Raw genomic sequence first — 72,089 nt, forward strand, 5'->3', positions numbered from 1 at the left:
AGAAATCAAGAAAAGCATCAAGTGTTGATGGTTGACAAGACCACTAGTTTCAAGAAAAGGGCAAAGGGAAGAAAGGGGACTTCATGAAGAATGGCAAGCAAGTTGCTGCTCAAGTGAAGAAGCCCAAGTCTGGACCTAAGCCTGAGACTAAGTGCTTCTACTGCAAAGGGACTGGTCACTGGAAGCAGAACTGCCCCAAGTATTTGGCGGATAAGAAGGATGGCAAAGTGAACAGAGGTATATTTGATATACATGCTATTGATGTGTACTTTACTAGTGTTTATAGCAACCCCTCAGTATTTGATACTAGTTCAGTTGCTAAGATTAGTAACTCGAAATGGGAGTTGCAGAATGAACAGAAACTAGTTAAGGGCGAGGTGACAATGTGTGTTGGAAGTAGTTCCAAGATTGATATGATCATCATCGCACAGTCCCTATACTTTAGGGATTAGTGTTGAACCTAAATAAGTATTATTTGGTGTTTGCGTTGAGCATGAAGATGATTTGATCATGTTTATTGCAATACGGTTATTCATTTAAAATCAGAGAATAATTGTTGTTCTGTTTACATGAATAAAACCTTCAATGGTCATACACCCAAGGTGAATGGTTTATTGAATCTCTATCGTAGCAATACACATATTCATAATATTGAAGCCAAAAGATGCAAAGTTAATAATGATAGTGCAACTTATTTGTGGCACTGCCGTTTAGGTCATATTGGTGTAAAGCGCATGAAGAAACTCCATTCTGATGGACTTTTGGAATCACTTGATTATGAATCACTTGGTACTTGCGAACCATGCCTCATGGGCAAGATGACTAAAACGCCGTTCTCCAAAACTATGGAGCGAGCAACAGATTTGCTGGAAATCATACATGCTGATGTATGTGGTCCGATGAATATTGAGGCTCGCGGCAGGTATCATTCACAAATAATTTGAGCAGATATGGGTATATCTACTTGATGAAACATAAGTCTGAAACTTTTGAAAAGTTCAAAGAATTTCAGAGTGAAGTGGAGAATCATCGTAACAAGAAAATAAAGTTTCTATGATCTGGTCATGGAGGAGAATATTTGAGTTACCAGTTTGGTCTTCATTTGAAACAATGCGGAATAGTTTCGCAACTCACGCCACCTGGAACACCATAGCGTAATGGTGTGTCCGAACATCATAACCGTACTTTATTAGATATGGTGCAATGTATGATGTCTCTTACCGATTTACCATTATCGTTTTGGGGTTATGCATTAGAGACAGCTGCATTCACGTTAAATAGGGCACCATCTAAATCCGTTGAGGCGACACCTTATGTACTGTGGTTTGGCAAGAAACCCAAGTTGTCGTTTCTTAAAGTTTGGGGTTGCGATGCTTATGTGAAAAAGTTTCATCCTGATAAGCTCATACCCAAATCGGAGAAATATGTCTTCATAGGATACCCAAAGGAGACAGTTGGGTACACCTTCTATCATAGATCCGAAGGCAAGACATTCGTTGCTAAGAATGGATCATTTCTAGAGAAGGAGTTTCTCTCAGAAGAAGTGAGTGGGAGGAAAGTAGAACTTGATGAGGTAACTGTACCTGCTCCCTTATTGGAAAGTAGTTCATCACAGAAATTTGTTCCTGTGACTTGTACACCAATTAGTGAGGAAGCTAATGATGATGATCATGTAACTTCAGATCAAGTTACTAATGAACCTCATAGGTCAACCAGAGTAAGATCCGCACCAGAGTGGTACGGTAATCCTGTTCTGGAGGTCATGTTACTTGACCATGACAAACCTACGAACTATGAGGAAGTGATGATGAGCCCAGATTTCGCGAAATCGCTTGAGGCCATGAAATCTGAGATGGGATCCATGTATGAGAACAAAGTGTGGACTTTGGTTGACTTGCCCGATGATCGGCAAGCCATAGAAAATAAATGGATCTTCAAGAGGAAGACGGACGCTGATAGTAGTGTTACTATACAAAGCTAGACTTGTCGAAAAAGGTTTTTGACAAAGTTCAAGGTGTTGACTATGATGAGATTTTCTCACTCGTAGCGATGCTTAAGTCTGTCCGAATCATGTTAGAAAATTGCCACATTTTATGAAATCTGGCAAATGGATGTCAAAACTACATTCCTTAATGGATTTCTTAAAGAAGAGTTGTATATGATGCAACTAGAAGGTTTTGTCGACCCTAAAGGTGCTAACAAAATGTGCAAGCTCCAGCAATCCATCTATGGACTGGTGCAAGCATCGCGGAGCTGGAATATACGCTTTGATGAGTTGATCAAAGCATATAGTTTTATACAGACTTGCGGTGAAGCCTGTATTTACAAGAAAGTGAGTGGGAGCACTACATCATTTCTGATAAGTATATGTGAATGACATATTGTTGATCGGAAATAATGTAGGATTTTTCTGGAAAGCATAAAGGAGTATTTGAAAGGAGTTTTTCAAAGAAAGACCTCGGTGAAACAGCTTACATATTTTACATATCTATATAGATAGATCAAGACGCTTGATAAGTTTTTCAATGAGTACATACCTTGACAAGATTTTGAAGTAGTTCAAAATGGAATAGTCAAAGAAAGAGTTCTTGCCTATGTTACAAGGTGTGAAATTGAGTAAGACTCAAAGCCCGACCACGGCAGAAGATAGAAAGAGAATGAAAGTCATTCCCTATGCCTCTACCATAGGTTCTATAAAGTATGCCATGCTGTGTACCAGATCTATTGTATACCCTATACTGAGTTCGGCAAGGAAGTACAATAGTGATCTAGGAGTAGATCACTGGACAGCGGTCAAAATTATCCTTAGTGGAATAAGGATATGTTTCTCAATTGTGGAGGTGACAAAAGGTTCGTCGTAAAGGGTTACGTCGATGCAAGTTTTGACACTGGATATGTAATCTGGATACATATTGAAAGTGGGAGCAATTAGCTAGAGTAGCTCCTTGTAGAGCATTGTTGACATAGGAATTTGCAAAATACATACGAATCTGAATATGGCAGACCCGTTGACTAAACTTCTCTCACAAGCAAAACATGATCACACCTTAGTACTCTTTGGGTGTTAATCACATGGCGATGTGAACTAAGATTACTAACTCTAGTAAACCCTTTGAGTGTTGGTCACATGGCGATGTGAACTATTGGTGTTAAATCACATGGCGATGTGAACTAGATTATTGACTCTAGTGCAAGTGGGACGCTGAAGGAAATATGCCCTAGAGGCAATAATAAAGTTATTATTTATTTCCTTATTTCATGATAAATGTTTATTATTCATGCTAGAATTGTATTAACTGGAAACTTAGTACATGTGTGAATACATAGACAAACAGAGTGTGTCACGACCGGTTTTTCAATAAAATAATTATTGAGAGACCAATCCCTTTTACGGACCAGCGAGGAAGAATTCCTTCTCACTGGTAGACAATATCTTGGTCACAGAAGAAAAATACCAGGAGTACTAAATATAATACAAGGTTGAGCAGAGACTGCCCAACAATTTATTACATGCACGCCGCTAAAACAATACGGCGAATAGGGTGGCAACTACTAACTCACGATAATAACGGTGGTGGAAATATCACCGCGAAGCGAGTGATATGATTCCAGAAGACTACAGCTCTTCGAGCGTCGGAGTGAGGCTCGAGGAGACTTATTGCGGGTGGCGGAAGCGTATACAATACAAGTGACCAATATCCGGGATCGCGCAGGACTGACTGGGACTCCTCTAGGCATCGGACGCGCTATCAAACTCTTCATCCAAGAGATCGCCTTCGTCAACATCTGGCCAAATCAACAAGCCAGGTGAGTACTATGAAAGTACTCGCAAGACAGTTCGGACATAAGATATAATAAATGTAAACATGAAGCACATGAACAAGTTAACTGGTGCGATCAGACATAGAGATAATAAATACTGGGTGCCAAGCGAGGGTCTGAATGACGCCTCGAGCGGAAACTACAGAATAGTAATACTGGTGCCAAACGAGTGTCTGAAAGACTCCTCGAGCGGAAAATGCGGAATAATAATACTGGTACCAAGCGAGTGTCTGAAAGACTCCTCGAGCGGAAAATGCGGAATAATAATACTGGTACCAAGCGAGTGTCTGAAAGACTCCTCGAGCGGAAAATGCGGAATAATAATACAGGTGCCAAACGAGTGTCTGAAAGACTCCTCGAGCGGAAAATGCAGGATAATAATGTAGGTGCCAAACGAGTTTCTTAAAGACTCCTCGAGCGGAAAATGCAGAATAATAATGCCACAGTCGGGCGTCGGAGCGACACCACATAAAGGGCTTATAACATAAAATAAAGACAGTGCATGCCGCAGTCGGACATCTGAGCGACATCACATAAAGGGCTTATATTGTAGCTCAATAATACAATAGTTCGGGAACATAATTTATCGCAAGCATGAGACAAATATAAAGTTAGTCCATCCACAGGAATAACAATAAATCTGAATTTACCACTTGAGCTTGTTCACCGGGGACAAGTTTTTCACATGGATAGATATGGATATAATGTTTACACTACTTGATCATGGATACGATGATGTGGAAAGAATTGACTCTGCAGAGTTTGTACTTAACCACAGCCAACGGATTTCAGTAGTCACGGGGACTAGTTCCGTCTACGGTGTTTTGGAAGAAACACGTCTAACCAGTACACACCCAATTCAACCATCCGAAGCCAGGGATCACCCTCGACAACGTTCAAGAAAAACCTTGAGACGGGGAGGCTACAACCTCGCGTAGCATGGGATCAAATTTCTATACGCGCGCTTTAAGGGGATGCCCCCCCTCTCGGTCCCAACCGGAAACACCCATGCCCCCTGACTGAATGACTGGCTTTAATCCTGGGCCAAGGTACCATCATCCCGGCCTCTTTGTTTGGTGTGTACACGGAAAGAGGTTACCAACTTACTAAACCGCATCCTGGCAATGAGACATGTGGTAGCACGGAAGGGGAAAAGAACGGTAACGCGGCTCCAACCACGTTAACGTCGGAGAAAGTCGGATGACGCAAGGCTGGCAAGCTACAACAGTACCACCTTGCTGCCCTTCATGTCACCACATGATTAGGCCATCTCTCATCAGAGATCATCGCAGCTTTGGAACATGCGGAAAAAAAGAACGATAACGTGGCTCCAACCATGTTAACGTCGGAGAAAGTCGGATGACGCAAGGCTGGCATGCTACAACAGTACCACCTTGCTGCCCTTCATGTCACCACATGATTAGGCCATCTCTCATCAGAGATCATCCTGACTTTGGGACAACCAGGTAGTTGCCTTACAAGCAACGAGGTATTTACCGACACTCATATGCCACGCACAAACTTTCACGCGAACATGCAAAACATCTGTCATATCAAATGTTCAAAACATGCTTGCCTGGTTCGGAGAAGTCGGAGTCTAGCTCGGCGAAGTTCGCGGCTCCGTCACCTCTTCCGGAACCTACGGCAATCACGAAATGGGTACTAACGTGAAAACCAACACTTGCACAGAAACTTTTCCAAATATTTTTCAAATAAATCCCATAAAAAACTAGATAAAATTTGAAGATTGTCAGAAAAATAATCACTCAAAAATACCTTTTTATTAAAAAGTTATAAAGGTTTCTGTCCAGGGACTTATCTGTAATGAAACAGAAAAGTTTCAGGGTTTTAACTGAGAAAACAGAAAACGCTTCGGCTGGGAATGCGCAAGCGCAAAGGAGAAAACGTATTTGCCCGAAGGCGTCAACAGAAAACGGTTCGAGGTGGAATAAAACAGAGGCTGACACGCGGGGTCCACATGTCAGGTTTGAAAAGCTCGCCGGCGCCCGAAGACTGCGGTGGACGCCGGCGTCGAACCGCGGCGAGTTAGGAGAAACAGAGAGTACCAAGAGCTTCAGCGTCTCTTCCGCGTCGGTGGGTGGTGGACTCGTCCAACGGGGAGCACCACGTCGACGGCGACACTTTCTCCGGCGGACGGCGGCTTGGGTGAGGATGGGGAACTCCGGTGGAGGGCTGCAAGCTACGAATTGAGGCGTGGGTCAGAACGAGGGATGCAAGGTGAAGCTACTAGTAAGAGAATGGAGGCGGAGGAGCACACATGGGGGCGAATCGGGCTGGATCCCGTGGCGGGTCGCGGCGGCCGGAGTCGAGGAAGGAGACCTCCTCGGGGCTCTTCCAGTGGCTAGGCGTGCTCTAGGGGGGTGTAGGGATGGTGGGTGCTCGAGTTGAAGCTCGGGGCCTCTATTTATAGGCAGATCGACGGGGTGGCCGTGAACGGAGAATCTCCGGCGAGCGATTACGGCGGAGCAGTGGATTGGCAGGAGGTTTGAGCGGCCAGGCAGCATCAGTGGAGGTTACTGGAGTCGTTTTACAGCTAAACGGAGATGGTCTTGGCGTAATGGTGTCGGTCCATGGTGAGGTGACCGCACGGGATCGACGGCGGCAGAGAGCGCGCTCTGCGCCCTGCGGTTCACGACGAGAGCGGCAGCGCATTCGGGGGAGTGGAAGGCCACGCGGCGAGCTCCGGTGGTTTGGGCGGCGCTGGGTGGCATCGTCGGCGCCGTGTCTCCCGCTGGCGTCCCCAAAGCCGCCGCCGGCGTCGGTCACGGGGCGGCGCACCTTCTGCTGCTCGTCGCTGACGCCCGCAAGGTGCCAGGCGTTCGTGCGGTGCAGGAACAAGGGGGCGGGGACAAGGAGCAAGGCGACGCGGTGGCACTGGCGAGATCGACGTCCTCCTCTGAAGAAAACGACAGCAAGCCACTGCAGTGTTCTCCGAACTTTCTGAATGTGACAAAGACAGTGCACTTCAGGTGTTCGACAGAAGGTTTTTTGTAATCAGATGAATTTTTCTGGAGCTGTAACTTGGTGAGATGACCACTCAAAGCACCCAGAGGCTGCATGATTTTACCTGGAATTTTTGGAGGAGGTTTTGAATGAATTTCACCAAATTTGACAAATCTGGTCCAAACTTGCAGCAAGTGTAGTTTGAAAATTTTGAATTGAAGACCAGAGGATCTTCATGGTTCTAGGTTGAGGGTTCAAAGGACTAGGAGGGGAAAGAAGTTTGGGGCCAAAGATCAAAACAGAAAAAGGAGTTCCTTTGTAAATCTCCAAGTAGTAGGATAGAAGACAGAAATTTGTTTGAATAAGATTCAAATGGAAATGATCACATGGGGAGGTCCAACTTGCTGGATTTGATGCAGATCATGATCCAAAGGTGAGGGAAGGGTTAGGAGAGAGGATTTGCACTAAGGCCATGGCAAGAAGGAATTGTTGAAAGTGGCAAAGGAGTTTTCCAAAAGTCATAGTGCATTCCCAAAAAGATTTTTAAAAGTTGTTTTCCCCCAAAAGAAGAACATTTGGTCTTGAGTCCAAATGAAAAGCAAGAACCTCCAAGACCAAAGACAGATCTTGGGTGAATCCAAATAAAACTTTTGCCATAAAAAAAGTATTTGAGAGGGAGAGTTCTCTTGAAGGAAAATTTTAAATCACTCCCCTCAAGTCAAATAAAAATCTTTTAAAAAAACCCAATAAAAACTTGGGTGTCACAACACCTACCCCCTTAGGAAAAATCTCGTCCTCGAGATTTCTGCTGCTCCTCAAATAGATATGGATACTCTGCTCGGAGGAAATCTTCCCTTTCCCATGTGGCTTCATCCTCAGTGTGGTTGCTCCACTGAACCCTGAAAAATCTTGTCGTTTTCTGACGGGTCCTCCGTTCAGACTCTTCTAAAATCTTTACTGGCCTTTCTCTGTAGGTGAGATCTGGTTGCATATCAATGTCCTCATGAGGTACATGTTTCTCCGGGTTACTCACGCATTTCCTCAACTCCGAGACGTGGATTACGTCATGGACGTCTGACAGCTCCTTGGGTAGGTCTAGTTGGTAGGCCACCGTGCCTCTTCGTGCCTTTACACAAAAGGGTCCTATAAATCTTGGGGCTAGCTTCCCCTTAATTTTGAACCATTGCAGACCCCTCATAGGAGATACTCGGAGGTATACGGAATCACCAGGTTCAAAGCTGACCTCATGATGCTTCTGATCATAGTAGCTCTTTTGTCGGCTCTGTGCTGTCTTGAGTCTGTCCCTGATTTGTTTAACTTTCTCCTCGGCCTCTTTAAGCATGTCTGGGTCGAAGATACGGCTGTCACCTATTTCTGACCAATTCAGAGGGGTACGACACCTTCGTCCGTACAACGCTTCAAAGGGTGCCATTTGCAAGCTGGCTTGGTAACTGTTGTTGTAAGCAAATTCGGCATACGGCAAACTCTCTTCCCAACTAGATCCATAGGTGAGCACACAGGCTCTTAGCATATCCTCTAGGATTTGGTTTACACGTTCTGTTTGTCCATCCGTCTGAGGGTGGTATGCTGTACTAAAAGCTAGTTGCGTGCCCAGAGCTTGTTGTAGGTGATCCCAAAATTTGGAGATGAATTGGGTGCCGCGGTCTGATATTATAGTCTTTGGGACTCCGTGCAAGCAAACTATAGGGGAGAGATAAAGTTTTGCCAGTCTTTGTGTGGAGTAGGTAGTCTTCACGGGAATGAAATGAGCAACCTTGGTTAGTCGGTCTGTGATGACCCATATGGCGTCATTTCCGCGTTGTGATCGGGGTAATCCGACAATGAAGTCCATTCCTATTTCATCCCATTTCCACTCCGGTATCCTGTTAGGCTGGAGTAGCCCTGCTGGCTTTTGCTGCTCGGCCTTGATGCACTGACATGAATCGCAACAAGCAATGAATGTGGCTATATCCCTTTTCATACCGTTCCACCAAAATCTTTCCTGAATGTCCTTGTACATTTTGGTTCCTCCAGGATGGATCGAGTATGGGGCGGTGTGGCTTTCCGTCAAGATCTGTTGCTTGAGTTCCTCAATGTTAGGTACGCAAAGTCTGTCTCGGTACCATAATGTTCCTTCACTGTCTGTGACGAACTCTGAAGTCTTACTAAGATTCATTTTCTTCTTTATGCCTTCGATGCTGGGATGTCCCTGTTGAGCCTTCTTAATTTGTTCCACCAGGGTGGGTTGTATCTCCAGGTTCGATACGGTGCCCTCAGAGACTAACATCATGTTGAGCCTAGCGAACTCTCGCTGAAACTCAGGCCTCAAATTTTGCGGACCGTCATTGTCCGGGCTGGGGTTTCGACTAAGGGCATCGGCCACTACATTAGCTTTCCCTGGATGGTAGTGAATTACCGACGTCATAGTCCTTGACCAGTTCCAACCAGCGTCGTTGGCGTAAATTCAGCTCTGGCTGTGTGAAAATATATTTGAGGCTCTTATGGTCCGTATATATTTCACAGCGATTTCCCAACAGAAAGTGCCTCCACTCCTTGAGTGCATGTATAACTGCTGCTAGCTCCAAGTCATGTGTTGGGTAATTTTCCTCATGTTTTCGCAGCTGCCTGGAGGCATATGCGACAACTTTGCCATCCTGCATTAGCACACATCCGAGACCTTTTCGGGACGCGTCACAATACACTTCAAAGCTCTTGTGTATGTCTGGCACAGTTAAGACTGGTGCGGTTGTCAGCTTCTTCTTGAGTTCTTGGAAGCTCTGCTCGCATGCTTCCGTCCATACAAATTTCTTGTCCTTCTTGAGTAACTGTGTCATAGGTTTCGCCATATTTGAGAACCCTTCAATAAATCTTCTGTAATATCCGGCCATTCCCAGAAAACTCCGCACATCAGTAACATTGGCGGGTGGCTTCCAGTTCAGTATGGCCTTGACTTTTTCTGGGTCTACGGCCACGCCTTCTTGGTTCAATATATGGCCCAAGAAACCAACTTGTCTTAGCCAAAATTCGCATTTGCTAAATTTGGCGTACAACTGATGTTTCCTCAATTCTCCCAAAACAATTCTGAGGTGCTCAACATGCTCTTCTGGTGTCCTCGAGTAAACCAGAATGTCGTCAATGAATACCACCACAAATTTGTCCATGAATTTCATGAACACTTTGTTCATGAGGTGGACGAAATATGCGGGGGCGTTCGTTAGTCCAAAAGGCATCACTGTGAACTCGTATAACCCATATCTGGAAGTGAAAGCTGTCTTGGGGATATCTTCCGTCCGTACCTTCAGTTGATGGTATCCCGATCTCAAATCAATCTTTGAAAATACCTTGGCTTGTGCGAGCTGGTCAAACAAATCATTTATCCGTGGCATCGGATATTTGTTTTTGATGGTGACCATATTGAGGGCTCGATAGTCTATACACAGCCTCAGTGTCCCATCCTTCTTCTTGGCGAATAACATGGGCGAACCCCATGGTGAGGAGCTGGCTCGAATAAATCCTTTGTCCAACAACTCCTTTATCTGCTTCTTCAACTCCACCAATTCTGAGGGTGCCATTCTATACGGCTTCTTATAGATGGGAGCGGTGCCAGGTGCTAGTTCAATGCTGAATTATATCTCTCGGTCTGGTGGCATGCCTGGTAGTTCTTCAGGGAACACATCAGGAAACTCGCATACCACTGGAACTTCTCTCAGTTCTGCAATGTCCATTTTGTTTAGTTTTGGTTGCTGTGATCATGGCCTTTCTTGGGCGGAAACTCTTATCGTCTTGCCGTGATGGTGGGTGAGAATCACTGTCCGATTGAAACAGTTGATGAATCCTTTGTTGGTGGTCAACCAGTCCATCCCTAAAATGACATCCAGTCCTTTACTTTCCAACACGATGAGATTCGCGTGGAATTGTAGTCCTTCGAACTCAATGACCACTCATTGGCAGTAACCCTGAGCGATTTGCTTATTTCCGGGGGACTTGATGATCATAGATTTTTCCAAGGGAAGTATCGGAAAACCGTGTTGCGAAAAAAACTCTTCGAAACGAACGAATGGGAAGCTCCAGAATCAAACAAAACCGTGGCAGGTACTGTGTTGACAGGGAACGTACCGAGCACGATGTCTGGGGCATTCTGCGCCTCTTCCCTGGTCACATGGTTTAGGTGACCCTTCCTGTGGTTGTTGTTGGGATTGAAGTTGTTGCGCTTGGGGGCTGGATTGTTTCCACCATTGTTCGGCTTGGGTGCCGAGTCTCTTGGCTTCGGGCACTGTTTAGCATAATGCCCTTGTTGACCACAAGCATAGCAGGTGACCCCTGGACGGTATGTGTACTCCTTATCCCTGGCATGAAATTGTCCGACGGGCCTTGGCTCAGTAGTCGTGGATCTCCTTGTGTCTGTCCTTGGGACCTCAGTCTTGCCTCGGTTGCTGCGAGCAAGAGTCGTCTTGTCCCTCTTTCGCTTGTGGATATCTTCCAGACTACGGCGCTCATTCTCCAGGGTGATGGCCTTGTCCACCAGCATCTTAAAATCCGGAAAGGTGTGCATGATCAGTTGGCATCTTAACGCTGGTGCCAGGCCGTCCAGGAATTTTTCCATCTTCTTGCTTTCTGTCATGTGCTCGCCGTAGGCATAACGGGACAGTTGGGTAAACTGGTCGTTGTATTCTATGACGGAGATGCCTCTTTGCTTCAGGTCATCAAACTCTCTCTTCTTGATCTTTAGGATGCTCCTGGGGATGTGTGCCCCACGGAAGCCTTCCTTGAATTCTTCCCAGGTGATGTTGTGTTCCCTGGGATGCATGTGTAGGAAGTTTTCCCACCATTCTGCGGCTGCTCCAGTAAGGTAGTGTGGTGCATAAAGCACCTTCTCATGATCTGAGCACTGAGCAATAATCAGTTTCCTTTCAATCTCACGAAGCCAATCATCGGCTTCCAGTGGTCTATCGGTGTGAGCAAAAGTTGAGGGGCGAGTCTTCTGTAAGTCAGATAACTTGGAATGTGGTTGATAGGGTTCACGGTGGTTTCCCATGTTGATGACATGGTTCATCATCTCTTGGTGCTGTTGCTGACTTTGCTCGAAGAGACGGCATACTTGAGACAATGCTGCTTCGCTGTCTTGTTGGCTGGACTGACCCTGAGTGAAATTGTTGCTGGTCTGTGTCCCGTAAACCTCTTCTGGCTGATTGGGCATAGAGCGAGTCCATGGGCGAGACATTTTTCCAGTCTGGGGTATTATTTGCAAAACCCATGAGAAAACTGTGTAGCACAAAAATCTCGCAAAGGCAATAATCAAAAGGCTTCAAGGTTTTCAAAGAAACACAAATGATTTTTCATGGAGAAGAAGTGCTTAACATAAATCTTACATGCGAAAAGCAAACACAAGATACAGCACTCGGGATGCGCGTACACAATCCTGACATGTTATTAAAAACTAGCGTACTACTCCGGAAGGCAGCAAACACACCAATACAAGCTAGCGTACAGATAAAACAACACATCATACAAGCAGGCATAACAAGCGGCTACTCGGTGCTCTCAGTCGGAGATGGTGAAGATCTCCTTCCCCTTGCCGATGGCAAGGCTCAGCGGTTCAGGAGAGTCAACCTCCTCCTCTCTAGCTGGCTCCTGGCGCGTGACGCTGCGCTGCGGTGAGGGTGTGGGGGCGACTGGTGGTAGAGCGTGTGCGGCAGGCGGTGCGGCTCTGACTGGAGAAGGAGCGATGACTCGGTCGAACTCCTCAGTGGTAGGCAGACGGCGAGCAGTGGCCAAAACGGCCGGTTCATAAGAGGCTGAAGACGAGACGAATGTCAGGGGCGGCGCCGTGTGGAGAAGTTCCTTCCTGCTGGCGGGACCGCCCCGGACTAAGTCCATGCGGGCAGCCACAAGATCATCTACGAGGTTGTCGAAAGACTCCTCCAGAGCCTTGAGATACTCCACAACCATCTCGATGGCTTCATCTCTTTCTCCCCGATGGCAGGCGAACGCATAGTGGCTGGTGTATGGCACATGGCATGGGAGGTAGCGGTAGCGACGAGTCTTCATCGTAGGAAGGATGTCCCGAAGGCGAGCTATCGCCTCACGGGCAGCCATCTGCATGGCATGCCTCTCCGTAGGCATGGCCCTTCCCGTAAAACGGAAGTGACGAGCAGCAGAACGTCCTCCCCTGAACTGCACCACGGCTTGGTGCATAGGCACGTCGTCACTGAGCTTGTGCTGATAGAGTGTGAACTCCGGGCGAGCTGCTGGCCCGATCGCGAGCTTGGTGATGGAGACGAGGAGCTTGACAAACCCCTCGGGCACGTTGGTGAACACTCGATTCTCACAGCTGCTGCCAGCCATCTACAAAAGTAGGCAAAAATTCTGAGTAGTCATGTCATAAATTTATGATGACCAACAGAAAATAGCTACAATTGCAAAATGCTGAAAAAGCACAAAAGACGCTAATAACCGATTAGCGATCGCACCTAGTGGCTTCCTATAGTCAGCCTGGCTCTGATACCAAGCTTGTCACGACCGGTTTTTCAATAAAATAATTATTGAGAGACCAATCCCTTTTACGGACCAGCGAGGAAGAATTCCTTCTCACTGGTAGACAATATCTTGGTCACAGAAGAAAAATACCAGGAGTACTAAATATAATACAAGGTTGAGCAGAGACTGCCCAACAATTTATTACATGCACGCCGCTAAAACAATACGGCGGATAGGGTGGCAACTACTAACTCACGATAATAACGGTGGTGGAAATATCACCGCGAAGCGAGTGATATGATTCCAGAAGACTACAGCTCTTCGAGCGTCGGAGTGAGGCTCGAGGAGACTTATTGCGGGTGGCGGAAGCATATACAATACAAGTGACCAATATCCGGGATCGCGCAGGACTGACTGGGACTCCTCTAGGCATCGGACGCGCTATCAAACTCTTCATCCAAGAGATCGCCTTCGTCAACATCTGGCCAAATCAACAAGCCAGGTGAGTACTATGAAAGTACTCGCAAGACAGTTCGGACATAAGATATAATAAATGTAAACATGAAGCACATGAACAAGTTAACCGGTGCGATCAGACATAGAGATAATAAATACTGGGTGCCAAGCGAGGGTCTGAATGACGCCTCGAGCGGAAACTGCAGAATAGTAATACTGGTGCCAAACGAGTGTCTGAAAGACTCCTCGAGCGGAAAATGCGGAATAATAATACTGGTACCAAGCGAGTGTCTGAAAGACTCCTCGAGCGGAAAATGCGGAATAATAATACTGGTACCAAGCGAGTGTCTGAAAGACTCCTCGAGCGGAAAATGCGGAATAATAATACAGGTGCCAAACGAGTGTCTGAAGGACTCCTCGAGCGGAAAATGCAGGATAATAATGCAGGTGCCAAACGAGTGTCTGAAAGACTCCTCGAGCGGAAAATGCAGAATAATAATGCCACAGTCGGGCGTCGGGGCGACACCACATAAAGGGCTTATAACATAAAATAAAGACAGTGCATGCCGCAGTCGGACGTCTGAGCGACATCACATAAAGGGCTTATATTGTAGCTCAATAATACAATAGTTCGGGAACATAATTTATCACAAGCATGAGACAAATATAAAGTTAGTCCATCCACAGGAATAACAATAAATCTGAATTTACCACTTGAGCTTAACGTTCGTTGATGATCGGTATTATGAGTTTATGTGTTTTGATGTACCGAAGGTAGTTCGGAGTCCCGGATGAGATCGGGGACATGACGAGGAGTCTCTAAATGGTCGAAACATAAAGATCGATATATTGGACGACTATATTCGGACATCGGAAACGTTCCAAATGATCCGGGTATTTTTCGGAGTACCAGGGAGTTACGGGAATACGGGGAAGAAGTATATGGGCCTTATTGGGCTTTAGGGGAGAGAGAGAGGCAGGCCGCGCGCCCCCCAAGGCCTAGTCCGAATTGGACTAGGGGGAGGGGCTGCGCCCCCTCCTTTCTTCTCTTCTCTCTTCCCCTTCCTTCTCTCCTACTCCTACTACTTGAAAAGGGGGGGAATCCTACTCCCGGTGGGAGTAGGACTCTTCCAGGGCGCGCCATAGCTAGGCCGGCCCTCCCCCCTCTCCACTCCTTTATATACGTGGCTAGGGGGCACCCCATAGACACAACAAGTTGATCAGTTGATCTTTTAGCCGTGTGCGGTGCCCCCCTCCACCATAATCCACCTCGGTCATATCGTAGCGGTGCTTAGGCGAAGCCCTGCGTCGGTAGCATCATCATCGCCGTCATCACGCCGTCGTGCTGACGAAACTCTCCCTCGAAGCTCTGTTGGATCGGAGTTCGTGGGACGTCACCGAGCTGAACGTGTGCTGAACTCGGAGGTGTCGTACATTCGGTACTTGGTTCGGTCGGATCGTGAAGACATACGACTGCATCAACCGCGTTCTCATAACGCTTTCGCTTACGGTCTACGAGGGTGCGTGGACGACACTCTCCCCTCTCGTTGCTATGCATCACCATGATTGCGTATGCGTAGGATTTTTTTTGAAATTACTACGTTCCCCAACACCGCGACCAACGTCAAGTTCTTTGGGAGTGAGCCTAGGAGGATGCTCGGACCACCATTGAGCGGCGCCGGGAAGCATGCTATCAGTCAGATAGGCGTGCGGGGCCCACTATGGACCACCCAGCACCGGGGGGTTACGGGGACCTACCCTACGAGGTGGGTTGTCCGGCCTTTAATTACCCGTGAGCTGCCGCAGTTCCAGTGGCCCTCCCACCGCACGTTCAAGCCTGATATTGGGGATAAGTACAATGGCAAGACTCACCTATCGGAATTCCTCAACATCTACACTATCGCGATGCAAGCCGCCGGGGCTCGCGACGACAAGGTGCTTGCCAATTACTTTCCGTTGGCACTTAAGCCCAACGTCATGTCATGGTTGATGCACTTGCGAGTGGATTCCATCTCTTCTTGGTCGGATCTGTGCCACGAGTTTGTTGGCGCGTTTACCGGAGGCCACCAAGCGCCTGGCCAGGAGAGTGATTGGCATGTCATCCCCCAGAAGGATGGCGAGAACCTACGCAAGTACATCCAAAGGTTCAGCTGTGTGCAGTACAACATCCCAGATGCTCACCCCGCCGCCGTCATCAGTGCGTTTCATCAGAACGTGCGCAACCGCAAGATACGTGAAGAGCTGGCGATGAACAAGGTCAAGGATGTAGCGAAGCTTTATGTTCTGGTTGACAGATGTACTCGGGCTGAAGAAGGAAGGAAGTACCCCGGCGAGGACGCCGGTGCGGAAACCGACTCCACAGACGAAGACGCCGCCGCCCCAGCAAAGAAGGGCCGACGCTGCAACAGGAAGCATAAGGGAAAAACCGTGCTTGCCGTTGAGGGATCCGGCGTCCCCGACGCCGCCAAGAAGGCCAAGGCGGACGACCCCGGCAAGGGAGTTGCCGGGTGCGCCGCCTGCCGGGCCTTGGAGGCTGCCGACAAGCCAGGAGGCTCCGACAAGCAGTACTGCAAGATCCATCGCACCAAGGGCCATGACCTCCAGAACTGCCGACAGGTTGAGTTGCTTGCGGAAAAGCAGAAAGCTGAATATGAAAGGTGGGACAAGGAGAAGGGTCAGGATGGCGCTGAGGGGTCCGGCAAGAAGCGTGGCGGCCAAGGAGGTCGCCGCGGCAAGTATAATCGACAAGAGAGGCCCTCTCGGGGCCGTGACAAGGAGGAGGATGATGATCATGGTGAGGACGACGAGTCCGGCGAGCACGAGTTCCAGAAAGCCACGGAGGCCATGTGCGTCGATGGTGGCGCTTTGTTGCACACCTCTCACCGCCAGATGAAGCAGTGGGCGCGTGAGGTCACTGTGGCAGAGCCATCGTTCGATGCCCAGAAGCCACTGAAGTGGTCCAGCACACCTATCATTTTTGACACCGAGGATCACCCTGACCGCACAACTGCGGTACGGTGCCTGCCGTTGTTGGTTTCACCAACAATACGCAACATCAAAGTGACCAAAGTGCTAGTTGATGGTGGGGCCGGTCTGAACTTGATCTCACCCGCTGTGATCAAGAAGCTGCAAATCCCCGATGGAGATCTTGAAGAGATGGGCACGTTTCAAGGGGTCAACCCAGGGAGGAGTCAGCCGAAAGGTAAAATCACGTTGCCCGTTACTTTTGGGGGTGAGCTGAACTATAGGACGGAGAAGATCGTCTTTGATGTCGCCCAGATCCCCTTGCCCTACAATGGGATCCTTGGCCGCCCAGCGCTGGCCAAGTTCATGGCGGCGTCACATTACGCCTACAACATGTTGAAGATGCCCGGGCCACTGAGCATCATCACCGTCCCCTCTGACAAGAAGGACATGCTCATCTGCGCCGACCAGCTCTACCGGGAGGCAGTTGCAGCAACTGCCGCCAAGGTACTTGCTCCTGCCGTTGTAGCCCCGGGGGAGAAGAAAACCGGCAAGACCTCCTGTACCCACTCCGGCAAGCGCTCCCGTTGAGGACGTGCCAGAGAGCTCCACCAGCAAGAGCAAGAAATCCAAGGCAGCACCACCAGAGACCAAGGGTGCCCGTCAAGGAGGATGGCACGGGCGGAGCTTTTACTATAAGCTCCACCCTTGACAGCAAATAGGAAAGCGCGCTCGTCGCCTTCCTGCGGGCGAATGTCGACGTGTTTGCATGGCAAGCATCTGACATCCTCGGCGTTCCGTGTGAGGTGATTGAGCACCATCTTGCTGTCTGTCCTCATTCATGGCTCGTCAAGCAGAAGGTCAGGAAGCAAGCTTTGCAACGGCAGGAGTTCATCATTGAAGAGATCAGGAAGTTGGAGGCAGCAGGCTTGGTCAGAGGAGTGTTCCACACCACGTGGTTGGCCAATCCGGTGGTGGTACGTAAGGCAAATGGGAAGTGGAAGCTGTGTATTGATTACACAGACATCAATACACTACAAAAAAATACACTTCCGTGATGATACGTGTTTGGCACGGTAGGTCACGTTTTTTGTCATGCATGTACATCCATGACAATTTTATGACAGAATCATGATAGTCATACCTGTGCTGTCGTAGAAGTGTTCCATGACATTACCAAAATTATCATCACGGAAGTGCCCACTTCCATGATGATAAACCGCGCGTCATAGAAGTGCTTTCGTCAAGGGTGACCGACACGTGGCATCAACCGTAACGGCTCGCCGTTAAGCTATCGGGTCCGGTTTTGGATCCGATAACCCTTTAACAACCCGGACCAATGGGGATTTTCCACGTGTAAAATTCTCATTGGCCGACGGAACCACGTGTCAGCTCCTCGTTGGGACAGATGTCATCCACTCATTGGACAAGAGGCGCCTATGATACGTCGACACGTGGCCGGCCCAATAGAGGCCCATTCCGGTGAAAAGGCCGGCCCAGCTAAAGGCCCACCATGTTTTTTCAGACACTAGTGGGCTGGCCCGTTAACAGCCTGCCATGTTTTGGGTCAAATTGAGGCCCATATCAGATCAAGCCCGTTCACAGCCTGTCGAGTTTTGGGCCAAATTACGGCCCATATCGGGTCAGGCCCGTTAACAGGCCCGTGTACCTTTGGGCCCATTCTAAGACAGGTTTGTATTTCAGCCTGTTAAATGCCTGTTTACCAGTTCGTCCTGATAATAGTTTCAGCCTGTTAGTGGCCCGTGGAGTATTTGGGATGTTGTCGGCCCGGTTTAACTTTAGGCCATTTAATGGCCCATGCAGAAACTGGGCTATTTCTTGTCCGAAGTAACTTTAGGCCTCTTAATGGCCCGTAGTCTTCGTGGATAAATTCTAGCCCAACTGGCCTATCGGCTTGTTAATGGCCCGTGTAACAGTTGGGCCTAATTACAGCCCGTGTTGAATCCGGCCTGCTTACAGCCCATCTGATAATGGCCCGTGACACTTTTGGGCCTATGGTCCGCGTGGATACCGGCCTGCTTAAAGCCCATAATTTTATTGGGCCAAATAGGCCCGAGATATATTTTGACCTGTTAACTGCTCATCCTATTTGGGCCAAACATGGGCCTTAGGAAGTTTCGGTCTGTATTGGCCCGTGAATTTTTCAGCTCAACGCTAGCCCAATCTAGGTTTTAGCCTGTTAAAAGCCCATTGTATTCTCTGGCCCAGCTGGCCAGAACTTCACTCGGCCTGTTAAAGGAGGGAAACAACCATAAGGTTTAGACCTGCTAATGGCCCAAGATGATTATAGGCCCACGTTTTGGCCCATATGAGTAACGGGCTGCCCTGAAGACCGACAACACTGAGATCCACTGAACCTTCTGGCCTAAATTACAGCATACCAACCAAGAATAAACCTAGACTATACAACAAAGAAATTACAACATATTACATCCCCTCGGCATCAAAGTTCGCCGCCAGTGATAATAAAGGGCAACTAGACAGCAGATTACATAAACTGGGCAGGTCGCCACCAGTGGAAGTTAACAGGCGGACAAAATAATAGACAGAACCGACAGCACTTCAACACAGTTCAAGAAAGGTTAGCCCGGCCCAGCAGCTGCAGTGCAAGCAGCTTAGCAACCTGATGAGACTTCGCTTGTTTGGCGCTCATATCCACCAACTTAAGCTGCATAGAATCAATAAACGTCATGTACTTACGGTTAATCTTGCATAGAGATTGGAGTTCCAGTCGTATTTGAGCGGAAGCATGTATTTCTGCTTGAATTTCAGACTGAAGAAGTCGAACAGATTCAGGCGGCGACTTCATCGAGCTTGTGTCACTGCGTAAGTTTGACACTACATCAAGATGTGACTTCGTGGTTGTATCCCTACCCTCAATATGTTTTGCCTTCTCCTCTGGAATATGTGTTAGAGGGACAAACAATGGGTTCGTCTCACTATCATTGTGGCAGTTCTTCCTAGCAGCAATGTTGTCACCCTGAAAGAGAAACAAGTAGGTAGATAACAGGTTTTGCATGTATAAGCATCAGCGCTCTCAATTCATCTCATTTCTTTGTCAGAAATAAAGAGACACTGTTTAAAATAGCATTAACATAATAGGCATTGTTCATAGTTAAGACGGCAGGAAATGGCATTGTGCAGGAGCGGCCAACTTCACCAGACCACTGGATTACAAATCAAGAACACAAGCATAGATGTAGTTCTAAACAACGTATAAGCATGAATGGTAAGTGTACTGTCAATTTATACCATTTCAGATTGGTAAATAAAGAGACACGATTTAAATAACATTAATATAATAAGGCATTGTTCATAGTTGAGACATAGCAGGATATGACATTGTGTTGTTGTTGGTAGTCTCACCACACCATTGGATTACAGATCAAGAACACAAGCATACACATAGTGCTAAAGAAGATAACTTTCTATGTTCAGTTTAATTTACATGGTACGAATAAGGAACTAGATTGTACAACTAAAGACTGAAATTTAGAACGACAAACTTATGTTTATGTACTTCTACTTTATAAACTTTGAGCAAGCAATTTGATGCAGACGACAAAAATAAACAGCATTTGTACTCATAGCTATCCAAATATAATCAATAAAGTTTGAAGGCTCGAGGAGGACAAACTTACATTAGTAGTGAAGACAGGCTCTATAAAGGCCTTGTCCAAATTGATGGGGGGCAATTCAAGAAGTTTACCTCACACTCTTCTTCAAGAGTATTGCCTTTATTCTACATTTTGTTAAGAGTAAATATAGATGTGAAAATATAGGAACAAATGGCGATTATTTAACTTAAGATCCAGAGTACAAATGCAAATACAGCATACAGGCAGAAGGCACTGACAAGAGCAATGTGGAGCTAAACTTCTTCAGTAACATTGGTTTTATTCAATATTTTGGCAAGAGTAAATGTAGATCTGATGTGTAGAAAAATGGAGGGCAAGGGAAAATAAGCTGCAAAGTGTACATGAAGAACTAGCTGACAAGTATAAGGACAACAGATACTTACAAGAACAATGCAGAACTAAATTTCTTCATATGCATTGGGTTTATTCTACATTAATTTAAGCATTAATATAGATCTAATAATTTGGAGTGAACAGTTTATAAGCAAGCTATAATGCACAATGATGTCACATAATCCACCAGGTATGAATGTAAGGACAACGATAGGACAATAGGTACTCACAAGAGCAAAGCAGCGACCAGCATAGTTGCGATGTCCTAGGTTTTGCGGCGCTGGTTCTATCGCCAAGATACGTCGGGTGCTATGTGATTTCTCCGGTAGCACCACCTTTTTCAAGGACTTTACTTGTACTCCTTCAGGTTCTGCAATCACCCTCTTCCTTTTGGATGTCCGAAAACACAATAACAGCATTTGAATGGAAAAAACATGGTATGACGACAAATGGAATAGGTGTTGATAATGGATGGGCATGGCATCTTCACATATATCATGAGTAAACTAAGTAGCTGGGGGTGCAACGAAGCAAAAGAAATGCAAGACACCTTATGCAAGATATGTGCAACCAATAGAACCTTGCCAAATTAGAACATGCACCTTATTGGGTGAACAGGATAGGCCATCTGCCTTTGACACCTGTAGCTCAGAATAGTCATTAGGATCATATTCTGAATACGAATCTATAGGTCGGGAGCATGTGGGTTTCATTTTATCCATGATGTCTACTACACAACCTTCTTCTTTTAGACGTTGTTGGGCCTCCAAGTGCAGAGGTTTGTAGGACATTAGCAAATTCCCCTCAAGTGGATGACCTAAGGTTTATCAATCCGTGGGAGGCGTCGGATGAAGATGGTCTCTCTCAAACAACCCTGCAACCAAATAACAAAGAGTCTCTTGTGTCCCCAACACACCCAATACAATGGTAAATTGTATAGGTGCACTAGTTCGGCGAAGAGATGGTGATACAAGTGCAATATGGATGGTAGATATGGGTATTTGTAATCTGAAAATATAAAAACAGCAAGGTAGCGAGCGGTAAAAGTGAGCGTAAATGGTATTGCAATGCGTTGAAACAAGGCCTAGGGTTCATACTTTCACTAGCGCAAGTTCTCTCAACAATAATAACATAATTGGATCATATAACTATCCCTCAACATGCAACAAAGAGTCACTCCAAAGTCACTAATAGCGGAGAACAAACGAAGAGATTATGGTAGGGTACGAAACCACCTCAAAGTTATTCTTTCCGATCAATCCATTGGGCTATTCCTATAAGTGTCACAAACAGCCCTAGAGTTCGTAGTAAAATAACACCGTAAGACACACATCAACCAAAACCCTAATGTCACCTCAAGTATCCGTGGGTATGATTATACGATATGCATCACACAATCTCAGATTCATCTATTCAACCAACATATAGAACCTCAAAGAGTGCCCCAAAGTTTCTACCGGAGAATCAAGACAAAAACGTGTGCCAACCCCTATGCATAGGTTCATGGGCGGAACCCGCAAGTTGATCACCAAAACATACATCAAGTGGATCAATAGAATACCCCATTGTTACCATGGGTATCCCACACAAGACATACATCAAGTGTTCTCAGATCATTAAAAGACTCAATCCGATAAGATAACTTCAAATGGGAAACTCAATCCATTACAAGAGAGTAGAGGGGGAGAAACATCATAAGATCCAACTATAATAGCAAAGCTCGCGATACATCAAGATCGAGCCAAATCAAGAACACGAGAGAGAGAGAGATCAAACACGTAGCTACTGGTACATACCCTCAGCCCCGAGGGTGAACTACTCCCTCGTCATGGACAGCGCCGGGATGATGAAGATGGCCACCGGTGAGGGTCCCCCCCCCTCCGGCAGGGTGCCGGAATAGGGTCCCGATTGGTTTTTGGTGGCTACAGAGGCTTGCGGCGGCGGTACTCCCGATCTATTCTGTTCCCCGATCGTTTTAGGGTATATGGGTATATATAGGTGAAAGAAGTACGTCAGGAGAGCCACAAGGGGCCCACGAGGGTGGAGGGCGCGCCCAGGGGGTGGGCGCCCCCCCTGCCTCATGCCTGCCTCGTTGCTTCCTTGACGTGGACTCCAAGTCCCCCGGGTTGCTTTCCTTCCAAAAATAACTTCTCCAGAAGGTTTCATTCCGTTTCGACTCTGTTTTATATTCCTTTTCTTCGAAACGCTGAAACAAGGGAAATAACAGGAACTGGCACTGGGCTCTGGGTCAATAAGTTAGTCCCAAAAATAATATAAAAGTGTTTAATAAGGCCCATAAACATCCAAAACAGATAATATAATAGCATGGAACAATCAAAAATTATAGATACGTTGGAGACGTATCAGCATCCCCAAGCTTAATTCCTACTCGTCCTCGAGTAGGTAAATGATAAAAACAGAATTTTTGATGTGGAATGCTACATTACATATTTATCAATGATATCTTCTTTATTGTGGAAAGAATATTCAGATCCGTAAGATTCAAAACAAAAGTTTAATATTGACATGAAAACAATAATACTTCAAGCATACTAATAAAGCAATCATGTCTTCTCAAAATAACATGGCCAAAGAAAGTTATCCCTACAAAATCATATAGTTTGGCTATGCTCTATCTTCATCACACAAAATATTTAAATCATGCACAACCCCGATGACAAGCCAAACAATTGTTTCATACTTTTGATGTTCTCAAACTTTTTCAATCTTCACGCAATACATGAGCGTGAGCCATGGACATAGCACTATAGGTGGAATAGAATGGTGGTGGTGGAGAAGACAAAAAGGGAGAAGATAGTCTCACATCAACTAGGCGTATCAACGGGCTATGGAGATGCCCATCAATAGATATCAATGTGACTGAGTAGGGATTGCCATGCAACGGATGCACTAGGGCTATAAGTATATGAAAGCTCAAAAAGAAACTAAGTGGGTGTGCATCCAACTTGCTTCCTCACGAAGACCTAGGGCATTTTGAGGAAGCCCATCATTGGAATATACAAGCCAAGTTCTATAATGTAAGATTCCCACTAGTATATGAAAGTGACAACATAGGAGACTCTCTATCATGAAGATCATGGTGCTACTTTGAAGCACAAGTGTGGTAAAAGGATAGTAGCATTGCCCCTTCTCTCTTTTTCTCTCATTTTTTTCATCTGAAGTCTCATCCCGACTTGTGGGGGAATCATAGTCTCCATCATCCTTTCCTCACTGGGACAATGCTCTAATAATGATGATCATCACACTTTTATTTTCTTACAACTCAAGAATTACAACTCAATACTTAGAACAAAACATGACTCTATATGAATGCCTCCGGCGGTGTACCGGGATGTGCAATGACTCATGAGTGACATGTATGAAAGAATTATGAACGATGGCTTTGCCACAAATACGATGTCAACTACATGATCATGCAAAGCAATATGACAATGATGGAGCGTGTCATAATAAATGGAACAGTGGAAAGTTGCATGGCAATATATCTCGGAATGGCTATGGAAATGCCATAATAGGTAGGTATGGTGGCTGTTTTGAGGAAGGTATATGGTGGGTGTATGATACCGGCGAAAGGTGCGCGGTATTAGAGAGACCAGCAATGGTGGAAGGGTGAGAGTGCGTATAATCCATGGACTCAACATTAGTCATAAAGAACTCACATATTTATTGGAAAAATCTATTAGTTATCAAAACAAAGTACTACGCGCATGCTCCTAGGGGGATAGATTGGTAGGAAAAGACCATCGCTCGTCCCCGACCGCCACTCATAAGGAGGACAATCAATAAATAAATCATGCTCCGACTTCATCACATAATGGTTCACCATACGTGCATGCTACGGAAATCACAAACTTTAACACAAGTATCTCTCAAATGCACAACTAATCCTCTAGCATGACTCTAATATTACCATCTTCATATCTCAAAACAATCATAAAGAATCAAACTTCTCATAGTATTCAATGCACTTTATATGAAAGTTTTTATTATATCCCTCTTGGATGCCCATCATATCAGGACTAAATTCATAACCAAAGCAAATTACCATGCTATTTAAGACTCTCAAAATGATATAAGTGAAGCATGAGAGTTCATCTATTTCTTCAAAATAAAGCCACCGTCGTGCTCTAAAAGGATATAAGTGAAGCACTAGAGCAAACAACAAACTACTCCGAAAGATATAAGTGAAGATCAATGAGTAGTTAAATAATTATGCAACTATGTGAAGACTCTCTAACATTTAAGAATTTCAGATCTTGGTATTTTATTCAAACATCAAGCAAAACGAAAGAAAATAAAATGACACTCCAAGCAAAACACATATCATGTGGTGAATAAAAATATAGCTCCAAGTAAAATTACCGATGAACGAAGACGAAAGAGGGGATGCCATCCGGGGCATCCCCAAGCTTAGGCTCTTGGTTGTCCTTGAATATTACCTTGGGGTGCCTTGGGAATCCCCAAGCTTAGGCTCTTGCCACTCCTTATTCCGTAGTCCATCGAATCTTTACCCAAAACTTGAAAACTTCACAACACAAAACTTAACAGAAAACTCGTAAGCTCCGTTAGCGAAAGAAAACAAAACACCACTTCAAGGTACTGTAATGAAATCATTCTTTATTTATATTGGTGTTAAACCTACTGTATTCCAACTTCTCTATGGTTTATAAACTATTTTACTAGCCATAGATTCATCAAAATAAGCAAGCAACACAATGAAAACAGAATCTGTCAAAAACAGAACAGTCTGTAGTAATCTGTAACTAACGCAAACTTCTGGCACTCAAAAAATTCTAAAATAAATTGGTGGACCTAAGGAATTTGTCTAGTAATCATCTGCAAAAATAATAAACTAAATATCACTCTCCAGTAAAAAGTTTTAGCTAATCTCGTGAGTGCTAAAGTTTCTGTTTTTTGCAGCATGATCGTAAAGACTTCACCCAAGTCTTCCCAAAGGTTCTACTTGGCACAAAGACTAATTAAAACACAAAACCACATCTAAACAGAAGCTAGATGGATTATTTATTCCTAAACAGAACCAAAAAGCAAGAAACTAAAATAAAATTGGGTTGCCTCCCAACATGCACTATCGTTTAATGCCCCTAGCTAGGCATAATGATTTCAATGATGCTCACATAAAAGATAAGAATTGAAACATAAAGAGAGCATCATGAAGAATATGACTAGCACATTTAAGTCTAACCCACTTCCTATGCATAGGGATTTTGTGAGCAAACAACTTATGGGAACAAGAATCAACTTGCATAGGAAGGTAAAACAAGCATAACTTCAAGATTTTAAGCACATAGAGAGGAAACTTGATATCATTGCAATTCCTACAAGCATATATTCCTCCCTCATAATAATTTTCAGTAGCATCATGAATGAATTCAACAATATAACCAGCACCAAAAGCATTCTTTTCATGATCTACAAGCATAGAAATTTTATTACTCTCCACATAAGCAAATTTCCTCTCATGAATAGTAGTGGGAGCAAACTCAACAAAAGAACTATCATGTGAAGCATAATCCAATTGAAAATTAAAATCATGATGACAATTTTCATGGTTATCTTCATTCTTTATAGCATACGTGTCATTACAATAATCATCATAAATAGGAGGCATGCTTTCATCATAATAAATTTTCTCATCAAAACATGGGGGACTAAACATATCATCTTCATCAAACATAGCATCCCCAAGCTTGTGGCTTTGCATATCATTAGCATAATGGGTACTCAAAGAATTCATACTAACAACATTGCAATCATGCTCATATTTTATGCCAAGCATTCTATGTAATTCTTCTTCTAGTACTTGAGCACAATTTTCCTTCCCATCATTTTCACGAAAGACATTAAAAAGATGAAGCATATGAGGCACCCTTAATTCCATTTTTTGTAGTTTTCTTTTATAAACTAAACAAGTGATAAAACAAGAAACTAAAAGATTCGATTGCAAGATCTAAAGATATACCTTCAAGCACTCACCTCCCCGGCAACAGCGCCAGAAAAGAGCTTGATGTCTACTACACAACCTTCTTCTTGTAGACGTTGTTGGGCCTCCAAGTGCAGAGGTTTGTAGGACAGTAGCAAATTTCCCTCAAGTGGATGACCTAAGGTTTATCAATCCGTGGGAGGCGTAGGATGAACATGGTCTCTCTCAAACAACCCTGCAACCAAATAACAAAGAGTCTCTTGTGTCCCCAACACACCCAATACAATGGTAAATTGTATAGGTGCACTAGTTCGGCGAAGAGATGGTGATACAAGTGCAATATGGATGGTAGATATGGGTATTTGTAATCTGAAAATATAAAAACAGCAAGGTAGCGAGCGGTAAAAGTGAGAGTAACGGTATTGCAATGCGTTGAAACAAGGCCTAGGGTTCATACTTTCACTAGTGCAAGTTCTCTCAACAATAATAACATAATTGGATCATATAGCTATCCCTCCACATGCAACAAAGAGTCACTCCAAAGTCACGAATAGCGGAGAACAAACGAAGAGATTATGGTAGGGTACGAAACCACCTCAAGGTTATTCTTTCCGATCAATCCATTGGGCTATTCCTATAAGTGTCACAAACAGCCCTAGAGTTCGTTGTAAAATAACACCTTAAGACACACATCAACCAAAACCCTAATGTCACCTAGATACTCCAATGTCACCTCAAGTATCTGTGGGTATGATTATACGATGTGCATCACACAATCTCAGATTCATCGATTCAACCAACATATAGAACCTCAAAGAGTGCCCCAAAGTTTCTACCGGAGAATCAAGACAAAAACGTGTGCCAACCCCTATGCATAGGTTCATGGGCGGAACCCGCATATTGATCACCAAAACATACATCCAGTGGAACAATAGAATACCCCATTGTCACCACGGGTATCCCACGCAAGACATACATCAAGTGTTCTCAAATCATTAAAAGACTCAATCCGGTAAGATAACTTCAAAGGGGAAACTCAATCCATTACAAGAGAGTAGAGGGGGAGAAACATCATAAGATCCAACTATAATAGCAAAGCTCACGATACATCAAGATCGTGCCAAATCAAGAACACGAGAGAGAGAGAGAGAGAGAGATCAAACACATAGCTACTGGTACATACCCTCAGCCCCGAGGGTGAACTACTCCCTCCTCGTCATGGAGAGCGTCGGGATGATGAAGATGGCCACGGGTGAGGGTTCCCCCCCTCCAGCAGGGTGCCGGAACAGGGTCCCGATTGGTTTTCGGTGGCTATAGAGGCTTGCGGCGGCAGAACTCCCGATCTATTTTGTTCCCCGATCGTTTTAGGGTATATGGGTATATATAGGTGAAAGAAGTACGTCAGGGGAGCCACGAGGGGCCCACGAGGGTGGAGGGCACTCCCAGGGGGTGGGCGCGCCCCCCTGCCTCGTGCCTTCCTCGTTGCTTCCTTGACGTGGACTGCAAGTCCCCCGGGTTGCTTTCCTTCCAAAAATAATTTCTCTAGAAGGTTTCATTCCGTTTTGACTCCGTTTGATATTCCTTTTCTTCGAAACACTGAAACAAGGGGAAAAAACAGGAACTAGCACTGGGCTCTGGGTCAATAGGTTAGTCCCAAAAATAATATAAAAGTGTTTAATAAGGCCCATAAACATCCAAAACAGATAATATAATAGCATGGAACAATCAAATTATAGATACGTTGGAGACGTATCAATCCACAATGGACCTCAATCCCTTGATGCCAAGTTTGATACCCATTGAACTGTTCCGCAATATTCTTCTGATGTGCGCATTCTTATATTCATTGTAATTACGTACAATATCTGTAAAGCATGAAAACACAAATAGTAGTGAGATTATCTTTGTAATGCAGAGGATATTGTAATATAATAGAGGCTCCCTGTAAACCCTTGTGTGCTATCACTGGATTCTGATGAGAGAGCCCATGTGTGATGTAATATGGTGAGTAGATTAATATAATCTGGCACAACTACACACAAAAAATAGGCTCCCTGTTTGGGGCCCCAGATGTAAGGATAGTTGGCAGATGATAGGTTCATAATATACCGTATAGAAAGTTTATTGCCAAACCATGATAACAAGAGCGCAGAGCCAGTAGGCAGATCGTAGTGTAGATAATAGGGGTACACCATAACCACCATAAATAAATCGGGAAAGCGGAATTGACTGGAAAACATAGGGTTTTGCCGCTACTAATATGCAGCCTATAAATCACCTATAGGCCAGCTCTATTCATCTGAAGGTGCACAGCTGTTACTATCAGTTTAGTCTATCAGAGACCGCGCGGCTCCCACCATTTCCGAGGTATTACGGCAGACCAACTCGAAGTGCGAAATCATTTAGCAAAACCGGCCCAATAGACGTGTCGACTGTAGATGTCCCTGCTCCCCTTCCTGACAAGGAACATACTATGCTTCCCATATAGAACACCGCATGGGCCGCCGGCCGAACCACCGGCCCCCACCACCTGTGTTCCTCCGCCACCACCACCCCCCAGCCCCGCCCCCACCCTCGTCGAGTTTTCTTCATTCGGCGAGGCCCCACCACCGCCCCCCACAACTACCGTCCCCACCCGAGCCCCTTCCTTCGCGCCGGCGAACTCCGGCGATCTCTCAAAAATCGGATGGCCCAATTTTGAAATTTAGTCTACTGTCATTTAACTAGTGTGGAATATAAAAGGGAAAACCATAAGCATTGCGAGTATAGTGTTGAGCGTGCCATGGCGGATCTGAAGGTGCAAACCGGACAAAGGAAACTTCGCAACCAATATTTGCTTTCAACTAACAAGTAAGTGATGGACAAGAAATCAGAGTAAAGCAGTGGCGATCTATTTTCTTGCTGCGATAAATAAGTTGAGAAGATACGAAAGAGTACCGCCTTTGGTGCGGCGTCGTGTATGCATCTGCTGAGATTTTGACGGTACTACGGTAGCGATGGCTGTCGGCAGCGTGGAAGCAGATCTAGGAGGGTAGACGGTGGCGGCGGGCGCGGTGGACGAGACGGTCGTGGGAGCAGCGCCGGCAAGGTGGAAGACGACGGGGATGAAGCGAGAGGACGGGATGCAAGGATCCCGGTCCGAAGCCGTGGATGAGAGAGGTCGATCTCTTGTAATGGCCGACGGCGTCGGGGCATCAGCTCCGGCATGGTGGAGGAGGACGGTGGTGGATGGGGTGGCGGACGGAGGAGGCTGGGGTGAACAGGGTGTTTTGGCGCCCACGGAGTACAAATGGGGAAATGGAGGGAGAGAGGAAGGGGGAAACCATGTCTTCAGGGCGCGCTTGTCTCAAATGCGAGGAAATTTACAAACTTAGCCCCCGTTTAAAATTTCCTACATCACAACAATGTTAGTCGGTTGGGGATAGGACGGTAATCTCGCATACACCGAATATTTGCCGACGAGAGTTTGTTTTTTGGCGCTCACCGTGTATGAATCGGGGAGGGAGTCGATTTCGGCCAAGGAGACACTGTGTTTTGGCGCCCACCGTGTATGAATCTGGGTGAGAGGCGGTTATGTCAAGTTTGAGTGAAATTACAAACCTACCCCTATCGAAACCTATAGAAATCGAGCCGATAGGCTTTGCATGGCAGGGATAGGCAGTAATTTCCAGCTCGCAGATTTTGGTTTCGGGCGGTTACTGCGACTTTCCCCGCTTCGTTCAAATTTTTGTAGAGCAAAAGTGCACGTTTACCGTGCCAACTCAATTCGAATCCAGTTTGTATTCTATTTTTGTTCGGGCAGGATCCATTTTCGATTGGAATGAAATTCTATATACATCATTTTTTATATATATACTTTCAAAAGCACAACACCCTTTATACATAAATATGGTTTACAAATGGCATGATCTCAGATTCATAAGGCTGTATCCATCTTAATTTCGATTTTCAAATATTTGAAACCACTTTATGTTGAAATCCAATGTATGCATTCCTCGCTAACTGTCTCCAATTAATGTGTATTTCATGTGGGTTTTTTTTTTACTTCCCAAACATGTATAATATGTTTCACACACGCAACATATAGTGTAACCCCATTTAGACATTAATTGCATATAAACCATGCATTGTCTCTAATTAAAGAATATATGGATCACTAATATTGATAAACTTTATAACATTACATGTGTCCCCAAATTCAAATGAATATGCATGTTCGATACACCAATTTGCATTATGATATTATCGATGTCGTGATCTCCAGTTTAAATATTTGAATCCCCTTTAATCCAGATATTCGTCTCATATAGCTATCACTCATGTTTATATAGGAGTATCTCTCTAGACCTATACACGTTCATTGTCTCTCGGGTATCTCTCGTGCTACCTGTATGTCGACAATGATCTTTTATCTTCGTAACACACTGACGGTACTCTCTCGCTCGACCTCCATCACTCTATCTCTCTCTAAGTATATCTCGCTCCCTACTACGTGTCTCTAACTATGATTCTCCATGTGGTATCTCTTTCTCTCACACAAACACAAACTTCGTCTCCCGGGGTCTCATTTCTCTCTACTATTCCCCTGTGTGCCACTCGCACACACCCTCTCACACAGAGATCTCTTTCGCTCCTTAGGTATGAGAAGCTACGACTCTTCCTCTTAAATATCTCTTTCTCACACACAAACACAAACTCTGTCTCCCAGCGTCTCATATCTCTCCACCATTCTCTTGTATGTCACTCACACACACTCTCTCTCCCTAGAGATATCTTGTGTTCCCTCATATGTCTCTCTAGCTATCACTCTCGTTGTGAAATATCTTTCTCTCTCGCAGACACAAAACTTCGTCTCTCGGGATCTCATTTCTCTCCGATATTTGTTTGTATGTGAGTCCATGCACCCTTTCTTCATCTCTCTCACACCCACACACATAACTCAGCCATCTGATCCACTCGACTCCTATCTCTAACGCACAATAGCTAGCATCTTTATCTTTCTATTTATCTGTTTCTCCATCAACCTTCTTTCTCGCCCTCACTCTTGCTTCCTATCATGCACACTATGTATGTTTCTCTCTACATGCAGTCAATTGCCCTCTTTTTATCTTTCTCTCACACACACATAACTTCACCCTATGAACCACCCGGTGGTCATCTCCAACACTCAAACTAGCCGATGTCCCTCTAGCTAGCATTTCCATCTCTGTATCTTTCTCTCACACACACTCTCTCTCCCTAGAGATTCTCTAGTTTCTCTGTCAACATTTCTTTCTCGCACGCACTCTTGCTTCCTATCACCCACACCATATATGTCTCTCCATACATGCATTTATAGGTTGATCTCTTTTGCACAATTGTTGTGTCTCACTCCCTCTGGTCGCCATAGATGCATGCTCCAGCCCACGCCACTATCTCTTAGAGACAAAAACACATGCTCAATTGTCGGGCCTTCTTCCCTGCACTCTCACATGCATGCATATTGTCATGTCGATCCGTCTCTCCCATGTCGTTGATCTTATGACTTATGTCTTTTTACTTTTATCTCGACCATGCGCGCGCGCACACACACACATCCACGTATACATGTATACCTCTCGCACATGCACGTTCAAGGTCTCTATGTCTCCATACATAGTTAATTACCCTCAACCCTAACGCCACATCGAATCGTTCTCTTCTTGTGTGCACATAACCTCCGTCTGGAAACACACACTCACACTTAACAATCTCCTTCTAGCTACCCCCCTCTCACTCTTCCCCTATATCCCCGAAACTAATAAGACCATCCCTTCGTTTAATTCCCGCCTACATGGACCATCGATATATAGTAGTCTTCCTCGGTGTCTCTCGAATAAACACGTTCTATCGATGTCGACTCCTCTCACGCGCACACACCTTCTCTTCCCTCTCTACGGGCCTTTTCTCTCTCGCACCCCATCGTTGGTGGCCTCTGCCATACACATCACCTCTCTGTGATGAAGCCATGCACACTTAAATTACATCCGCCACCGAGGACCCCGCATCACACACACACACACACACACAAACACACGAGCACCCCCACCCCTCCCCCCCACACACGCACGCACCCACCCACCCACCCCCAGACACACACTAAGACTCCATCTCTCTCTCACACACACACGCACCCACCCACCCACCGCCCCCCAGACACACACGCACACACTAAGACTCCATCTCACACACACATGCTCCAGGCGGAGCATTTGTTCCTACCACCCTTCGTCCAACCTTACCCGTATGATAAACAATCACCTTAATTTACTTGTATAACATGGACAAATCCCAGTTTACTTTAGTAGTTAGCAAACTTATCATCTCTAATCTTATAAAAAAACCGAGTTGGTGATGATGGTGTTCCTGCCATCTTGTAATATAGACCGTCCGATCTATATCTGACGCATAGAAAGCAAACTATGATAATTTTACAAAAGATACCCGCACCTCTCTCCACATCCTTATCTCCCACAACCTCATTGCTGAGCAATTAAAAAAGGAAGTCTCTGGAACAATCTAGCATGGTGGCCGCTGCCGCCTGCCGGCGCCGTCCATCCCCATGCCTCCGCCCAGGCACCACCACGCTCCACTACTCCTCACCTTATCTCTCATCTTTCATTTATTCGATGAAATTCTCGAGATACAAGTTTTCCGATAAAATTCTCGAGATATCATTAGTTTTTACACATTGGATTACTCCTACATGGGTCAATCACAACAGGTGTTTTGTAAAAAATGCATATTGATGTTCCGTGCAATGCACAAGCATCTTGCTTGTAATTATATAACGCAAATCACGAGCAGGAAGTGACATTTTTTTACACAACCATGTTAACATGGCCACGTAAATCACTAGCTAAAGTGTAATACCATTATACTTATATCTGATGCAAAAGGTTGAGTACATGTCCGAAGAGTAAAGTCGCACACACGCACTCTGTCTCTCAGAATCTCACACACACACCAGTTACGTGACGCCCACTTAAGCAGACACGTATGTTACAATTTGTGCACCCGCGGGTACATGTGATGGTGCGCATTTATTTAAGCCGGACGGCGAACCCAAACAGTAGCTGCATTCATTCCCCTCCCGCCGCCTCTTCTCTGGTCGCCGTTGCCCGGTAGCCATGGCCCGGCCGAAGGTAACGACATACGTCATACTCCCGCCGGAACGGCGCTTTAATCTGGAAATTTTAATGGTCATGCATGCATCTTTTGTGCTAGCACTCCTATATAAGGGTTGACTGGTTGCTTTACGCGGACGTGCGCGGGCGGTGTAAGAGGAAGGAGAAGGGAAGAGGGCTGTGGAATAACGTTTTTACCACAATTTCTTAGGAAACTGATTGCAATAATTGAGTAGTTTTGCAAACTACCAGTACTACACCCGAAACGGTTCAAAACCAATACTCCCTTGCCAGCGTGCGCTTCCCGCATGAAACGGTCAGCGTCGCCCAGGAGCGTCAGTGCCGCATTAATGTCCGACCAGAGCGGAGGCGACCTCTCACTGGCGCCGGCTTTGAAGCAGCGCGACGGCCGAGAGAGCGCCGCTTCCCGGTGCACGCGACTGCTCCGCGTCGAGGCTGGCCATAGTTTGGATGAGTCTCCATCGTGGGGAGCCACACTAACTGCGATGATGTGGATCGTTCCATCTATAAAGAACACGTGGGACTGGAACTACAAGATGGACATGTACCCAGGAGTGGACGTACGAACCTGAGTAATGTAGCGCAGTAAGTGAAGTAGAAAGGCACAAATAGTATGAACATGCGTGGCATATAGGCATTTGTCTACTACGTACCACTAAATGTTGTACGTGCAATGCACGGTGATGTTATGGAGTACGTGCCTAAGTACTCTACTACTACTATATTAATTGGAGGCACATATTAAGTTTTATATTTGTTTACGTGTATGCCCCGAGACCTTCCAACTAGACGTGTCTTTCTCTCCAGGTCGCACTTTGTATCGTTCATACCACTAGTACTACTACGTGTGGTCTCCGACCCAGAAGTGGAAGAAGTGGAGACGCTCTACCACGCTGTTCATGTCCCACTCCTTTCGCTGACGTGTGGGACATCCAGCACATGCCTTGTTTGGCACTCCTTCGTCGAAAGAGTTGAAACGCTAGCATTCATCAGAAAAAAAATCAGCAGTGATACTATACCACGCGGTTTCCTTGCTCCTTGATATCGGAAAGAATACTTCCGTTCGCCAACATGTGAGACGTCGACCATCTTGGTCCACTTGCCATACACGCAGAACTCCAAGGGAGAGTCACCCCGGTTGTCGCGCCGCAGTAATAATGACTTATGAGCCATCAAATCATAGGCCCAACCTTTCCCACTGTGAAGTTGCTCACACAAAGGAACCATCATGACTTCGTTGAATTCCGCTTCTTCAAGAAAACTACTATACCAGCAGTACTGCTAGCTACAGTAGTTACTCTAGTAGAGGCCTCCTTTCGTTCATAGGATAGGAATTTTATAGGAATATGAAAATCATAGGAAGTGAGATGACATGCATCTCAATTCCTATAGAGAAAGAGATGCCATTTGATGCATAGGATAGGAATTTTCCATTGAGTCTAGGCTAATGTACTGGTAATTTGCTCCAAAAACTACAGTAGTAAATAGTAGTATCGGTACATGCTCGTACTCAGACACAGACACACACACTAACTACTACTACTACAACTACTTCTCACACGCTGGCCAGACGCCATCGTTCTCCTTCCCGGCTTTGTCAACGACACCCCACCGTCCTTGGATCTCCGCCGACCTCTCCGTAGTAGCGCGTGTGTCCTCTTCTTTCTTGCGGCGGCGGCCCCCTCTTTTCTTGAGTGCTTTCTGACTTCTCTGCTCCCTCTGTGCGGCTTTGGCCGCCTCTTGCTCTACTGCCCATTCGGCCTTGGCAGCTTCAAATTCCGTCCACGTAGGTGTGAGGTCGCGAGCGGCGATGGACTCGGCACGGCGGGATGCCATCGCTTCCCTACCATTTTGTGTGCGGTCATGGGCGGCAAGGAACTCGGCGCGGCGGGATGCCATCGTTTCCTTACCGGTTAGTGTGCGGCGCGGTGGCATGAACGACGCTTGGTGAGAGCTCTGGGGTGGAGTGGTCGGACAACCGTATAGTGCATTGGTTTGTCAAGAGCTCAAGGACAAAAGATGAAGGAAATTTGGATTCCCCTTCAATCCTGGCCATTTATTACCGAGTAAAATGCATTGGCGGTCATCGAACTTGTGTTGATAGCTCACTTTGATACTTATATTATACGTGATGCACACATTAGCGCACACCGTCTATAGAGGCAAGTAGCATGTATGCGTGCAGACACGCACGCTCACGATATCAAACCATGCTAATGCATGCATGTTGCCCTCTCAATCAAAGTCCTGCTCATGGCACAACGCAAATGGCGGGCCCATCACCTGCGCACCCCGGCGGTGCCTGACATTACTATTTAGATGTTTGATGGAGGCCTCCGCAAACGCCGAGCATGTATTCACCTGGCTCAACACCAACGATCATACTCAGGACTCGGCGCCTTGCTCATGTATATCGTCCATCACAACGACAATATATAAAACAGCCTAGCTAGAGAGGGTACTATGGTACAGAGTATGTACTATCGTGAGCGACCGATCATAGTGCCACTACACACGAGTGTGTGTCTGATCGATTCGTCCATTATTCATAAGTTATGCATGGTTGTGTGGTGTCTAATGGTGGTCGTCGAAGGCTAGCTGGCGACAAGACCAGTTGCATGGACGCCTGGTTGTCAATACGTGCCGCATACACTTCAAAGGCTCGTCATGCATGCGTTAAAATTTTACCACCACGCCAGCGTCTGACCGCCCTAGCCTACCGAAACCCCTTCCATCGCTAGTGCGCGCTTCCCGCCTGAAACGGTCACCATCTCTCTAGAATGTCAATGCCGCATTCACCGGACTTAACTGCAGGTGCAGTTGGTTTGTCACTGACATGCGGGCCAGATGCCCGTTGGGCCCACATGTCAGTGACCCAACACACATGTAGTTAAGTCACTGAAGCAGCATCCGCATTCATGCCCGACGAACCTACTCCGGCGCCAGCCGTCCATCCGTCCGCCGCGGCTCATTGCCATTCGCCCGCTATATTAACTTGAGCCCCAGATCCCAGCCATAGCCAAAGACCCACACTCATTCTCCTCCGGTCCCTTCCTTCTATCGGCACCACTCCAACCATGGCCTCCTGGCGCTTCAAAACTCTCTTGGACCTACTGTCGCAAGAGCAGACGAAGGACATCGTCGGCTCCACTTCGGGCGCGCTCCAAAGCTCTCTTGGACGTACTATCGCAGGAGCAGATGAAGGATATCGGCGGCTCCCCTCAGGGCGCGCTCCAAAGCTCTCTTGGACGTACTGTCGCAGGAGCAGACGAAGGAGATCGCCGGCTCCCCCCCCCCCCGACTGCCCTTCGTCGCCAGTACCACGAAGCCGGCGCGCATGCACGGGCGCAGCCGGCAGCGAGGAAGAGTAGTACACGGTAGGTCGCCGTCGCTCTGGTCCCAGGAAGGCCACCGCTCCTCCACTCAGTCGACGCCAAGCTTGGTGGGATAAACATCGGCGACCGATTAGCCGCTTGACGGCGACGTGGAGGCGGAAATCTTCAGAACCTTGTGCTCCGGAGGAGGAGGTTATCGAGGCGGATGAGGAGGAGGCAAAGGCAATGGCCGACTTTCTCGGGTTCATGGCCGGACATGGTGGTCGGGCGCCGGCGATTGTTTAGATTAGGGTTACAGTAGGTTTTAGTATGGTTTGTGCGAAATATGTAATGAATTTCGGTCCAGTTGTTAGGAAAAGTTTTCAAAATGTAATGAATTTCATCCGGTTAATTTGAAATTTGCTTTGTTTGCACGAATTTCGTCCGGTTAGTTAATATAGTTGTCGAAAAGTATGCGAGCAGCATTGGATGGCATCCATCATGTCCTCGGACAGATGCCGGTGTAAATTTGTGGGCCAGCGCTGGAGATTAACAGTGCTCCATTATTTGGCAGGGAACAGTTACCCCTCGATCAAATTTAGATCCGTCGTGTTTCGCACTCCTCCCACGTAAGAGTGTAAACTCTTGCTTACATAAAAATGGAGCAAGTGGACGGCACTATAGCACGTCATATCACTCAAACTAGCCCACCTAACGCGTGGGAAAGCACCGCCCTCATCATTTTGTTCTAGATTTCTATCAATCGATCGCACAAAAATGTTTCGCTTTGCAAGTTCAAAAGAAAATGCAGCACACTTATGACTCATACGCGTCGCACCACCGATAGTCCGGCTCGCACGCTGCTCACCAGAAGGGACACGTGTTGTCTTGCAATTTCACTGACATGTGGGACTACAATTGAATAAACCGTCGACAGCTGAAATCTAATCGCTCGGCGGGTGTCGGCTGAGAAGAGAGAGACGGGGGAGGGAGAAGAGATCGCCCGCCCGCCGCGCACGGACTCCAAGAAATATATGGTGATAACGTGAGGTGGGCCATGCGGGAGTCCGGACCGCTTCCAAGCCCCCCCCCTCAGACGCCAACTGCCCGCATTCATAGCAAGTAGTACCAGTAAAATACTGGCCTATAAGCCCGTTTATGTGGAGGAGAGAGAGGCATTGACAAAGTCAAGGAGTGGGCTCTGCAAGAGCCCGTCTCTACACGTGCTCCTAGGTATAAAAAAATAAAAAAAAAAAAAGAGGCATAAAAAACAATTGTGTCTAAAAAAGAGAGAAAAAGTTGTAACCTTTATAGCCAACCTTATAGTCAACACTATGGTAGTATTACATGAGGAAGGAGGGAGTGGTGCACATGCCAAGTTCACTGGGCTGCCGTGTTTCACACTCCTCCGTCGTAACAGTGGAGACAATAGCTTTCATCAAAAATAAACAATGAATACTCATTGCTCGTCCTCTATATCGGAAAAGAATACTTTCCATTCGCCGACATGTGGGACGTCGACCATCCTGGTCCACCTGCCATGCACAAAATTATCCTGGTCCACCCCGGTCGTAGCGCAGGCCCAACCTTTCCCGCTGTAAGTTGGTCGGACGAAGGAACCATCATGACTTCGTTGAATTCCGCTTCTTCAAGAAAACTTACTGTACCCGCAATACTGCTACCACACGCGAAGACTGGACGGCACTGTACCATGTCATATCACTGAAACCCACTAGGCCAAACTAGCCCGCCTAGGATTTGTACTCCGTCCATTTCAAAGTTAGTAGTACAAAGTTGAGTCATCTATTTTGGAACGGAGGGAGTACGTCTCTGTACTGCTATGATTTTGTGTTGTACGTCTCTGTACTTTTGCTACGATTTTCCTACCCTATGAACCAAATGAGGCCTGAATGTATCCGTGTCGACTATTGTCTGATCGATTGCTAAGCCTGCAATTTTAGGAGCTTGGGCTATTGTCCGATCGACGACGGAAAAGTATAAGCGTACCACGAGCTCATTAGCCCCAACGTTTCTCTTCGCTGAGTGTTTTGCAAGTACTATAGCTGGCACCAAGAATCATCAAACAAGCCCTGCTGATATGATAAACAGTTCGAACTTACATCTAAGCATGTGATATATTACATCAAAAGCTGGTGAGGATACATCTGTTTCCATAACTCGGAGAGGGTTCACATGATTCACTATCAAATAAAAGTAGCAAGTACCACCCACACAAGACAGTGCACTAGCCCTAAGATGGTTTGATAACACGCATCATTCTGGTAATTAAACACAGGGCAATGCAAACTACCCTAAAGGATTAGCGCGACCAACTATTTCTTGTTATCGATCTCTCGGGCAATGACCACAACACGGACAGCGGCATGGGAATCAATCTCTAGGGCGATGTCCACATGACTGACCGCGACATCAGAATCGATCTCTGGGGCGCTGTCCACAGGATGGACAGCGGCATCGGAATCGATCTCCGGGGCGATGTCAACAGGATGGACCGCGACATCGAAAACTATCTCTGGGGCGTTGTCCACGGGACGGGCCGCGACATCGGAATCATCAAGGACGTCCACCGGCGCCTGCACAACCCTAACATATTAGCAAGCACATTGCAAATAATCAAAAACCACAACTATGGTAAGCCATTATTTTTTACCTTGTGCAGCTCACCGAGGGATCCCATCCCTCCGGGGGCCATCTCCTCGTCCTCGATGGGGGCCATCACCTTGCCAGGGGAATACTGCTTCTCAACGGCGACTATCTCCTCAAACTCGGCCTTGAGCCTCGCATAGGTGTCCATTAGAGTTTCTGGGGTAGGCACGGTGGGGCCCTTGTTGTTCTTCCAACTTTCTTTGAGGAGTTCGTCCGCCAACGTCGTCAACTCTTTGGCCAGTGCTTGTTTCTTGGAGTTCTTCGTCTCCATGGGTTGGCCCGCCAACATGGTCAACTCGTTGGTCGGTGCTCGCTTCCTGGAGATCGCTGTCTCCAGTGGGTTGTCCGCCGGCAACTCTTTGGCTAGTGCTCCAGGATCCATCAATGAACTGACAAACAAAAAGCAATCGAAAGGAAACCACAATCGCAATGAAAACGGGAAAAGAATAGGCTGTGAGAATCGGTCGGTGCTTCGCAAAAAGAAGATTCTTGGAATGAAAATATAGCAGCATCACTGATTCGCCCACCTTTCCTTCGTCGGTACAGAAGAAAAATGGCAGAAGTGAGTAGCCTGGAGTGAGGTTTTCTTCAAGAAAGGGGAGAAAGGGCTTCAACGAGCGTTCCAGTGAAATGATGGTTGCTTCGTCCAGTCCAACTTGGCCTCGAGGCCACTTTACCACTGCTGGTAAAGGTGGGTTTTGTGATATGACGGGTCATGACGGCCACACCGGGGTGACCGGTGAGTCTCGACTGTAGCACCTCGCTGTGATTTGGTGGATGGCATGCGGGCCCGGATGCTTTGATGTCCCGCATGTAGATAGAGCGTCTAGTCATATAGGAGTGCTCAATATTGTGAACCGCGACCAAGGCGGAGAGGAAAACGAGAGAACTACGTAATTAATGCATGAGTTTAATTAGGGTAGTTTTGTAAAGTACGAGATACATTCCTCCAATCACAAAATGCCTTGGTTGATGAGATTTGAGATTTGAGCCAGTACTGCACGCGGTGAAATCTCTAGAAAGGCAAATACTCCTTTCCGGTTTACAGGGCTATACTAGCAAGTACTAGTACTACAATAGTGGGCTCAAATAGCAATTTTGTCTCATGCAAGAGCCTGGCTATATGCGTGCTCCAAGGCTCCGCACCACGCCCCACCCCTACACAAAGACTGCCACGCGAGCGTTCGCAACTGCCACGTTCGGGTTGCGCTTGGCTCTTCGCCTCTTCGAGAAGACGAACAATGATGTTACTACTACTTCTACAGTAGTATCGAATCCACTGCTGCATGTCCGTCCACCGCGTGCGGGAGGGATAGCCACCGCGCGCATGGGCGAGGGAGAAGGCGTGTAGTAGTAAAATCAAGCTTCTCCTCGTTGTACGAGTTGACGCGACACATCATAGCACTGGCCCCACATGGTTGCCTCTAAACTTGGCTGAAAGACCCGCAGTGTACAATACTCCATTTGCTGCAACCTCTAACATTTACCCCACCACAAATTAAAATATATATTCCTGTCTTGACCAGATGAGCGTGCAAACTAGAATCACCAGGATGACAGGTAGGGCCAGAAGATTATTTTAATCAAAAAAAGCATGGAGCCGACCCCAACGATTTTAAGCTTACAGGCACGGTACACGCTATCCTAGACTACTCTACACATGAAACTGCCACACGAGCGTCCGGGCTGCGCTTGGCTCTTCGCCTCTTCGGGAAGTCGAACAATGATGGAGTACTACTGCAGTGGAGGAGTACTACAGTATGCTTCTGGCCATCTGACACCGATTGAACTGCTGCATGTCCACCGCGTGCGGGAGGGAGAGCGTGTAGCGAACGAAAGCTTCTCCTAGTCCTGCCAGCCACCACGCTCATGGGCGAGGGAGGGACGCAGCTTCATTGACTTACTGCTCCTGCCTTTGCGTCTATGACAGGTGGGCCCAACAGGTGGGTGGCCCACCTGTCATGCAGCCAAAGGCAGGTGCGGTTAAGGCGAGAGGGCGTTGTAGTAATCAAACTTCTCGGTCTTGTACGAGTTGACGCGACACATCAAAGCACTGCACTCGATATATTTCAATAATTTGCGTTTACCGATGCATTAGTTACTCCCTCCGTTCCTAAATATAAGTCTTTTTAGACATTTCAAATGGACTACAACATACGGATGTATGTAGACATATTTTAGAGTGTAGATTCACTCATTTTGCTTCGTATGTAGTCACTTGTTGCAATCTCTAAAAAGACTTATATTTGGAAACGGAGGGAGTACAACGCATGCATGCATGCCGTGACTTTCCTTTTGATACTTGCATGTGTTGATTTGATGCACCTTGCCAAATTTTGACTATAAATTTAACTAACCAAATGTTCATGCATGTCACAAAAAATTACGGGGCTGTTTGGATTGTGACTATGTTTGTCTTATGTTGCCACATTATTTTTGCCACACTTGCCTAACTTGAGTTGCTCAAATTGTTAGACCCACTTTGGCTTGCCTAAGGGAATCTTGCCACACTTTTTGTGTCTATGACATGTGGGGTTCACTGCTAATAAAAAAATTCTTGTCTTAGGTGTGGCTAGAACCAAACACCCACCTAACTTGGTCAAATTTGCCTAAGGTGAGGTGTGGCAAAGTGTGGCAATATGTGGCTGGAAACCAAACAGCCCCTACATCATTGAAAACTATGTTCAAATACGAATCAAACGATATAATTTTTGTTAACATGCACTAACATTTTGTCAGTTAAATCTTTGGTCAAAATTTAGCACCAATTACAAAGGGGCCCAATAAATATTGTACTCTCACATTTTGTTTTGAGGATACTCCCACATACTCCATCCGTTCCCAAATATAAGTCTTTTTAGAGATTCTAACAAGTGACTACATACGGAGCAAAATGAACGAATCCATACTTTAAAATATGTCTACATACATCCGTATGTTGTAGTCCATTTGAAATGTCTAAAAAGACTTATATTTAGGAACGGAGGGAGTAGAAAATATAAATAATAATGCATGTTGGGGCAGCCCACGTTTCCGATAATTTTAGCCGTGGGCTTGTTCACAATTTTTACGAGGGGGTGGTTGTTCATTTAATGGAGGGTCTTGTACCAGACTTGAACGATACAAAGTGCGACCCGGCACACCGTAACACCACTTGGAATAAGCGGGTAGCTATCTCAAAAAACAATCAACAACTAAAAAAACAGCAACCTGGCACGTACACAATTTTAAACGATTGTTTTGATGGAGTGAAAAAGGAAAACTACCCCACTACGTATATATAGGCCGGAGCCTCCGCGCTTGCTTGCTAGGGTTGCTCTATTCACACACTCTCATCCTCTCCAGATCTAAACAAGATAGCGGTGGTAACACTGTCTTTCTCCCTTCAAAAAACACTGTCTTTCTATCCTCACCGCTGGTTACAGATCCGGACGTATCCCCCTCCGCCGGTGAAGGGGAGGAGGGGCAGTATTTAGGCCGTCGTCGACCGCGAGGGACGAGACCCACTGCCGGCCGCACCGTTATCTCTGGCCAAGCGCCGGCGCGGGAGGTCCTCCGATCCCTTCGTCGTTGCCCTACTGTGGGCGGATCCGGCCTCCCGCCGCCCACCTATCCACATCCCGACGACCTTCAGGTATATCTTCCTTCGAAACCGCCGTAGCTCTACTTCCCCAGCTCGCTACGTCGCTGCATGTGCATCATTTTCTGCCTCTCAGCCCCTCTCGATCGGATGGTCCAACGTCACCTATTTTTTCTTCTATTGTTAGAGGTAAAGCTACTTCATGGAGTCGAATCTTGTACTTGGTTCAAACAAGAAATAAAGTGGGGGTGGGGGAATTTAGTATGTGCATCGGACTTGGTACAAACAGGAAGGATAGGGGGTGAAAGTAGTACAGACTGGTCATCCAACCGGTCTCTTGGTCGAAAAGGGAAATATAGGGGAAACGCTGTACACAGTGGTATGACCAGGACTAGATTTGCTATCCACACATAAGATGGCTGCATGCATCATTATGATGCAGAGGCCGGGGGCACGCCTCCATTTCCAAAAAAACATAGGAGTAGGTGGCTAGAGTGAACAAAAATGGGACCAACCCAGATATGTTTCTTGGATGTTTGTTTCTCGGGGCAACAAACTCTGAATCACCACTTTATGCCCCGGTTTAGGTACATGGTGCTGGACTGCTGGTGCACCCACTGTCCCATGCCCTTATACCAAATATTTAGCTGTTATTAATCTAATGCCCCTGGTAAAATGAAGCCATGCCACTGTTATAAGCCATGACAAGTTTAGCCAAATGTTTTTGCCTGTAATTGTTTGAGACTCTGACTGTTTCCTCTGTAGCTATTTGTGCAAACAGGGATATCCATTTCACCTGGTTGCTGTTGTGACCTTTTGGTGCACTGCACAAAACACTTCTTAAAAGAAGTGACTTTTGTGTTGTTTAACTGGAATGTCAGAATGGAACAGTTGGTTCATTTCGGTGGAACTGCACAAAGGGAGATCTGTGTTCCAATCCTCATCATCCATATTGGCACCATAACCTTCCTTTAGGTAAGAATGATATTTAATGCATGTGTTCATCTCTATTTTGCGACTGCCATGAGAAAATAATGCTATTGTTTACTAGTACACTTGTACTCCCTCACTGACAAAACCAATTCTGAAATAGAAGGCCAATCATGTACTTGGTTTCACCAACTGGTGAGGAGAAAGAGAAACAGAGCATGAAGAGGAAGAAGAAGAAGAATAAACAGTGCCAAGGTGATATTGCTGAAGCCGAGGCCTCAGTCGAGGCCATTCAAGGGCTCCGGCAACGTCTACCTTACATGTGAGACGATCCTCCAGGGAGCCCTTCCACTTCTGCGTATTGTCCATGATGAATTTGATGCTACTGTTAGAGTAATATGCTAATGTCTTTCTATCCTTTCTCACTAAGCTAATGAAGGTTTCACCTTGTTCCTACTTGTGCAAACAGGGATCATGTTGTGCCAATCATACATTTTAGTGGAACTACACAAGACAATACAATGAACTGTATCCCAGCCAGTGCTTTAACTCTGCTGGAAGTTCTTGATAATCTTTCGATATAATCTCAGCACTGGTAAACAAGAGTGATTTCAACCATACATTTGAAGTGCACAAAAATATATACTATTGAGTGATTCCAGTGAGTGCTTTATCATCTCTTCTGGGACTACATGAATAAGCTTTTTTGCTCAGGTTGGTACCGGCCTATGGCCTTCATCCATATTAGTTTGTGTCATCTCTATTTGTATCGTGCTACTGTCATGAGAAACTCCTTTATCTTTGCACGTTAAAGTTTTGCAACCTATGATACATGGCAATGCTTTGAGTGTTGAGCTAATTGGCACTGATTAAATAAACAAATACCTCTCTTTAAGCAAGACTACTATGTTGCTAACTTTACCCATTAAGATAATGAGGGTGCTTCTATTTGTTAGTGTATGTTTCATCAACTAGTCCCACTATTACAGTAATCTCACTCTCTCAATATATGTGCCAACAGGGATGCTCGATTTTGGTGGAACTGCACAAAAACTTTGGGTGCTTCATTGCCTCGACAGCTTCCTTCCTTTCCTGTCAGTCGCTAATCTCGGCTTGCATTCTTCCTTTGCTGTCAGTCGCTTGGCTTATCTCGGCTTCCAGTCAAAGGAAATAGTAATTGATATGCTACCTCACACAGGTTGGTACTGGTCTTTATCCTGATTATTGTGCTTGTCATATGTATTGGTAATTTGGTATTGTGCTACTGTTTGCCGATTTCATAAAGGAGTAACTTGGAGCCTGAACTCGCAGGCAAATCATTACATTGGGTGATTTCAGTAGAACTGCACAAAAAGATCAGATGGACAGGTACTTATGCTGCTGCTATGTACTCCAAAGTTCACTCAGACAAGCATCGATGTTGACAAGAAGAAGTGCCTATATTCATTCGAGTATCAACCGGCGTCAACCAGTTGTCAAACTCCAAGTATTAGGAGAGTGAACGCCAAAAATATTGCTTGGCGCATAGCCCAGAAAAACGCAGTCCAGTCTTTGGTCCCAACTTGTGCCTTTTGGTTATCGGCACATATGGTAGCGAACTGTATGGCATGGAGTCTAAAGATTCCAGACAAGTTGGTTGACGCGTATATTCATCTGGCACTTAATCAGTCTGCACGCCAGGGATGCTCCATTTCAGTTGAACTGCACAAAAAATTTGGGTGGTTCATTTTCTCAGTCGCCTCCTTTCTTGTCTGCAATGTAGAGTTTTGCCGAGCTACAGGACCAAGATGAGCCAGTAAACTAGTTGGATGAAAGTAGTGGCCAAGTTGCTCAAACCTCCCTCGGCACGAGGCCACTATTTGAGGATAAACCTACAAGCAAAGTTCAGATTGTCTGTGCTGCCTCTTATGTACTCGAAAGTTTACTCGTACAAGCATTAATTTTAGCAAGAACTACCTCCGACTGAACACCATTTACCAGTTTGTACCCTAGGTAATTAAAGTTCGTCCATGGATGATATTTGCTGTGATCTCAATCATTTGGATGCATAAACATACTGAACATGTGTATATCTGAATCTTTTTGTGAATTATCTATGAATATTGTCATGTGATCTATCAATCATTTGGATGCATAGACATGTTGAACTTGTGTATATATGAATTGTTTGAGTTGTTGATTGTCAATGTTGGCTATGAATATGAACGTGTCCTGTGAACCTGAGTTTGATACGAATGTTTACCTTTTCTGTTGTACTTGTGTGTGAACTTGTTAGTATGCCTACTGTGGGATTTGTGACGTGTGGGTGTCAACGGCACACCTTCTTCCCGAGAAGAATTTCACCTGCTTTGTTAGGGTAGCAATGGCGCATTAGCTCTTTTTAATCTTTTTGCTCTGTCTTCCCCCCTCCCCCGCTCAACCGCTGTCGTAATGTTTTCGGCCTCAAAACAAACATAGTACTGCGTTGTTTTTGGGGCTTGATGAAAGATCAAGTGCTAGTTTCTGTAGGTTGGCCCGCCCAGCAAATGGGCTGCTGGTCCACCACGAACTGGGAGGCTAAAAATACAATTTGTATGGTGCAGAAGCAAGTAAAAAAACGCCATCGAGAGCCATCCACTGAAGAAAAAAATCGCTCCTAATGTGCTTCTTTAGTCGCGCCGCCGGCCCCCTCTTTAATCCAGTTCGCTCGAGGATCTAGCTGGTATCATTTTTTCCAGGGGGCGAACAAGTATCAGCTAGGCCTAGGTTTTGTTTTTTAACATGCGTAGCCCACGACATACGGAGATAGTGGTTTCAACTTATTTTTTGAGGTCCATACCGGCCCATGGGCTTTTTCTTAAAGATCGGCAACCCAATGTATTTTTCTTAGTAAAACGCAGATCTCTGTTCTATTTATCTATATATAAGAATAATAATGCTGTCTCCAATTTAGGTTTTCCCTTGTAACCACATTATATATATTTATATTATTACTATTATCGTATATTTTATAGAGACTTGTATATATTATAAAAATATCCCACGTATTATTAACATATAAAAGTAAATGTTTAACGGAAGTTGGGAAGGAAAATCCTCGTTGTTTTTGACTCATAGGCAAGGAAAATCCTGGTGATTGCGTACAAAAGCTTGCGAAGATTTTAAGGACCAATGTAATAATAAGGCGCTCATTTTTATTTTGAGCAATAACTCGCTAATTTTTTAATTTTATATATAAAAAATGTGTCGCTCCTGTTTATTTTTTGATATTAACTGCTCCTTCTAACCTAACATTATATATAGAATGAGCCCAGCTAATTCGTGTATTTCAAGAAAGTGCAAATGGGCTGGGATTTCCTAGAAAATATAAATGGGCCGCATTGACACGAAATTATTTGTTCACCCAGCCCAGCAAATGGACAAAACATGGGCTAAATATATGCCACATTTTTGCAGGCTGACATGTGGGCCAATAGGTCGAAGCCTACGTCGGGCGTTGTCAACTTGGTCAACAATGATTATGACATCCACAGCCATTGGATTTATATCCAACGGCCGGCATGCACCTTCAATCTCTCGTCTTCTTCCTGCAGCGTCGCCGGGACCGCCTGGTCCGGCCTCCGGCGGCTAGCGGCTCTGCTTAGCACACATCACTGCGAAGCGCTACCCCACCACCCACTACTAGGGAAAAGCCTAGCAGCAGCGCGGGTTTTAGGTACATTAGTAGCGCGGGGACCGGCGCTACAGCTAACACTTAGCAACAGCGCGTGGGCGCCCGCGCTACTGGTATACAAGTGTAGCAGCAGCGTGCTTCGTGCAAGCTCGCTACTGCTAATAGCTCTAGCGTTCTTGGGGTGGACACGCTACTGCTACTGTCACGCTGCTGCTAACTTTCTCCACTCGCTACTGCTAATTTTAGTAGTTTTTTTCTGCATATTTGTTTTGTATTTGAACAGGCTTTATACAAGAATCTTTAGCAGATACAAATGTCATCATGATACACATACAAATGGCTGCGAGGCCACAAATGTAATCATAGCATATACATACAAATAGTCTCATCATAATCATCATCCAACACAAAGTGGTATCTCGTCATCATCTCGGAAATAGCGATACATGTCTCGATTACTTGCAACTACATCGTCATCCATCTAAACAATGATATACGCGAGAAGAGCTACCACTTTGAGTGAGAGCGGAACTATGCAGTACATGAGTTCGTATCCCTCTCTCGCATTATTAGCGTGAACCTAAACTAACTACTGCCTGTCGCTCGGAAACCGGTACACCTGGGCCTGACACTCCGGCCACTCGTCGTATATATACTCCTGGCGTAGCACTTCTTCGCCATCGATGATCTATGCACCTGCATCATCACATGAGTCGACGATATGCAACATATATAGTTGAGCAACAGAAAGAGGCAGACTTGGCAAAAATAGAAGCAACATATCATAAGCATAAATAACAAAGTTGATCGTACCCAAAATTCCCTAACTAGAGTGATCGTCGCTAGTCGAGGAGGACGGTTTTATTACATCACAAATAAAGTTCCGCCGTGCATAACTCAAAGTTTCGTCATACAGAAAGTATGGACTAAACGCACACATTGTCATATATCGACAATCACTCCAACATGTCGTGCCATCCATCCAAGTCAGGGAGATAGTCCCCGAGCCTAGTGAAAGGCTTCAGGTTGAAACGCTGACAGGCTACCCGTGTTCGGACGTCTTCCCGCAACATTTGTCCTTCTTCATAGAACATCCCTGTTTTTCCGACGACCTCCTTCATGATGATTTGGGCAAGTTCACGCTGGATGTGATAGAACTCAGCTCGAAGTTGATGATCCTCGATATCTCCTACGTTCTTTGCCCATTGCAGAGTATGGGCGTCGCCGGATTTAGCTGACACGCGAAGGTTCTGGTGATCCCGTCTGTACTCCAGCATGTGGTGTAGGACATAGAATCCATCATTAATAGAATCAGTCGGTTGTTGGATGCAGCAGAAGTCGGTCTTATGGCCGAAGGCAGGCCTGCTGTCCCTTCTCTTCTTGTCCTTGACCTCTCCACCCCGTGCGCCGTAGTGATACATAGCACTGTCGAGAACATCCTTGATGTGGGTGTAATCCTTTTTGTTAATGTTCTTCGATGAGTCCAAGTAAAGAGCGTGGGAGTATCGGGGGGTAGAGGATGATGAGGACGGCGCGCCCGCCGCTGCGCAAAATAAGTGCACCTCAAATTAATTAGCCTCCACCATGCAAATGAATGATTGAAATCAAAGGAAGGATATCTGTGCAGATGACTTACAGGGGATGATAAGGCACGAGAATCGCCTCCTTGTCCTTATTGGCAAGCATGAAATTGACTATGTAGTCCCTCGCGTATTCACGGTGCTTTGCGCAGACTCCCAAGAAGCTCTCGTGCATGAAGTATGGGTCAGCGACACAGATATGAGGTATCTGCTCAACCCCGATGATGTAGTTCATGTGCAAGGCATAAAGGTGGACAAACGTAAAATCCAGCTTCTTCACGTGAAACATGTCGAATATGTAATCGAATTGAAGGAAGAACTTATCCGCGGGGAAGAAGTCGACGTACGACAATTCCGCGGAATGTTAACCACGTAGAGTGGGTATCCTGGATCTTTCGAGGCGATGAGGCCTTTCTCTATCCGCAACACATCTTCATGAAGTCTCCTTAGATCGCCGTAGCTGGCCCCTAGCGCTGCTGCATGTAGGATTGGTTGACCGGAGATATGCCATTTATCCGCACCGGGGATATCTATACGGTCTTGAACCCGAGGCTGCTGAGGCGGCTGGATCATAGAATCAGCTTTCTTGCCTTTCCTCGATCTCTTCCTAGGCTGCTTTGCCGGAAGGTCGTCTATGATACGTTGAGCCTCCGACGACGGCAATTCAGGCACCGACTCATGACGCTCAAACCCTGAGTAGGCGCCAGTATAGACATACTGTTGAGTGCCATCATCATCCTCATCCTCGTCCATGGTGACATCATCAGCGACTAATGGAGCCTCTTCCTTACCCCGTCCGCTATCACCCAACCCGACACCCGACGCTAATTGGGTAGGTGGGGTGTTGATGTTCATACCTTGCTGATGCTCTTCCGTAATTGTCTGATTATCCTTTACAATCTCGGAGTATGGTTCCTTCTTGTCGATGATCCTTGCTTTCACCCTTGTTTTCCAGGCGGCCAACGCGTCGCTAAACTTGGTCATGGCGTGTTTGTTTATCTTCTTCATTGCCGGGTCCTTATCTGGATCTTTATAATCCTTTTCATTCCGGCCCGGGAACAAGAATATCTGGTGAAACTTCTTTAGGAGGGAGGTCCTTATATTATCTATCTTCTGTAGTTTCTCATCGTTGATGGTGGCGGTTGTCCGTACGATGCTGTCACAGCCCTAGAACTTGATTGCCACTAGTTGCATAAGCATCCATGTATCATGTCTATATTTGTTTGAAATTTGAATTGGGGATTGTTCAAACCCTAGCAGATAATAATTTCAACTAGGATCAAAATAAAAATATTTCAATGAACCCAAAATGCTCCTTGGAAAAGTTCATGATTTTTGAATTGGTCTAGAACCTCTGCCAAAAATGATGCATACTTTTCTAGGTCCTTTATGGATTTTTAGTTAAATCATATTGTATTTGAATTGGAGCATTTAATGCCTATAAATATTTTAAATGCTTCAATACTTCTGGAAACAATTGGGGGTTGATGGAAAATATTTCAGAAGTACCCACAATTTATTTCAGAATTTTCTAAAATGGTTTAGTACTTCTACTAAATCAAAACAGACAAAAGAATATAGAGCACAGAAATGGAAAAGAGAGAGAGAGAGAGAGAGTAAATTTTACCTGGCGGCCCATTACTGTGCGGCCCAGTCCACTGGCCAGCGCCAGTCGTCCTCAACCTCGTGCCAGTGGGCACGGGGGCGTGTGCCCGCCGCACGCGGCCACGCGCCTGGCCACCTCCTGCTTCCCGCCGCTGCCTCGACGCCCAGGACGTCGCCACGCACCCCCTGGTCCCTCTCGCTCACTCCCTCGAGCTCACCCCCTCCTCTGTTCTCTCTCTCGCACACACCCGAGTACGCCGTCGCCGCCGCTCGCCTTAGACGCAGCCACCGTCCACCCCTTGCCTCTGCGATGCGCCAAGGAGCTCCGCCGTCGACCTCTACGTCGTCTCCGCCGATCCACGCAACCGGAAGGCCCTCGGAGCGTCGTCCCCGACCTCTTCTTCCTCCCTCACATCCCAGAGATCGCCGCCGATGCCCCGCCTGCTCCAGCCCTTCCCCGAGCCCGCTTCGGCGCCCCCTGCACTCGCCGTGAGCCAATACGCCGAACCCCTCTCTCCCCATGTTCTATTTCCCTCTCTAGCCGCCGTTCCCATTGAGCCCGAGAGCTCGGCTCCGCTGGCCATGTCGCCGCCGTGGCTGTAGCAAGCAAAGCTTGCGTCCGAGCGCGCCACCGTGCTCCGCACCCTCCCAGGAGCCGAAAACCATCAATTGTTCTTCCTACGGTGCACCACTTCGCCGTTCTCGAGAACGCCCGAACCACGGCCGCTGCAAACCTCAGCGCCGGCGACGATTCCGGCCACCCCAGGCCCAACCACCGCCACCACTAGATGCGGGCGAGCGTCCACATCACGTAGATGCCCTCCACCGACCATTTGGTCGCCGGAGGAGGAATCCCGCACCTCGCCGCTGCGTCTGGCCTCGCCGGCGTCGAGTCGCCGGTGGATTAGCCCCGGTTGACCAGGGATTTGACCCCCCCTGGGTCACTGACATACGGGCCCCGCCCGGCTAACCAAGTTAGTTAGGGTTAATCTAAATTAAATTAGTTAGTTTAGCCACTAACATGTGGGCCCCACTGGTCAGGTTTGACCTGGACTGTGCCCGTTGACCACAGACATCACAGTGATGCAGTGCTGACGTAGTTAATTATTTTCTGGATTTATTCTTATTCAGGAAATTCCAGAAAATAGTGCTAACTTCTAAAAATCATAGAAATTAATCTGTAACTCCAAATGCAAAGTGTTATATATGAAAAATGATCAGAAAAATCCAATCTATCCATATGTACTAGTTTCATGAATGTTTAAACAAGTTAACTTGCTGTTTTAGTGCAAAACATCATAAGGCACTATTTAAGATCACAAATGAGTTTGAACTTTGAACCTTTGGTTCAAAATGGCTCAAACCCATCTGGTTGTAGTTGCATTAGCCCAACACACTCATTTTGTGATGTCATGATCATGCATCATATTGTGCATTACATTGATCGTGTTTCTTCTCTGTTTGCCGGTGTTGTTCCCCCTCGGTAGACGCTGTTCCGACGTTGTGATCGTTGACACTGATGAAGACTCAATGGAATCTTCAGAAGTGCCAGGCAAGTAAAACCCCCTTGTTCATTCCGATAAAATCCCACCCTCTCGCTCCTGCTCTCTTTTACTACATTAGGACAACAACGATTCAACTGTTACATGCTGCGGTAGTTGAACCCCTTTCCTCTGCATGACCTGTCATTGCCACAATAAATACAAGAAACCCACTAGCATGAGTAGGAGTTGTTTGAGCCCTGATGTGCCTACTCATTCATGATTGTTGTCATGCCTGCTACTGCTTAGAGTTGAGTCAGGTCTGATTCATCAGGGATGAATTGGAATGTGGTGAACATGTCATACTATTGAGAGCTAAGTGTGTGAACACGATTTGGTAAAGGTAGCGGTGAGAGGCCATGTAGGAGTACATTGTGGGTTGTCTCATTGAAACCGTCCTTAGGAACTGAGTTCTGTGTTTGTGATCCATGAACATCTACTACCACACATTGGGCTCCGGGCACTCCAAGCTCTCTCGACTTATTAATCAACCTGGTCTCTGTCAAGGAGTTGCAACTAGTTTCTGGTGTTTGTAGGTTGTGTTAGTAGTCTACCAAGTGGCACCCGGTACAGGTGGGCTTGGGACAGACTAGGCACCGTCGCATGGTGTACCAAGCGTAGATCCATCCGTCGAGGTGGGCTTGGGAACCGTGCACACATCGTTTGGGGCCGTGAGCGACACCCCGGCCGGATCTCCTTGCGGATGGAACTCGAATAGGCGATAAACATGGATTAGAGACTTGTGTGGTTAGTCAGGTCATGGCCGACTCCCTCGCCAGGCTTCCGCTTGAAGGTTGCCGCGATAGACAACGTGTACATGGTGGTAAGTGGCGAGAGCGTGTGTGAAGAAGTACACCCCTGCAGGGTTAACATCATCTATTCGAATAGCCGTGTCCGCGGAAAAGGACCTCTGGGTTGCATGTATAGTTCATAGACAAGTGAAAGTGGATACTCTAAAACTCGCAAGATAAGCGTGAGTGCTATGGATGGCCTTCTTGTAGGGAGACGGGAGCGGATCCATAGTGGTGTATTGATATGGTGAATATGTGGACTCGTGTACGCCACCTCAAAAGAGTTACTTGCAGTCATAGTTTAGGATAGCCACTGAGTCAAAGCTGGCTTGCTGCAGTCAAACTCCACAACCCCCTTTGTTGATACTGATGCATATGTAGCTAGTTCTGATGTAAGTCTTGCTGGGTACATTTGTACTCACGTTTGCCTATTTTATGTTTTGCAGAGAGACGTCAGTCTCGCTAGTAGTTCCGTGTGGACTTCGACGTTTAGCTTGATACCTCAGCTACGATCTTGTGCCCTCGACAGGATCTGGTAGATAGTCAGGCTTCTCAGCCTTTTTCATTTGTAGATGTCTGTACTCAGACATGTTAAGCTTCCGCATGTGCTTTGACTTGTATGCTCTGAATGTTGGGTCATGAGACCCATGTTTGTAATATCTCGCTCCTCGGAGCCTAATGAATAAATACTTTGAGTCGTAGAGTCTTGTTGTGATGCCATGTTGTATTTACACATATCGAGCATATTGTGTGTCTGGTTGAAATGCTTGGTATGTGTGGGATCCGACAACCTAGTTGTTTATCCATGGTAGCCTCTCTTATGGGGAAATGTAGTCTTGTGCTTCCATGAGCCATAGTAGTCCGCTACAGCCCGGTTCACCGGAGTCCTGCTAGCCCAACACTACTGCTCCGGAACACTTGACTGGCCGGCATGTGATTCACTTCGTTCCTAGGTCTGCCCCTTCGGGGAAATGTCACGCGATGACATCCGGAGTCCTGCCTAGCCCGCTACAGCTCGGTTCACCGAAGTCCTGTTAGCCCAGTGCTACAGCCCGAATTCGCACGCTACGGACCGACATGCCTGATGTTGACTCATGTATGCCTCTCCCCGTAAGTTAGTGCCACTTTGGGTTCACAACTAGTCATGTCGGCCCGAGTTCTCTGTCATATGGATGCTAGCGACACTATCATATACGTGAGCCAAAAGGCGCAAACTATCTCGGGCCATGGTAAGGCGACACCCGTGGGAATACCGTGCGTGAGGCCGCAAAGTGATATGAGGTGTTACCGACTCGATCGATGTGACTTGGAATCGGGGTCCTGACAGCTTTGGTATCAGAGCATGACTGCCTGTAGGATTACCAAGCCAAACTGGTCGAAGTCGAGTCTAGAAATGCTTTAGTTATATAAGGAAATTGATTGTGGAAGGGAACGTAAGACCCTTTTTACTCCTTTACCTTATGCCCTTCTGATCTGAGTCATCCTCTTCCTTTCTACGGGGATTAAGAACTAGGCCTTCTCATCTATCTATCAGGATGATGAGTTACTATGATAGAGACTTATAGGATTGATGGATTTAAGCCCCAGTTCAGTTTCTACTACTTCCGTGTGTTCATAGTTGGTCTCGGAATCTTGATATTGTGCTTCTGAGTGGTTCTGCCACTATTTTGCAGGATGTCTCAAATATTTTTGAGCATTTAAAACCGTTATGATGTCCGAGTCATCCCAGGTTTCTAAACAATCTGATGCACTTGCAAAATCCTTTCCCTCTGGTGTCGATGTTCCTTTAGGCCAGGTTAATCACACTAATTACTGAGTTGAGGTACTCTATTGCCTCGACATATATGTTGGAGTTATTATTATGACCCTAGGTGTCTTAGGGGATCATCTAGTAATCTAGCCATGTTTTGTGTTCCCAGTGTGATGATTCTGGCCATCATTCTCGAAAGCATCCCGTGATGCCACTTAGTTAGTAGGCATTCTACTCCTGGGTTCTTGACCCAAGATTCACTCTACTTACCTCGTGTGGATAGTGTTGCTCGTACCTTTAGGATATTAGTAACCTTTGCGATAGTCCTCGAGGTCTGTGGTATTTCTTTCTTCCAAATACCATGAACTGCTTATGGCAGAAGTTCTTTTGAACCAAAAGATCACAACCAGAGTGCTCTTGATGAGTTCTCCATTCTACATTGTGAATCTGCCAGTTCTACCTTTATGCATGTGTTATCCGGAAGAAATGTTGAACTTTGCTCGACATACTAATCTATGCATCCACAACTCAGAAATATATATGTTCCTTTGAGTTGTCCCTCTCTTTAGTTGTATCCTGATCTCTGTCTATCATTTGATAGTCAAGAGCATGTCATGCATTCATGCTCATCGATACCTCACATTCTTGTGGTCTGTCAAGCCATTCTATTCCGGAATGAGTAGGAGTCTAGGAGAAACAAACTCTAGTGCCTCGTCCATTTCTAGGATTGGGTCATAGTAGTTGTATTCCGCAGATCAAAATGCCAATCCAGCTTTTGCTCTGTTCTACCTTGGAGTGTTACCATCTTTATGTCAAGAATGTCATAAGAATTGCATCAACTCTTATGAATTCTTGTTGCAGTGATACTTCTCGCCATCATTATTCATACCTTGGTTTCGTGTTTTCGCAACCGGAATGCCGACAAGTGAATCTTGATGTGTGAAATCAATACTCCTAGAAACTGTGTTGCTTGGTAGTTAATGGACAATAATCTTATCCTTAGCGTGTTGATTATTGAATCATCACCCTAAGGTTTATCGTGCTACCTAGTCCTTATTTCCGGTGCACTTTTCGATCAATGAGTTAGGATAGTGTCAATCCTTGCTTATTTGATCATATCGTCTTGCCTGAAAAGCAAGATTGTTCTCGAGCTTAGAGACATATCGGTGGTTCGCGGTTTTCCAGATATCTTCACAGAAGTATTACCAGGTCGTCCCCTGACCGATATGTTGAGTTCGTGATCAAGTTGGTTCCCCAATAAACCACTCTTTCTCCAAGAATCTGTGATGGATACCCCTGAGCTAGTTGGTCAAGCTAAACAACAACTTGGAGAGTTGGAAGATAAAAGCTTTGTCCGACTTAGTTCATTTTAAGGGGTATCCTTTTGAGTGTGTGTTGAAGAAAGATGATGTCTTCATTGATTGGTCCTCGGGATCAATTGTTGGATCTATTGTCTTGTCCAGACTTTGATTTGAGTATGGGTTATCATCAAATCAAATCAGAACCAACGATATTCGTAATGTTGTCTTACTCGTGGTGGTTTCCTCGAGCATACGCCATTATATCTTTTGGTCTGACCAATACTATCACATTGTTCACATGATGGTGGAAGTCCAGTGATATGGAAATTCCGATGAGTTGCTATTGAGCCCATCAGCAGCATCTTGTCTCCTCCATGATTCATGTTGAACATCAAGCTAGTATTGGAAACTTTTGTAAGCATTATCTTCATGTCCCGTTCATGAAATACATGTTTGGTGTAAGAAGTGACTTTCTCCAAGTTCACGTGCATTAGGTGCAAGTTGCCACCGTGAATTGAGAAAGATTGCTTTTGCTTTCTCCGGAATCATCCCAAGTCAGTCATGCATGTGTGAAGTATTCCATGGTTTGATAGGCTCGCTACCTCCACTCCATGTGTAATCCCTAGCACACCAAGCCATTGATTGACTTGTTCAAGTAAAAGAAGTTCTTAAGTGCTAATCCTTAAGGACCCAAAGGTACATGCGCAGGACTTCGCTCTCTGCAATGATGGTTCCCAATCAGAACTCGGTAGTGTTTCATTGTAAGACTACTATGTGGTCATGCTTGTCTGACAACGTGTTCACATGTATGTAGCAGAACTAGCTCATGTTTTGGAGCTTGCTATCGTAGTTCACTCCCCGAGAGTCTCGCAACGCCATCTCGTCGATTTGTGTTGCAATCTTTCATTTTCTCTCTAGACTGGATGAGTCTGGAATATCCTGACACCAACCAAATCTGAATCTCAGGAAGATATGATGGTTGGGTCATTCCCAGTATTTGCATTTTGTTCCCAGCTTGCACCCGTCACTGTGTTAGTCTACCATGGGTCCCTTCCATCTCCGATGATAAGCAGAAATCTTCCATCGGGTTGTCTTCAACAAGGTAGTCCACATCATCCATTCAAACTCCGCCGAACGATCGATTGTGATTGCCTTAGGCTGGTATAAAGGGTTTCAATGATCTATGTACCAAAAGTAATTCTTTTTGCCACTTAAGGGAATAATTCCACGAGTCACCTTTCCTGAGGTGCCCCGTTATGGAATCATGGCAATTTTTCCTCGCTACTTTGAAACCCTCGTCAAAGTGTTTCTTCCGTCCCTCCTGATGCATGTTTTGCCTCTCAGCTCCAAAGATGTTTCTATGTCTCATTCCATGAGTTGATCTTGTGATCATTAAGATGATCCTAAGTTGCTCAAACCTCAGGAAGATCGATTCTTCTAAAATTCTCCCTTTCTACTCGTTGTCATGTTGGATGTAGTTCTCAAAGCAAGACGTCGAGATCAAGGTAATGCAATGAATCAACATCCTCGAGAAAGACATCTGGATTGTGAAGATTGTGTTAGCTTGTGTCCCTCTGTCTTCTTACCTCACGACTTGAATCTCGGGACGAGATTCTTGTTTAGTAGGGGTGAGTTGTCACAGCCCTAGAAGTTGATTGCAACTAGTTGCATAAGCATCCATGTATCATGTCTATATTTGTTTGAAATTTGAATTGGGGATTGTTCAAACCCTAGCAGATAATAATTTCAACTAGGATAAAAAGAAAAATATTTCAATGAACCCAAAATGCTACTCAGAAAAGTTCATGATTTTTGAATTGGTCTAGAACCTCTGCCAAAAATGATGCATACTTTTCTAGGTCATTTATGGATTTTTAGTTAAATCATATTGTATTTGAATTGGAGCATTTAATGCCTATAAATATTTTGAATGCTTCAATACTTCTGTAAACAATTGGGGGTTGATGGAAAATATTTTAGAAGTACCCACAATTTATTTCAGAATTTTCTAAAATGGTTTAGTACTTCTACTAAATCAAAACAGACAAAAGAATATAGAAAACATAAATGGAAAAGAGAGAGAGAGAGAGAGAGAGTAAAATTTACCTGGCGGCCCATTACTGTGCGGCCCAGTCCACTGGCCAGCGCCAGTCGTCCTCAACCTCGTGCCAGTGGGCACGAGGGCGTGTGCCCGCCGCATGCGGCCACGCGCCTGGCCACCTCCTGCTTCCCGCCGCTGCCTCGACGCCCAGGACGTCGCCACGCACCCCCCTGGTCCCTCTCGCTCACTCCCTCGAGCTCATCCCCTCCTCTGTTCTCTCTCTCGCACGCACCCGAGTACGCCGTCCCCGCCGCTCTCCATAGACGCAGCCACCGTCCACCCCTCGCCACTCCGACGCGCCAAGGAGCTCCACCGTCGACCTCTACGTCATCTCCGCCGATCCACGCAACCGGAAGGCCCTCGGAGCGTCGTCCCCGACCTCTTCCTCCCTCGGATGCCCGAGATCGCCGCCGACGCCCGCCTGCTCCAACCCTTCCTCGAGCCCGCTTCAGCGCCCCCTGCACTCGGCGTGAGCCAATACGCTGAACCCCTCTCTCCCCGTGTTCTATTTCCCTCTCTAGCCGCCATTCCCATCGAGCCCGAGAGCTCGGCTCCGCCGGCCATGTCGCCGCTGTGGCAGTAGCAAGCAAAGCTTGCGTCCGAGCGCGCCACCGTGCTCCGCACCCTCCCAGGAGCCGAAAACCATCACCTGTTCGTCCTACGGTGCACCACATCACCGTTCTTGAGCATGCCCGAACCACGGCCGCCGCAAACCTCGTCGCTGGCGATGATTCCGGCCACCCCAGGCCCAACCACCGCCACCACTAGATGCGGACGAGCGTCCGCATCACGTAGATGCCCTCCGCCGGCCATTTGGTCGCCGGAGGAGGAATCCCACACCTCGCCGCCGTGTCTGGCCTCGCCGGCGTCGAGTCGCTGGTGGATTAGCCCCGGTTGACCAGGGATTTGACCCCCCTGGGTCACTGACATACGGGCCCCGCCCGGCTAACCAAGTTAGTTAGGGTTAATCTAAATTAAATTAGTTAGTTTAGCCACTGACATATGGGCCCCACTGGTCAGGTTTGACCTGGACCGTCCCCGTTGACCGTTGACGTCACAGTGACGCAGTGCTGATGCAGTTAATTATTTTCTGGATTTATTCTTATTCAGGAAATTCCAGAAAATATTGCTAACTTCTAAAAATCATAGAAATTAATCTGTAACTCCAAATGCAAAGTGTTATATTTGAAAAATGATTAGAAAAATCCAATCTATCCATTGTACTGGTTTCATGCATGTTTAAACAAGTTAACTTGCTGTTTTAGTGCAAAACATGATAAGGCACTATTTAAGATCACAAATGAGTCTGAACTTTGAACCTTTGGTTCAAAATGGCTCAAACCCATCTGGTTGTAGTTCCATCATATTGTGCATTGCATTGATCGTGTTTCTTCTTGGTTTGCCGGTGTTGTTCCCCCTCGGTAGACGCTGTTCCGACGTTGTGATCGTTGCCACTGATGAAGACACAATGGAATCTTCAGAAGTGCCAGGCAAGCAAAACCCCCTTGTTCATTCCGATACAATCCCACCCTCTCGCTCCTGCTCTCTTTTACTACATTAGGACAACAACGATTCAACTGTTACATGCTGCAGTAGTTGAACCCCTTTCCTCTGCATGACCTGTCATTGCCACAATAAATACAAGAAACCCACTAGCATGAGTAGGAGTTGTTTGAGCCCTGATGTGCCTACTCATTCATGATTGTTGTCATGCCTGCTACTGCTTAGAGTTGAGTCAGGTCTGATTCATCAGGGATGAATTGGAATGTGGTGAACATGTCATACTATTGAGAGCTAAGTGTGTGAACACGATTTGGTAAAGGTAGCGGTGAGAGGCCATGTAGGAGTACATTGTGGGTTGTCTCATTGAAACCGTCCTTAGGAACTGAGTTCTGTGTTTGTGATCCATGAACACCTACTACCACACATTGGGCTCCGGGCACTCCAAGCTCTCTCGACTTATTAATCAACCTGGTCTCTGTCCAGGAGTTGCAACTAGTTTCTGGTGTTTGTAGGTTGTGTTAGTAGTCTACCAAGTGGCACCCGGTACAGGTGGGCTTGGGACAGACTAGGCACCGTCGCATGGTGTACCAAGCGTAGATCCATCCGTCGAGGTGGGCTTGGGAACCGTGCACACATCGTTTGGGGCCGTGAGCGACACCCCGGCCGGATCTCCTTGCGGATGGAACTCGAATAGGCGATAAACATGGATTAGAGACTTGTGTGGTTAGTCAGGTCATGGCCGACTCCCTCGCCAGGCTTCCGCTTGAAGGTTGCCGCGATACACAACGTGTACATGGTGGTAAGTGGCGAGAGCGTGTGTGAAGAAGTACACCCCTGCAGGGTTAACATCATCTATTCGAATAGCCGTGTCCGCGGAAAAGGACCTCTGGGTTGCATGTATAGTTCATAGACAAGTGAAAGTGGATACTCTAAAACTCGCAAGATAAGCGTGAGTGCTATGGATGGCCTTCTCGTAGGGAGACGGGAGCGAATCCATAGTGGTGTATTGATATGGTGAATATGTGGACTCGTGTACGCCACCTCAAAAGAGTTACTTGCAATCATAGTTTAGGATAGCCACTGAGTCAAAGCTGGCTTGCTGCAGTCAAACTCCACAACCCCCTTTGTTGATACTGATGCATATGTAGCTAGTTCTGATGTAAGTCTTGCTGGGTACATTTGTACTCACGTTTGCCTATTTTATGTTTTGCAGAGAGACGTCAGTCTCGCTAGTAGTTCCGTGTGGACTTCGGCGTTTAGCTTGATACCTCAGCTACGATCTTGTGCCCTCGACAGGATCTGGTAGATAGTCAGGCTTCTCAGCCTTTTTCATTTGTAGATGTCTGTACTCAAACATGTTAAGCTTCCGCATGTGCTTTGACTTGTATGCTCTGAATGTTGGGTCATGAGACCCATGTTTGTAATATCTCGCTCCTCGGAGCCTAATGAATAAATACTTTGAGTCGTAGAGTCTTGTTGTGATGCCATGTTGTATTTACACATATCGAGCATATTGTGTGTCTGGTTGAAATGCTTGGTATGTGTGGGATCCGACAACCTAGTTGTTTATCCATGGTAGCCTCTCTTATGGGGAAATGTAGTCTTGTGCTTCCATGAGCCATAGTAGTCCGCTACAGCCCAGTTCACCGGAGTCCTGCTAGCCCAACACTACTGCTCCGGAACACTTGACTGGCCGGCATGTGATTCACTTCGTTCCTATGTTTGCCCCTTCGGGGAAATGTCACGCGATGACATCCGGAGTCCTGCCTAGCCCGCTACAGCTCGGTTCACCGAAGTCCTGTTAGCCCAGTGCTACAGCCCGGATTCGCACGCTACGGACCGACATGCCTGATGTTGACTCATGTATGCCTCTCCCCGTAAGTTAGTGCCACTTTGGGTTCACAACTAGTCATGTCGGCCCGAGTTCTCTGTCATATGGATGCTAGCGACACTATCATATACGTGAGCCAAAAGGCGCAAACTATCCCGGGCCATGGTAAGGCGGCACCCGTGGGAATACCGTGCGTGAGGCCGCAAAGTGATATGAGGTGTTACCGACTCGATCGATGTGACTTGGAATTGGGGTCCTGACAGATGCAGCCTATTTGATTGCCGTAGCACGCGCGCGCTTCCTGGGGCGCTTTTGGCTCAAAATTGCCGTCGTCCACCTCCGTGACCACCAGTCTAGTAGTCCTGAGCTTGTTAGGAAGCCATTGCCTCTTTGCTTTCAGTTCTACACCGGCTCCGCTAGTCTGAGCGCCGGTCTCAGTCTGAGCGCCAGTCTCGATGCCGGTGTCAGTCTCAGCGCTGGTCTCAGTCTCAGCGCCGGTCTCAGTCTCAGCGTCGGTCTCAGTCTCGTCGGCAAGGCTCAAAAATTCGTCTGCCGCCTGGTAGACGTCGTCGCAATCACCAGAACCCTGTCCTTCATTGTTGCTAGCCATGTTTCCAACGATTAAATTTAGTCAATTAATTCTAGACCTAATAAAATGAATAATGACATAAAAAGGCCTATTGTTATGCAGGAACGTTTTCTCCTTCCCTGTGCGGCAAATCCCAGGCACTCAATATGTCCTAGTTTGTAGCACAAGTCATACCGAAATTCACGGAAAATTTCAGCATGACCTTTGCTAAAAAGTGGACAAATCGAGAACCTGAATTTTGCCGGAACGGAAATGAATCAACATTCCGGCAAAACATAGGCCACTCGGCTTCATTCCCTGGAAACAACAAAAGGCCACTTGGGCACAATCGAACCACTTCAATGTTGATTATGATCAATGAGCAAACACAATTGAGGATTTTTCATATATCACGACCACTTCAAATTTGCATCTCCCAGTGTTTGACACTTCAAGAAAATCTACACAAATCTCATGGTCTCTGAAACTCAATTCAAAAACCAAATATAGATGGAGGCATATGTGGTGAGGGAGGCAGGGGCGTCTCTGTCAAAGCCCTATCTTAATTCTTTTCCTAACTAAATTCTTTTCCTAACTAAATTAACCTAACTAATTTAGAGAGAGAGAGAGAGGAGGGGTGGGGGCTTACAGAGGATGGCTCCGGTGGTGGCGCGGGAGGCAGTGGTGGCGAGGGAGGCAGGGATCGGGCGTCTCCAGTGATGGCGAGGGACGCAGTTGTGGCTAGGGAGGATCCGGTGGCGTCGATTGTGGCTCCGGTGGCATTGGGGGCGGCTCCGGTGGCGTCGACGGTGCGCGGCTCTGGTGGCTCCGGGGGCGTCGACGTCGGCAGGAGACGGCGGCGAAGTGGGGCGACGGCGAATCGGGCAGACGGCGGCGGGGTGGGTCGAGGGATTTGGGGGAGAAGTGGTGGCCGGGGGGAAACGGTTTTTTGGTTAAGTCAAACTTAGCGGTAGCGCTTTTCGTGAAACGCGCTATAGCTAAGTTAGCTATAGCGGTTTTCACAAAACGCGCTACTGCTATGGCTGTGTAATTTCCTTCATATTTCTTATTTCCTTTTCTGTTTCTACAGCGGGGGTCTAGGAAACGCGCTGCAGCTACGTTAACTATAGCGCCTCTTACGAACAAACGCTACTGCTGCGCCTTTCTCCTTTTTTCCCTTTTTCATTTATTTTCCTCTACATTTTATTTTTTCCTTTCTCCTTTTCCTATTTCTTTCTTTTTCATTTACTTTTCCATTTGTTTTTCATTTTATTTTATTTCCATTAGCAGTAGCGCTCTCCGCGTGAAACGTGCTGCTACTTATGTCCTAGCGGTACCGCGCTTCTCTCAAGACCGCTACTGCTATGCGTAGCCTATCGTTTTAGCAATGGGAATATTAGTGGTAGCGCTTTTTCATGTGCACGCGCTACTGATACCGTTGTATCTGTAGCGCGGTTTTCGCACGCGCGCTACTGCTATTTAGCACTAGCGCCCATTTTTCACACGTGCTACTACTAAATTTCTGTGTATAAGGTTTTCCCTAGTAGTGACTGGACAGGCTATCCCTCTACCCCTCCACACCTCATGTTATTCTCCACCGACTGCAGCCCCACGCCGCACCAGAACCAGTTATAACCCTTCTCCTCGTCTCAATTGTGACTCCACTACCGCGTCTTCCCATCTCCGGGTCGTTCCCGTCCGGGGCCTCGCCGTCGTCCACCGCCTCGCTGCGCTCGGTGCGGCGTGGTCAACAAACGAGAGTCATCGGAAGAGGATTATACGTGGAGAGCCTGACGGCTGGAACCCACGAGGTCATGGTCGCACGCAAGGAAAGTTCCTCCTTATTAAGCTGAAAAAAATGTTCCCTCCCCCTGATAGCTGGGACCCACTGGCTGTATCGTCGCACGGAATGAAGTGCCTCCTTGTTGTGTAAAAAAAATTATTCCTCCCGTTGACAGCTAGGACCCGTCAGATTTGGTGGCTGACTTGTGGGCCTACTAAGCGGACGTGTATGCAGGGCTTTGTCAACTTAATCAACAAATGATTCTAGCAGCTGGACCGTTGGATGTTAATCCAACAGATGTGCTCCTTCTTCAACCTCTGTTCTTGCTCCTGTCGCCCGTGGGCGGCACCGCGGCAGTGCTGCCGCGCACCCGAACCAGTCAAGTTTCCCACTCCTCTCCATCTGCGACTCCACTGCTGTGTCCTCCCCATCTCTGGCTCGTTCCAGTCTGGGGCCTCGCCATCGTCCACCAGCCTTGGTGCGCTCGGCACGGTGTGGTCAACAACCGAGAGTCATCGGAAGATGACTGTACATGAGAGGCTGACAGTGGGGACGCACCACGCCCATGGACGCATGCATGCAACTGCATCCTTTTTACCCTGAAAAATAATGTTTTCTCCCCCTGACTGCTGGGACCCACCAGCTACATCTTCACATGCAAAGAAGTGCGTCCATATTACAGGCAAAAAAATGATTCGCCCCCCTGACTGCTGGGACCCACCAGCTACATCTTCGCACGCAAGGAAGTGCCTCACAGTCGGGACCCACCTGGTCGAAGCGTATGTAGCGTTGTCATTCTGGTCGCGAACGTGTACGTACATACGATTGGTCTGTCTGCTGGCTGCAGCGATGAACCGTGGCCGTGTAAGGAAGGGCACGTGTCGTAGTAGAGGCGCGCACGTGTCGTAGTAGAGGCGCACACGTAGCATGTACATGTACGTACGGCGGCCATGTTGCAAGAAAGTAAATACGGCCACATACGTACATACGGGCGAGATCTCAAACGCCTACTCGCGCATACGTACGGCCAGGGCTCGTGTACATGGTTGGGTCGGAACGAAGAAACTGCATCGTCGTCGTGTTCATCGGGAGCCAACCGGCTGGGTCGGAATGAAATGCGTTGTTGTGTTCATCGGGAGCCAACCAACTTGGACGGAATAGCCGATGGAAACGAGGCCTGGCATATCACAGAACGGAGGAAATGGCCTTGTGTTCGGCCAGCCACGGTGGAAATGGTATCCTGATCATCGGGAGGGGTCTAGCGTACCGCAAAACAGAGGAAACGGACCTCCTACGGTGGAAACGGGGTCCTGTTGATCGGGAGGGGTGTGGCGTACCGCAAAACAGAGGAAACAGACTTGTGTTGGAGCGCTACGGTCGAAACGGGGGTCCTGTTCATCGGGAGGGGTGTGGCGTACCGCAAAACGGGACTCAACGGGATACTGTTCATCTCCACTGTCGACCTCCTCTAGCCTCCACCTGCGACTGTTCATCCACAGGCTCCTGTTCATCCAGCCTCCACCGCGTGCTCCTCCACCGGCTACTGTTCAACCAGCCCTCTCCACGGGGTCCTGTTCAACCACCCCTCCACGGGCTACTTTTCATCCAGCCCTCCACCGGCTACTGTTCAACCAGCCCTCCACTGGCTACTGTTCAACCAGCCCTCCACGGGGTCCTGTTCATCCAGCCCTCCACGGGGTCTTGTTCATCCACCGGCTCGATCGATCGGGGTACTGTTCATCCAGCGGCAATGGCCTCTACTACCACGGGGTCCTGTTCATCCAACCCCCACCGGTAACTGTTCAGCCAAACCCCCTCAACAACGCTCACTGATCATCTAGAGGCAGCATCGATCAGCTTCAATTAGCAGCAGTAGCGAAGGAATCACACTCGGGTTCAGTTAACAGCAAGGGATCGATCGATTGCTCGGGTTCAGTAATGCGTAGCCTGTAGTGCAATCGCTCGGGTTCAGTTAGAGCCCAACGCCTCGCTCGGGTTCAGTTAGAGCCCAACGCCTCGCACATGAGCACGTACGTACGAGAGAAACGCGCATCGCTCGGCCCCCGACCAGCCACCGTGACCGGGAACTCCCCAATATTTTCCTCGCCCTTGCTTCTACCACGGTTTTTCCGTCATGGACGGCCCAAAGAATGTCATGCAGCTACGTCTCCGGCCCGCCCAGGACGAAAAGCCCATTTTCTGTCATGATTTTTTGTCATAGAAGTAGGACCCCACCACATTTATGATGATACCGGGTTTTGTCACAATTATCGTCATAGAAGTGCCATAAGTATGACAGAAAAAATTTCGCTCGGCCCAAAATGTCACGGATGTGTCTTTTTTTTGTATTGATAAGGCGTGTCCAAAGGATCCTTTCCCTTTGCCATGCATTGACCAGATAGTGGACTCCACTGCCGGGTGTGACCTACTGTCATTCCTCGACACCTATTCAGGATACCATCAGATCTTCATGATGAAGGAAGACAAAGAAAAGACCGCATTCATCACCCCATGTGGTACGTACTGTTTTGTACGAATGCCTTTCGGGTTGAAAAGCGCTGGTTCGACGTTTGCCCGAGCGGTCCAAATTGGTTTTGAACCCAAGCTACATAGAAATATGGAAGCTTATATGGATGATATAGTGGTCAAAACCAAGGACAGGGCCACGCTCATGCAAGATCTAGAAGAAACAATTACAAATCTGCGTAAGATCAACCTCAAGCTCAACCCAGAGAAGTGAGTTTTCGGTGTCCCGTCCAGCAAGATTCTTGGGTTCTTTGTGTCTCACCGCGGGATCGAAGCAAATCCTGACAAGATCAAAGCAATTGAGCAGATTGAGGCGCCAAGACGGGTCAAAGACGTCCGTAGGCTCGCCAGCTGCGTTGCTGCCCTGAGTAGGTTCATCTCCAAATCTACTGAGCGTGCCCTCCCCTTTTTCAAAGTTTTGAAAAAGGCGGGTCCAATGAAATTGACTCCGGAGGCAGAGGCAGCACTGCAAGATATGAAGAGGTACCTCTCCTCAACGCCAATACTAGTCACGCCTAAGCCACGGGAGCCGTTGCTGCTATATCTAGCGGCGATGAATCAAGTGTTCAGTGCTGCGCTGGTGGCACACAGGGAAATTTAGAAAGAAGCAGCAGTGGCAGCGAAGCCGTCAGATGATGGGCCGGGGTTCTCCCCGGCAGGGCCTGACGCCGGCAAGGCGGAACCCCCGGCAAGCCCCGGTTTCGGCAGGACAGGGCCAGCGTAGATGGGCGAAGTTGAGCAGAAGAAGAAGGTGGTGCAGCACCCGGTTTATTTTGTCAGTTCCCTCTTGCAGGGGGCTAGATCGAGATATTCTAGTATGCAGAAGCTGCTTTTCGGCCTCCTTGTGGCCTCGAGAAAGCTGCGCCACTATTTCCAAGCACATGAGATCACTGTCGTCACCCGTCTCCCTTTGCAACGAATCTTGCACAGCCCGGATGCAACTGGGAGGATTGTGGAGTGGGCGTTAGAGTTGTCAAGCTTTGGCCTCAAGTTTGAAAGCACTTCAACAATCAAGAGCCGAGCCTTGGCGGAGTTCATAGCAGAATGGACCGCAACGCCCGACGAAGAGATTCAACAGACCACCCTTCCCGGCAAGGAGACGTGCCGCGATTGGATTATGTACTTCGATGGGGCTTTCTCACTGCAATGTGCTGCTGCCGACGTGCTGCTCGTCGCACCCACCGGAGAGCGCCTCAAGTACGTAGTCCAGATGAACTTTCCTCGGAAAAAATCAACGAACAACACGACGGAGTACGAGGGATTGCTCGCCGGTCTCAGGATCGCGGCAGACCTCGGGATCAGGAAGCTCATCATCAGAGGTGATTCACAGCTCGTCGTTAAGCAAGTTAACAAGGATTACCAGAGCTCGTTGATGGAGGCTTATGTGGATGAAGTGAGGAAGTTGGAGGAGCATTTTGACGGTCTACAAGCGGAGCATGTTCCCCGAGCAGAGAACAGCGTCGCCGACGGCTTATCCAAACACGATGCCCTCAAGTTACCTGTGGAACCAGGTACATTTCTGCTTCAGTTAACTCAGCCATCCGTTGAGCCATCAGCAGGACAGAACAAGCGAAGGAAAGCTGGCCCTGGCAAGTACTTTCGCGCTGAGCTCCCAGGAGCCGCCGGCAAGGACGTTGTCGGGTGTCCCAAGCTTGCCGGAGAACAGCAACCTCCGGCAGGGCCTCAATCCTTGACCGTAGAGGCGGTTGCCCTTACGGCCGAAGATGAGCCACTATTCCTTGCCGCCAAGCCCTAGGCTCCAGCATGGGCGCAACATACTGTCTGTTTCCTCCAAACAGGGGAACTCCCTAAGGAACAGGAAGAAGCAGAGAAGGTAGCCCGTTGGTCCAGCATGTACCAGTTTGTGGATGATGCCCTATACAGAAGAAGACCGAACGGCGTGAAATTGAAGTGCATTCCCCGGGAGGACGGACTGGAGCTGTTGGCAGAGATACATGGAGGCATGTGTGGCTCCCACATAGGGTCAAGAGCCCTTTCGGTAAAGCGTTCCGGCAAGGCTTCTTCTAGCCCACCGCTCTCCAGGATGCAACTGTCCTAGTCACCAAGTGTGAAGCGTGCCAGTTCCACTCAAAGAAGCTTCATCAACAAGCCCAAGCTCTTCAGACAATCCCTCTTTCCTGGCCATTTGCGGTCTGGGGGCTTGACATACTGGGCCCCTTTCCCCGCACTATCGGGGGCTTTTAGTACTTGTACGTCGCAATCGACAATTTCACAAAGTGGCCGGAAGTGGAGCCGGTGAGAAAGGTGATAGCACAGTCAGCCGTCAAGTTCTTCAAGGGGCTAGTCTGCCGTTTTGGTGTGCCGAACAGAGTCATCACCGACAATGGCACGCAGTTCACGAGCCGCACCTTCATGCAGTATATCCAAAACCTCGGCGGCAAGGTTTGTTTTGCTTCTATGGCTCATCCAAGAAGTAACGGCCAGGCTGAGAGGGCAAACGCAGAGGTGTTGCGAGGCCTCAAGACAAGGACTTTTGACAAGCTACACAAGTGCGGAAGGCGCTGGATAGACGAGTTGCCGATGGTTCTTTGGTCAATTAGGACGACGCCAAATCAAGCCACCGGCCAGACACCCTTTGCCCCGGTTTACGGGGCAGAAACAGTTCTCCCCACGGAACTCATATACGGGTCACCTCGAGTGCTCGCTTATGATGAGCTTGAGCAAGAGCAGTTGCGCCAAGATGATGTGATGCTCCTTGAGGAAGATCATCTTCGGGCTGCTGTGCGGGCCGCTCGCTACCAGCAAGCCTTGCGCCGCTACCATAGCCGCAAGATTCATGCCCGAAGCCTTGAGAAGGCGACCTTGTTCTTCAGCGAGTTCAATCCGCCAAGAATTCCAACAAGTTGATGCCGAAGTGGGAAGGCCCTTATCGGGTAATACGAGTCACCAGGCCCGACGCCGTCCGCCTGGAGACCGAAGATGAGATTCCAGTGAGCAACTCCTGGAACATCAAACATCTTCGCAAGTTCTACCCATAAGGCGCGGTTGCCAGGCCTCCCGACAGACCACTTTTTGTACAAGACTTGCCGGCAAGGCATGTAACCCTTTGTACAAAGCCAGGCGCAGACCCTGAGCATTAGATAAATAAATGAAGCGTTGGTGCCCTAGAAATTAGCATGAATGCTAGGTTGAGTCTCTCTCTGTGTTAGGGTTAATAGTGCTTGGCGGCGGCTAACCCCTAGCATAAGAGGTCGAGTCATGTCTTTCTGTCTCTTCCAGTCAGTTCTTGGTTCGCAGGCTGCACAGGCGTTTCTGTAGAGCCGTTTGGAGGAAAGAAGGCGGATCGACACCCCCGACCCCGGCAAGCCAAGGTTGCCGGGGGCTGCGAATTTAGATAAGTTTTATTTCCCCCGCCATGCGTTTTCGTATGAAACTTGAATGTACGAGACTTCGATCATTCCTATACCGTCGTGCTCCCTCTTTCCTATGCCTAAAATCTCTTTCAGGCTGGAATCTGGTTGTAGTTGTGGTGGAAGGGAAATGACCGAGGGGCCTAATCCTGCTTTGTCCCTACCTCCGCCAAGGGCGTGAGTGTGGTCGGGCTGTAAAGCGGGAGGACGGCAAGGCTTTTTGCCGGGCGACGTTGTTTGCTTGAAAAAAACAAGGACTCGCTCGGTGTCGGCCTCGCTCACGCACAAAAGAGCCCGGCAAACCCCCTTTTCATTAATACGTTGATCAAGCAAGTACAATTCATACGGAATGTAAACATGAGCAAGGGGTTAGAAGGTCTAAATTTGACAAGTGCCCGCAGGCTTAAGATCTAAAAACAAATAAGATGCCCATAATCCCTTTATTGTCCCTCTCCTGAGGAGGCGGATCAAGATAAGCAGGAGGGCAAAAGGAGTGCATGGGGGAGTCACGAGCAGCAGAAGACACCAAGAGAACGTCCCGGCGGCCGCCCAGAAGAAGGCTGGTGATGATGGTGTCGGGGAAGAAGCTGGAAGATGAGGCAGCGGGCCGCCAATACGCGATGAAGGCGTCGGTGCCATCATATGTGACAGCTTGGATTTTGCCTTCTCTCATTTTCCGGACTTGCCTTCTCTCTCTTTTCCTGACTTGGTTTTTATCGTGGTTTTTACCCTGACTTGATTTGGATTTTGGAATCATTTCAAATGGACTTGTCACTTGGGCATATCCTTGACTTTCACCCAAGTGACCTATCTACTTTATTCCTCTGATAAATCTCCAAAATAATCAAATGAATATTTTTCATAAAAGAAAAATATTCATTTTTCTCTCTGAAACTCACTTCAGAAACTTGTGTTCCAAAGCAACCTCAATTTTTCTTGCCCAGAAAAATCTAAGATAATTCCTGAATATTCTTAGAACCTTGGCACAACTTCCCATGCAAAAATATTACATCACTTTTTGGAATATTTTTCCTGTAGAAAATCATTTCTATTCTGGCCCAAATTTCCAGTTTGTACAGCAAATACATTTTTCCTTGAGCTTTTAGCCTTGATCTTTCTTGAGCTTAGACACCCTCCTAAGAAACCCTAAACCCCAGGAGATCAGCCCTAATGGCCTTCTAGATGGTGGCCAAACTTGGCGACCAAGTTTCTGGACAGAAACTTGTCAGCTTAGTTGAGTCTAATCTGGTCGGCCTGAGCTTGAACCATCCCCTCCCCTAGACTAAACACTGCACGGACGAGCGCATAGACAAGGTTTGGCCGCTCCTAGGCGTCGTTTCGACCATGTCAACTTGGTGACCGCGCGAGGACACGGCGCCTGGCAGCGTCTCGACGCGCTCTGGCTGGCGCTTTCCTCTCTGTTTCGCGCGTGCTCGTTCCAGCGCTCGCCGACGACTACCGCGCCGTGCCACCAGCCCCGACCCATCACCCTTGACCGCTCCCTGGCACTCGCCGGCACCGGAGCCGCCGCAGCAAGCACGGGCACGTCGCGGCCAAAACGCCACAGTGCGCGCGTGCGCTTGTCCACTTCCCCAACCGCCGCCTGTGCTCGTCCGCGCCTGCATTGACGCTGAGCATTTGCTCCCTCGCATTGGAGCTTCTCGTCGCCGTTCGCTGCGTGTCCAGAGAGCTCCGGCGGTGACACTTTCCCCCCCTTGCTTTGGCTATATATAGCTCTCGTCCCCTCGATTTCTAGCCAAGAACCACTCCACACCATCTCCACAAACACGTAGACCAGCAGCAGCTCGGTCGGGCAGGCCTCTGGCCGTCGCCCCGACTAGAGGACTCCGGCGACCCCCGCAGGCCAGCCACCGCTGTTCGGTGCCTCTCGA

The sequence above is a fragment of the Triticum aestivum genome, chromosome 7D (assembly GCF_018294505.1).
Source record: "Triticum aestivum cultivar Chinese Spring chromosome 7D, IWGSC CS RefSeq v2.1, whole genome shotgun sequence".
Taxonomy (NCBI): domain Eukaryota; kingdom Viridiplantae; phylum Streptophyta; class Magnoliopsida; order Poales; family Poaceae; genus Triticum; species Triticum aestivum.